The 59,598-nt window shown below is 42.7% G+C and overlaps 1 protein-coding gene across 1 annotated transcript; it reads right to left on the bottom strand.

Annotated features, from left to right (window-relative positions):
- Window positions 1-14,402: 14,402 nt before the first annotated feature.
- Window positions 14,403-41,120, bottom strand: ALG14 (ALG14 UDP-N-acetylglucosaminyltransferase subunit). The gene is made up of 4 exons (XM_006114135.5): window positions 40,932-41,120; window positions 36,482-36,633; window positions 28,002-28,124; window positions 14,403-14,975 (listed from the first exon to the last, which is right to left on the bottom strand). The coding sequence occupies exons 1-4, from the start codon at window positions 41,059-41,061 to the stop codon at window positions 14,745-14,747; spliced, it is 636 nt and encodes a 211-aa protein (XP_006114197.3). The 5' UTR covers window positions 41,062-41,120; the 3' UTR covers window positions 14,403-14,744.
- Between the last annotated feature and the right edge of the window lie 18,478 nt (window positions 41,121-59,598).

Raw genomic sequence — 59,598 nt, forward strand, 5'->3', positions numbered from 1 at the left:
TTAATCTTTTGCCAACTTAGGGAATGATATTTCTATAGTCATATTTTTTCTTTCAAAATGTTCTTTCTTGTTCCATTTTGGTTTCAAATCTGCATTTCTAATGTTCTCGTTTTTGGAAAGAAGGGAAGCATCTTTAAATCCAGCCCTCCCTAATGCTACCCAACTGCTGTACTGTGGTTTCTCTTTGATCATTTTTCCAGATTCAGGCACTAACAAGCACATTAGAAACACTGTGGTCATAAATGCAGATTTTGGTGCCTTAACTGATGTACAGAGCAAGGAGGGATTAAAATTTTTTCTATGTTTTCATTATCTACTGTTCCTTTTCCTTCCTTCTAGTGTTGGTATCAGGTAACAGCTACTAACTTGGGTTCAGTGGTCAATGACAGTTTCATCCTACTCTGTTACGCACATGACACAAAGTTGTCTGATTCATGTCAAGTTTTATTTAAGGAGAAAATAAATATAGAAAAAAAAAGAGAATCAAATAAAATCACTTCACACATTCACTTAATTTTAAGGTTTTTTTTTTTTTTAGTAGAGCATTAGTACACTGATGTGTTCTACAACAGAAATAGGAGGAATGCAATTTTCTTTTAAAATGACAAGCTTGGTTATACTTTTGCTTATAGTAGCTGGGTAAGAGCTAGTCAAAGAGAATGTTTATTTACTTCAACTCGGCAGGTCTTTTTGAGAATAAGAACAGTCATTTGAAATGTTTTATCCTTGAAAAGATGTAATCCATCACAAAACTTCTCTTAACTCAGTTAAAGCCAGGAACACTCACTCCTCTTTGCAGCTGGCATAGTTACTAAAGCACATTCTTGTTGAAGGCTTCAGTCAAAGTTAGAGTGGAATCTTTCATTCCTGGTTGCCATGACTTGATGAAGTTCTAGCTTTACAGACTTCAGGGACATTCCAGATGCTGAGCAGCAGGTTTCCATAAAACCCTTCATAGTTCTTTTCAAGATACCTGCAGCATTGATTCCCCTATAAGCCGGGCAACTGAATGGGAAGCAAGAAATTGTCTTAAGCAACTGAAGGTAAGAATGACATTCCTTCAGATCTGACTAAGGCAATGTCTACACTACAAAGAAAAGTCAGAAAAAAATACACAAATTGTGAACTGCAATTTGTGTACCTTTTTCCGCTTTTCTTTTGAAAGAGGCTTTTCCGACATTTGGCCCATCTACATGGGGCCAACTGTCAGAAAAAAGCCCTCTTTCAGAAGATCCCTTCTTCCTCGTAAAACGAGGTTTACAGGGATGCCGAAAAAACACATCTGCTTTTCTTTTTTTTCCCGGAAAAGCAGATGCATTCCTTGGATGCAGCAGAGCTTTTCCGGGATACCACCACTATCCCAGAAAAGCTCTGATGTCTAGACTTACTTTAAGAGACTGAAGTAGTTAATTTGTCATGAATAAACTGTTGAGCAAAACTGTTTAATACAGCAGAGCATTAAAATGGATTTTGGAAAAGGAGAGCATGTGCACATGGAATACCATTGTATGAAACTATGGTACTGTTTAAAGGCAGACATTCCCAGTTCATCCACACATTGTTTGATAATCCATCACACCCACAAATCCACAACTTCTTCTCATAGGAGGTGTAGTGGGATACATCTACTCCTGCTCTAAATGGGAACAGCATGTGACCCCAGCAGTGCATGTTCCTGACTGTGATGTATATATCTGTAAGCAGGGTCTGAATCAATGCTTCCATTACAGCCAGCTGGAATGGGAAAGAAATCCTAGGTGTGGTTATGTAAATACAGTTCACTCACTTTGCTTAGACCTGCTAGATATTCAACTGTTAGAAAGTGTTTTGTCCATTGTAATCAATTTGGCTGTTGTGGGGTCACAGTGTTGACCCTAAATACAGAAATTGTAAGATATGATCACCAATGCTTGCAGTTATTGGGAATGCAGAAAAGTCAGACTGTGTTTCACTCAGTTCAAAGGAGAGAAACTGTCAGTGTAAAGAATCTTGGATGGACAGAGGCTTAACTTCCAGAGTCCTGTAGCTTAAGCTGGGGAGGGAGGTGAGTCAGCAGGCTGTATTCCCTCTAGGTGTGACCTGTTTCTCCCCACTGTTTCAATGATAGAGTTAAAGAGACTCCATAAGTACAGTGGCCATATTTTCTGAACCAAAAATGGAGATACATTGGCCATGCCCACTGACCCCTTAGGACCCGCCCACTTACCACAGGAAGTTCTGGCCCTGGGTAGTACTTCCGGGGTCAAGATGGACACAGAAGTGAAGGGTGTCATGTGACCTCTCCAAGAACTCCTCCCACTGTCCTCTAACAATAGGGATGGGGGTGGGCTCCCTATGCAACTATAAATGCAACTATAATGCAAATGTATTAACCCAGGCCCTAGACCTGTGGTCCCATGACTCTGCAGCACTAGGGGTCCAACCTCAATTCCAGAGCAGCACCTGCCATGGCGGCTCCAGGGGCCCCACAGGCAGGGACTGTACCACTGTTCAGAGCAACCTCTTTCTGTGGGGAGTCCAGCTTGCTGTGGACAAGGGCTGCTCTGGAGGGGGCTGGGAGCTAGCAGCACAGAATCATAGAGCTGGAACAGACCTCAGGAGGTCATCAAGTCCAGCCCCCTGTCCAAGGCAGGACCAATTCCAACTAAATCAACCCAGCCAGGGCTTTGTCAAGCCGAGATTTAAAAAACATCTAGGGATGAAGATTCCACCACCTCCCTAGGTAACCCATTCCAGTGCTTCACCATCCTTCTAGTGAAAAAGTATTTCCTAATATCCAACCTACACCTCCCCCACTGTAACTTGACACCATTGCTCCTAGTTCTGTCATCCGTCACTACTGTGAACAGCCTTTCTCCATCTTCTTTGGACCCTTCCTTTAGGAAGTTGACGGCTGCTATCAAATACCCCCTCACTCTTCTCTTCTGCAGACTAAACAAACCCAAATCCCTCAGTCGCTCCTCATAGGTCATGTGCTCCAGCCCACTCATCATTTTGGTCACCCTCTGCTGGACGCTTTCCAATGCATCCACATCCTGTCTTTAGTTGGGGGCCCAGAACTCGACACAATACTCCAGCTGTGGACTCACCAGAGCTGAATAAAGGGGAATAATCACATCTCTAGATCTGCTGGCAATGCTCCTCCTAATGCAACCTAATATGCCATTAGCCTTCTTGGCTACAAGGGCACACTGTTAACTTATCTCCAGCTTCTCAGCCACTGTAATCCCCAGGTCCTTTTCTGCAGAACTGCTACTTAGCCAGTCGGTTCCCAGCCTGTAACAATGCTTGGGAATCTTCTATCCCAAGTGCAGATCTTTTTTTGGCCCAACCCTCTAATCTGTCTAGGTCACTCTGAACCCTATCCTTGCCCTCCAGTGTATTTACCTCTCCCCCTAGTTTAGTGTCATCTGCAAACTTGCTGAGGGTGCAATCCATCTCCTCATCCAGGTCATTAATAAAGATGTTGAACAAAACCGGTCCTAGAACCAATCATTGGGGAACTCCACTAGAAACCGACCGCCAACCTGACATCGAACTGTTGATCACTACCCGCTGGGTCCGACAGTCTAGACAGCTTTCTATCCATCTTACAGTGCATTTATCCAATCCATACTCCCTTAACTTGCTGGCAAGAATATTGTGGGAGACTGTATCAAAAGCTTTGCTAAAGTCAAGATATATCACATCCACTGACTTTCCCATATCCACAGAGCCAGATACCTCATCTTAGAAGCTAATCAGATTGGTCAGGCATGACTTGCTCTTCGTGAATCCATGTTGACTATTCTGATGATTTTCTCCTTCTCCAAGTGCCTCAAAATGGATTCCTTGAGGATCCCCTCCATGATTTTTCAGGAGACTGAGGTAAGACTGACCGGTCTATAGTTCCCTGGATCATCCTTCTTCCCTTTTTTAAAGATGGGCACTACATTTGCCTTTTTCCAGTCATCCAAGATCTCTCCCGATCTCCATGAGTTTTCAAAGATAATGGCCAAAGGCTCCTCAATGACATTTGCCAACTCCTTCAGTACCCTCGGATGCATTAAATCTGGACCCATGGATCTGTGTATGTTTAGCTTTTCTAAATAGTTTCTAATCTGTTCTTTCCCCACCACGGGCTGTCCACCTCCTTCCCATACTGCGTTGCCTAGTACATTAGTCTGGGAGCTGACCTTGTCTGTGAAGACAGAGTCAAAGAAACCATTGAGTACTTCAGCTTTTCCTACATCATCTGTCATTAGGTTACCTCCCTCAACCAGTAAGGACCCCACGCCCTCTCTGATCACCTTCTTATTGCTAACATGCCTGTAGAAACCTTTCCTGTTACCCTTCACATCCCTTGATAGCTGCAATTCCAATTGCGCTTTCGCCTTCCTTATAAGTTCCCTGCATTCTCAAGCAATGTATTTATACTCCTCCCTAGTCATCTGTCCAAGTTTCCACTTCTTTTAAGCTTCATTTTTGTGTTTAAGCTCATCAAGGATTTCCCTGGTAAGCCAATCTGGTTGCCTACCATATTTGCTTTTTTTACTGTGCATCAGGACAGTTTCTTCCTGTGCCTTTAATAAGGCTTCTTTAAAATACTGCCAGCTCTCCTGGACTCCTTTCCCCTTCATGTAAGCATCCCAGGGAATCTTGCCCATCAGTTCTCTAGTGAACCTAGTTTAAAGCCCTTCTCACTAGGTTTGCAAGCCTGCCCATGAAGATGCTCTTCCTCTCTTGGTTAGGTGGATCCCATCTCTTCCTAACAATCCTTGTGCCCGGAACAGAGTCCCATGGTCAAAGAAATCAAAGCCCTTTCTCAGACATCACCTGTGCAACCATGCATTTACTTCCTGAATTCAACAATCCCTACCTTTTCCTTCAACAGGGAAGATGGACAAAAACACCATTTGCACTTCAAATTCCTTGATCCTTCTTCTGGCTCAATGTAAACCTTTCCGCAGACTACCAGTTGTTAATGGAAAGTCACAGTTAATTACATAATTATGCCCAAGACATTTTGCTAGTGCTGCAGCTAGAGAGAATAGTTTAATTTAAATTATTAAACAGAGTAAGCATTTTAGCTCTCTCATGTTAGTTTATCAAACTTCATTTTAAATCAAATAAAATATTAATTTATGTCCAACACAAAAAGTTTCAATGTTTTATTTATGGCAGGAGTGGGCAACATTTTTTGGGTCGGGGGCCACTGACCCCAAAAAAAATCAGTTGGGGACCACACAAATGAGAACCAAAAAAACTCCTCCCAAACTTGCAGCTCTCATTGATGTGGCCCCCAACTGAGACACCCATGGACTGAAGGGAAGGGACAAGGAGGACTGAGTTTCATGGCTTCCCATAGGTCAGGTTTACTTTTCTGGTGGATTTTATTGTTCTGGGGTGAGGACAAAAATGATGGGTTCGGTGGAACAGTGAGATAGGGATGAGGTACAGGATCTGAGAGGGAGTTCGGAGGCAGAAGGGGGAGACGTTGTGAGGTCTGGGTGGGAGGTAGGGTGCAGAACCAGGCTGGGAGTCGGGTGTCTGGCCAGGGGGAGGGAGCAGGAGCAAGGGAGGGTGCAGTGTGTGGCCGGGGGGAGGGTGCAGGAGCAACAGTGGATGCAGAAGCAGGGTGGGGGTAGGGCATCAGGCCAGGAAGGAGGGTGCAGGATGTGACTTGGGGTAAGAGTTGGACCTTCCTGGTCCAGCATCCTTGGGACCTGACTGGTCCCAGATGAGGGATTTTTCTGAATAAGGGGAGGTAATTTCAGGCCCCCTTCTGCTGCTCCCAAAACTGGGCTTCCTGGATCCTCTCTTCCTGCCCAGCTGAGCCATGCACCCAACTCCCGGTGCCCCCCCCACAGCTGAGCCACATGCCAGTTCCCTGCACCTTCCCCCACTGCAGTCCAGCTGAGCCACACTCATTCCCTGTGGCTGCCTCCCGCTCCCTCCAGTCTCTTACTTGCTTTCGTGTGCTCCCAACAGGCAACACCTCCCGCTGTTCCTATTGGTGGATTCCCAAGCAGCAGGGAAAGGCTCCAGGAAATGTCCCAGGCTCCTATTCCCCCAGTTGAGGAAGGGGGAGGGGAATTAGCAACACAGCCACTTCTAGCTGCGTTTGGGGCTTTTTGGGACATTTCACTGCTGCATGGGGACACCGGGACAGGAGATTAAAAATTGGGACTGTCCTGGAAAATCTGGGATGGATGGTCAGTGTATCCATAAGGAGTCTCTTTTGTATGTAAATTTACTCTAGTAGCTGCTGGATTCTCTTGTGGCTGGACTATGCTTTGGGCTGAGAGCTGAAATCACTAAGAGCTGAGATCACTACAACTGGCACAGTCAAATCCACCACAAGCTAGCGAAAGATGCGACAAGCAGCAGAGCAGCCAACAGGACATTGATGGAAAGGTGTGAGGAGCAGCCAGCAGAGCAGCAGCAGTGAGGGGCGATGAATGGCCAGCAGAGTGGCACCAGAAGCAGTGAGCAGGTGGATAGTGAATGAGTGGGTGAGATGCCTCCTACTCCGCCTCCCGACTCAGGATGTGAGGGGAACTTTGCAAATGCACCTTTGAAGAGCAGGGTAACTCACCTTCCTGTAACTGATGTTCTTCGAGATGAGCATCCCTGGGGGTACTCCACAGTAGGTGTAGGTGTATCCCAGTGCCTCAGAGCGGATTTTTGATAGCAGTGCATTGGGGCCGCACATGCGCGGTGTGTATGGGTCCCCTCCGGTGCCATTATGCATGCTCAGTCACCCTGCCTTCAGTTCCTTCTCTATCCAGAACCCAGTGTAGGAGAACAGCTTTTTCCCCTCCCTCCCCCCAAAGTAGAGGAGAGAAGGGAGGGTAGTGGAGCATCCCCAGGAATGATCATCTCAAAGAACATCAGTTATAGGAAGGTGAGTAACCTCCTTTCATTCTTTGAGAGAGATGCCCCTGGGAGTGCTCCACAGTAGGTGACTGCAAAGCTATTTGTGTTAATGAGGCAGGGACTTCGAATCAGGTAAGTACGCTGTTTGCAGTACGGCTTTTGCTACTCTTGTGTAGTGGAAAGGTCCAGAGGAATGTGCATAGTGCTTCATGAAGGGGTGTTCTGATGCCCATGTGGCAGTAACACGTATGTCATTGATGGGAACCTTCCTAAGGTAAGCGAGTGCGGTGGCAGTAAATGATTGAGCAAGTAGCATAGGGCGATGCAGTCGGAAATCCAATGAGATAATCTTTGTGATGATATTTGGCTTCCCTTGTTGCGATTAGCAATGGAAACGAAGAGTTGTGGAGACAATCTGAAGAAGTTTGTTCTGTGGATATAGAAGAAGAGAGCCCTTCTGACATCAAGGGTATGCATCTGTGCCTCAAAGGTGTTGGCGTGAGGATTTGGGAAGAATAGAGTGAAGTGTATAAACTTAAAAAACAACAAATGGTCTGACTAACAAAACATAAGCGTATAGTTCGGTTTAAGTGGAAGGGAGAACACAACTTTGGTAAGAACTTAGGGTGCGGATGCAACTAGGCTTTATCAGTAGAAAAGATGGTAAATGGTAGGTCAGCCATTAGGGTGGTCATCTCACCCACTCTATGCACTGAAGTTATTGCAACTAAGAATGCTGTTTTTAGGGTTAGGTGGAGTAGAGAGCATGTGGCCATTGTTTCAAATGGAGGTTTGGTAAGGGTCGTCAGTATCAGATTCCATGGTTCCCGAGGAGCATTAATGTTGGAGTATAGGGCCTGTAGGCCTTTTAGGAAGTGCTTAGTTACTGGATGTGCAAACACTGTGGTGTCATCAACTAGCATGTGGAAGGTAGTTATTGCTGCCAGATGGACTCTGATTGAGCTCAGGGAAAGTTGTGAATGCTTGAGATGCAGTAGATCATCTAGGATTGTGGGAGTGGGGCATCCTGCGGTGATATATTGTGGGAGGCTGCCCAATGTGTAAAATGAATCCACTTGTTAATGTATGTCCTTCTTGTTGTAGGAGCCCTGCTGTGTAAGTGGATGTTGCACACCTGTTGTGAACATTGCAGCTGTATGCCCATGAACCATTGAGGTACCATGCTTTGAGGTGAAGAGTTGGAAATTGAGGTTGAGGAGTAGTGGTCCCTGTTTGAGATAGAATGGTTGGGCTCTGTGAAAGGGTGATTGGGCGGTTTTGGGCCATTCTGCTGAGGAAGGGAAAACATGGTTGTTGAGGCCAACAAGGTGCTATTAGGATCACTCTTGCTTTGTCCCTCCGTATTTTTAGGTGTATTCTACTGAGGAGGCGAAAGGGGGGGGGGAGAAATGTGTAGAGCAAGGGCGTGTCCCATTTCAGGATGAGAGCATCTCTGAGGGAGTGCTTCCCCATGCCTGCTCTGGAGCAGTACAATGGGCATTTCTTGTTTGTTTTGGTGGCAAATAAGTCTATATGGGTATGTCTACACTACCCTCCTAGTTCGAACTAGGAGGGTAATGTATGCATACCGCACTTGCTAATGAAGCCCGGGATTTGAATTTCCCGGGCTTCATTAGCATAAGCGGGGAGCCGCCATTTTTAAATCCCCGCTGCTTCGAACCCCGTGTAGCGCGGCTACACGGGGCTCGAACTAGGTAGTTCGGACTAGGGTGCCTATTCCGAACTACCGGTACACCTCGTTTCACGAGGAGTACCGGTAGTTCGGAATAGGACCCTAGTCCGAACTACCTAGTTCGAGCCCCGTGTAGCCGCGCTACACGGGGTTCGAAGCAGCGGGGATTTAAAAATGGCGGCTCCCCGCTTATGCTAATGAAGCCCGGGAAATTCAAATCCCGGGCTTCATTAGCAAGTGCGGTATGCATACATTACCCCGCTAGTTCGAACTAGCGGGGTAGTGTAGACATACCCTATGGGATTGTCTCTCAGCATATGTCCGCGTGAATATGTCCCTCAGAACTGAGCTGTCGAGTTCCCACTTGTGATCTTGGGGTAGAGCTCTGCTGAGGGCATCTGCTGTTGTGTTTAGGACACCAGGGAGGTGGCATGAACTTACAGAGATGTCATGAGTGAGGCACTAATTCCAGAGTGTTATGGCCTCCTTACAAAGAGCCTGTGATTGTGCCCCTCCCTGCCTGTTTATATAAAACATACAGGCCATATTGTCCGTATCTATTTTGACGTGGATTCCAGTAATGTGGGGAAGGAAATGCTGGCATGCCAGCTGTACAGCTCTGAGTTCGAGGACATTGATGCATAATGTCTGCTCTGCTGTGGTCCATAGGCCCTGGGTTGTGAATCCTTTCATATGCGCTCTCCACCCAGTGAGAGATGCATCTGTGGTAATAACCACAGTGGGTTCTGGATTTTGAAAAGGTATGTCCTTGCAGAGGCTGTGCGGTTTTGTCCACCACTGTAGTGAGCTCTTTACCATGTGTGGGAGTGATAGTGTTTTGGTCATCAGGTGGATGTTGGATTTGTAATTGAGCCTAAGCCAGCCCTGGATACACCTCAAAATAGGAGTGCATTGGGGACCACGGGGTTGCATGATGCCATGTGACCAAGAAGTTGTAGACAGTCATGGACTGTGACAAGTGACATTACATAGAGCGAATGCACTATCTGGCTGATCCTGAGGAACCTGTTGGTAGGTAGGGAGGCCATGGCTGTGGTGGAGTCGAGATGGGTCCCAATGAATTGTATGGAATGGGTGGGTGTGAGCACTGATTTGCTTTTTTTTATCTGAAGTCCTAGAAACTGGAAACAAAGTTGGACCAGGTGAGTACAGCGGTAGAAGTTATGTCTGGTTCTTGCCTTGATGAGGCAATCGTCAAGGTACGGATAAATGGTGACTCCACACTTCCTGAGGTGAGCCGTGACCACTGCTAGAACCTTGGAAAAAACCCTTGGTGCCGTGGAGAGTCTGAAGGGTAGGACTGTATATTGGTGGTGTTGCAAACCTAGGGTAAAACAGAGAAAACGTCATATGGACACATGAAAATATGCATCTTGTAGGTCGAGAGACGAAAACCAGTCATCAAGCTCCAGACTGGGGATAATGGTGGCTAATATGACCATTTTGAATGTTTGTCTTTTGACAAATTTATTTAGTGCCCTCAGGTCAAGAATTGGGTGCCAGCTGCCAGTTTTTTTTCTCTGAGAGGGAGTAATGAGAGCAGAACCCAGTCCTGTGAAACTCTGGCAAGACTGGTTCTATGGCTCTTAGTTGTAGCAGGTGATCCACCTCTTACTGCAGTATGATCTCATGATAGGGGTCACTGAAGAAGGACAGGGTGGGAGGGTGGAGTGGGGGGGGGGAGAGAGAGGAAAGGGATAATGTATCTGAAAGAGATTATCTGTATCACCCACTTGTTAGATGTGATGGTGTGCCATTTGTCAAGAAATGGCAGCAGGCGATAACTGAAGAGTTTGGTCGTATTTGGGAGCTCTGGAGGAGGTAGTATGGTTTTCACCCTCTCAACAAATGGCTCAAATTTGCTTATTTGGTTGGGATGGGCGGCTGGAGGTATTAGTTTGGGGCCATCGTTGTTGTCTACTATGGCCACATTGCTGGTATGGCAGGTGGTCTTGCCTTTGGTAGTGGTATGTAGATTGTGGGTATCTTGGCCTTTGGTATGGCTGATATCTGTACTGTCTTCTCCTTGTTACAGGTGTCTGGATCCCCAGGGAGCATAATGTCGCCCTGGAGTCTTTCACTGAGTGGAGGACCTCGTTGGTTTTTGATGAGAAGAACTTCTCTCCCTCAAACGGCAGGACTTCCACTGACGATTGGATTTCTCAAGGGAAGATAGACTAATTGAACCATTAGGCTCGTTGCATGAGAACTGCCATGGCTGTTGTTCTTCTAGCCATATCAGCTCTGTCCAAGGCAGCCTGAAGGGCTGTGTGTGATATTGCCTAGCCCTCTGAAACAATCACTCTGAATTGTATCTTCTTATTGTCTGGTATATTATCAATCAAGGTGTTGAACTTTGCATAATTATTGAAATTGTACTTGCTAAAAAGTGCGGCATAGTTAGCTATTCTCATTTGTAGTGTAGCTGATGCATACACTTTCTTCCCGAGTGAGTCAAGTCTCTTATTGTCCTTATTGGACGGCGTGGAACAGTTTTGTTGCTTATTCCTCTGATGAGCCGCATCTGCTACCAGTGAGTTTGGTGGTGGGTGAGTTGAACAGAAATTCTGAGCCCTTAGGTGGGACATAATACCTGTGGTCTGCCTTTTTACAGGTAGGTGGGATTGAGGCAGGTGTTTGCCACAAAATCTTGGCAGGTTCAAGAATGGCAGGGTTAATTGATAAGGCAATTTTTGCAGAAGGTGTCGCCTGGAGGATATTTCTGAGTTTGTGCTGTGTCCTGCATTTCCTCTATGAGAATGTTCAAATCAGTTGCAACTCTTTTAAAGAGATCCTGAAAAGATGATAAGTCCTCGGGGTTGTAGAGGATGGTAACATGCTGGCCTTGTCTGTACTGGATGGTGAGTTTGTGTCTAGTAATGCCCCTGGACTGGAATTCGGGGAGTGATGTTCATCAGTTTCATTTTGGCCCCTTCCCGTTTGAGGTGATTGGGTCTGGGGAGTGAAAGTTTTTGCTGCGTGTTTGATTTTGTGTGATCTCTTCTTGGAATGAACTAAGGTATCTAATTATCTCCAGAACAGCTGAGGAACGAGGAGCACTGCGGAGTCTGTCTGAAGCCGGGAACAGTAAAAAGGAACTGAAGGGAGGGTGGCCATGCATGCATGATGGTACTGAGGGAGGGGGCATACGCATCGCGCATGTACAGCCCCAATGCACTGCTATCAAAAACCCACTCTGAGGCGCTGGGACGCACCTACACCTACTGTGGAGCATCCCAAGGGACGTCTCTCGAAGAACTCTAGTCTGTCCTGACCAAGGGCAGCATCTGGGAGTAGGGTGGAGAGAAGGGTTGGATATGTGAAGGGGACGTTCACATTACTAGACTTGAGTGCCTCAGAGGAAAAGAACACTGTCTAACCTACCTGAGCTGCGATATTTACTCGTGGTTTTGGTTATGAATTTTGTAGTGTTTTCCTAAATTAATACCATGTTACTTCTTTCTCTTTTTATTAGAAGTTTCTTTTCTACACTCAGACTCTGAGCTTGCGAGTGGGGAAGCATTGCCTCTCAGAGGTGCCCAGGGGACTGTGTGAATTTCCCAGGTTACTGGATAGGGGAGTGAGCCAGTTCTGTGTTGGATGGATGGAGAAGAATCCCTAGACTGCTGCTGACACTACCTGGCAGAAGGGTTACATATACTAACCAGACTGGGAGCTGGACATATCCCTGCTAAATCCTATTGCCATGCCTGGCCCCATCCCCAGCTTCAGAACAGCCCTGCTCTTGGTGCTAAGCACCTTCCCCTTACTGCCATCTGGCTCCCAGCATTAGCCCTAGTGGCAACCTCAGTCTCCTTACTCCTGTCCATGTCTTCTCCCTCCCTCCCCTCCAAGCCACAACCCCATTCCCAGTTGTGTGGAGGGGCACATGGGTAAGTGGGAATGACCTTTAAACATGGGGTATGTCTAGACTACAAGCCTCTTTCGATAGAGGCTTTTTCAAATCTTTCGAAAAAGCCTCTTTTGAAAGAGATCATCTATACAGCCATCGCTTTTTCAAAAAAGCGATCCGCTTTTTCGAAAGAGAGCACCGAAGGCAGTCTGGATGCTCTCTTTTGAAAAAGCCCTTTCGAAAAAAAGGCGTTCTTCCTCGTAAAATGAGGTTTACCACAGTCTAAAAAAACCACCATATTCTTTCATTTAATTTTAAAAGAACACGGTGGCAGCCTAGACGCAGGTGAAGTTTTTTCGAAAAAAGGCCACTTTTTTCCTAAAAAATCCTGTAGTCTAGACTGCTTTAGGAAGAGATCCTGCACTGTTGCTTTTACAGGGAGCAACAGAAGAGGGTCCCTATGCCCTCTCCTCCTGCATCTCGAGTGCATTACTGCAGTGGAAAGTGGCATCCAGCCCTCAGAATAGGTTAGGTGATGCTTTTATAAAACAAAGTGGTTAGCCATAATAAAACTGTCTTTCTCTGTTTACCAAACAATCTACAGCTGTGCAGAAAGCCCTGATAACATGGGCCTCATTCCAGTTAGGAAAGGGGAAAAAATGTACACATCAGCATAACTCACATTGTTTTCAAGGACTTAAGTAGTGATCCATACAAACTGCACAAAGATGCCTTCATACAAATCTCTAATCCATTAGCACCACTTTCGTGGTAGTCCCTGCCCACAGTAAGACCCTGCAAACTGAAACACATTTGTGACCAAATTAATGGAATCTTTGCAATGATATTCCTCCCCCAACTAAGAATGATTAAAACGGCTCTGGGAATGCAATCCCTGGCCCCTCATACAAGACTTGGAGAACTGGGTTACGATTTTTCCAGGGAAAAGGCTGAATGTCCCTTCATGTCCTTATTTCTAAAAAGGAAATCAATCCATCCTTGTTCCTGTTAACAAAATAACTCCCTCTTTTTGACCTCTGGCATACTGGAAAAGGACTCAAAACTTTATCCTCATGTGGGTGCCTGAGGATCTGTTGCTTGGTCTCCTTGTAGTCAATTCATACATTCTATAAAGCATTTCCAATGTTCTATGAGCTTTCTTCTCAGTATGTGTTTCTCTAGCCAGAAACATGCATGTGTGTATATACAGATGACAGATGTGTTTATATTGCTTTATGCATGGAACATTGTATTGGACTGCATTTTGCCAGATGAACTTGAAAGACTAAAGTACACTTACACATACTTCATTCTTCCGCAAAATAAATTTTTACATTTTATCTAAGATGAAGTGCCATTTCCTATGAAAAAACCTTCTTTAATAAATGTGCATTGTATTTCTGAAATAAAGAGATTATTTTCTGAAACAGACAAAATAAAATATAAAGAAATCAAATTTACAAAGCAAAAGAGGTATTTTCCCCATTCCTGTTGCCATTGTTAGGCTTTATACACATGGCAACAAACTGGGCCAAAATAACTCAATACTCCACAGTGACAGTTTTCTCCATGATGTAAAGCTGTGAGGATTTGTTGGTGAACATTTTGTAGTGTGTATCCTTTGAGTGTACAAATATTGCATCTGTCTCATGACATTTGTCACCTTATTTATCTTAGTTTAAACAAGACGTTTTAGAAAGTGTGTTTTGGGAAGCAAGAACAGCTTTGCAAAATCAAGAAGAAAATTGTGCTAGTTCAATATCTGGGGTTTTGGAAGACTGTAGAGTGCTAATTGTAATAATATCAGCTTTACATAGCTGTTTTCTTTATATTCCAAAGATTTGTTAGGGACTTTGCTGCTTGCATCCAAGAAATACATTCTGTTGTATTAGAACTAGATCATGTTTTTCATCCCTTACAGTACCACAGAAAGTTCCTTATAGGAAATGTTACAATTCAAACAATCTCCTCTACTGATTTTTAGACAAATCTTTCTATTTATTTACAAAACAATTAGCTGAAAACCTAGACCAAGAAGATTCAAAGCTATTTCCTTGCAAGTATGAAGGAAAGCTGGAATAGTCACATGATGACTATAAGTGTATATGCAGAAATAAGTTTTATATAACTTTTTATAAAAAATGTATCTTTTTATTAGTCTGCTTTCAAGTCTTGGCTGTTTGACATCTGCATTTGGCTTATACCAACGAGTAAATCTCAAATCAAGAACCCTGAGGAAATAAATATATCCCTTTAACTAATAAGAGGTGCTACCTGCAAAAATGTGAATTCGTTATAAATGAAGTTTGCTTTTTGTTGTCATACTATTCGACCAAGATATACAGACTTGGGATATTTTTCCTTCAGAGCAGGCCACTGAACTATGAAGTAATCTGAAAAGTAGTAAAGAATTTTTCCAGCCAGGGATAACGTTTCCACTCGGCAGATGCTCTCTACATACACAATGATAACTTTCCTTAGTGCCAGTATGTCAAGGAGAAGGGCAGATATACAAATAGGGACACATGTTCCTGGTCCGTTGCACAATATCTAAAAGAAACAAAACAAAAGTCATACATCAGACTTTTTTCATATGTATAAAAACCTTATGTTTCCATAGACTATTACATTCACAAAAATTAGACCTTTATTAATACTAAACAAAAAGCAAAGGCAAATTTACAGTAGGGGTTACAATGCAATTAGCTTCCAAAAATATTTTAAACCAGAGGTTCTCAAACCGGAGGTTGAGAGATTATTACATGGGGGGTGGGGGTTGGGAGAGTTGCAAGTGACAACCTCCACTCCAAACCGCACTTTGCCTCCAGCATTTATAATTGTGTTAAATATATTTTTAAACTTTTTTTTTTAATTTATAAGAGGGGTTGCACTCAGAAGCTTGCTATGTGAAAGGGTCACTAGAATAAAAAGATTGAGAACCACTTTTAAATATCAAATATTGGGGTGAGGTGGGAGTATCTTTCCTAGAAGTTACTTTTTATGAAGGGATCAAAATTCAACCACTTTCAAGAACACAACTAGCAAAGAAAATGGTCAAATACTGGCTTCAGGCAGTGCTTTCACTGATGACAACAGGAGACCCATGAATGGAGCACAATAAAGCCTGAAAAGTTTAATTAAGATTTTTGAACTGGACAATACAGTTATAAACCTCCTAAATTCTGGCCCAGAGGCAGCACATGTACATGCTTAAAGCTTTGCTGAATTAGGGCTTTTATTAAGGCTTATTAGCTGATCTGCTGAATTATTGGGGATTTTCTAGTAAGCACTTGGGAGTTTTTACCAAAACTTGTTACCATTGTGCTCTTTTGTAGGTACATGCCTGGCAAATATTAATTACTCTAGCGAGATAAAGGATATTTCTGTTTGATTAGTAAGAGGAGGCACAAAGAGGGTATAGCCAACATTTTCAAACTAGGATATCTTCAGGCATCTAACCCATTTAGCTCCCTAAGTAAAAGTAGCCTGATTTCAGGGATAGGGGTCATGGTTACTAAACTGAGAGAGACTTATCGGCACATTTGGAACAGTAGCAGATTGTCTGGTAAATAATGGAGACATTGTATTTTATTATGACTAAAACAGCTTTACTTCCCTGGGATGCAATGTAAAATTTGAATAACTTTAGATAATAGGGACACACAATTTGTGTTATCGATTCAGTCCTGCACTTCTCACACTTATGGGCACTAACTTCATCTAAAAAACAGGCCACTGTTACTTAACTACATAAAGTTTGGCATCCACATGTGAAAATTTTGGCCAAAAGTGACTTGGCTAAGATCAAACAGTTGTTCCATAGCCAAGAGCACAGAATCTGGGGATCCTGGTTCCCTATCCTCTGCTCTTGTCAGCAGAACTAATTAAAAACACACAACTCCCATTACCTCAGCATTCCCAGGGTCCGGCCATTAAAGTGTGTGTGAAAAACTTATTTTAGGCTATTACATTTTGTATTTCCAGTTCTCTAAAGACTTCTTTTTGTGTAGAAAGTTACAAGTAGTTTGATAGACATCTGGCAGTCTTTGGATGACACAGCTTAGGTTATTTTCTCATATTAATCAACAGCCACCAAGTTTATATGCAAAATAAAATTTCATTTCTTGTGTGGTTTTTACAGAAATTATTCACATTTGATTTTGATTAAACTGTATATACAGTGGGGAAAGACAGCTTAATGGGTAACACTTTTTAAACTCTCTAAATCATTGAAATTCAGGAGTAGTATTACGCAATGCCCCAGTTAACCAAGAAATGTTTGCTACATGTCAACAGTAAAAAAATTATTTGTATAATAAAATTACAGTGTAATTCTTTTCATACTAGCCTTTTTCTAATTATGAAGCAATTCAGTTGAGAACATCAACTGCACATCAGATTTTAAATTTCAAAATAATATGCTGTTTTTTCAAAGCTGTTGATGCGCTAGATATTGAGTACCTATATCAGGCTTGAAAGTCCACTTTCCAAAATGTTGAGAATGAGAGTTGACATATAATTTCTGCATAATTTAAGCTCTAATTAAAATAATAATTCTACCACCTTACAGTTACTTAGGCCACGTCAGTACTAAATTGAGGCTTGACACTGAGGAGGTCCATCTTCCAGCATTCAATCTAGCAGGTTTAGTAAGGCCCCACTAAATCTAACACTGAGTGCACCCCCGTCAACTCAGGTATTCTTTACAGTCAGGAGAAGTAAGGGAAGTTGATAGGAGAGTGTCTCCCATCACCCTCCTGCTGAGGGGACATGGGAGAAATTTGTCGTAAGGTAAGTTGATTCCAGCTGTGTTATTTACATATCTCGAGTTGCATATTTTAAGCCAGTCTTTCTGTTTAGTATAGACGTGCCCAAAGATAATATTCCAAATGTGAATTAAGTAACTTGATGTTGTCATCCAGAGTCAAGTCTACACACAGACACATCATTGCAGCAAAGCATAATCCGGTCAGTTTCATCTCTGCTATTCAGAATCCTAAGAGCAGCAGTGAAACAGAGATCACTTCGGCTTAATACCACTTTACCTGATTTGTGGAATTTTCTATGACATAACCTCAGTGTCTAATAATTCTGTTCTTTACTATTGTTTCTACCAAATGCTCAATACTGAGGTTAAGCTCACTGGACTATAAATGCCAGGATCTCCTCTAGAGCCTTTTTTTAAAAATTGATACCATATTAGCTACCTTTCAGTCATCTGATATAAAGACTAATTTCAGAGCTTGGTTACAAACTACAATTAGTAGTTCTGGAATTTCATATTTTGAGTTCCTTCAGAACTCTTGGGTAAATACCATGTGGTCCTGGTAACTTATTACTGTTGAGTTTATCAGTTTGTTCCAAAATCTCTTCTATTGACATAGTAGTCTGTGACAGTACTTCAGACTTGTTTGCAAAAATAATAACTCCGATGTGGGTATTCCCTCATATCTTCTAAAGTGGAGACTGATGAAAAGAAATCAGTTAGCTTCTCTACAATGGCTTATGATGTAGAGCAGCCTTCAGACTTTTCCCATTTATGCTGACTGATAATGGAGCCACAAGTGATGTTATAGCAACTAGGGATGTTAGCGGGTAGTCGGTTATGCAATTAACTGATAAGCCTGGGCTTACTGGTTAATCATAACTACACACAATACCCCTCCCCCCACCTTGCTGCCCCTCTATCAGAGGTAGCAAGAGGGGCAGGGAAGGTGGCAGCCAATACCTGTGGAGAGAGACAGCTTTTAAGCTGGCTCCCTGCACATGCTGGCTCCTGCAGAAGCTATCACTCATGGAGAGACTGCTTTTAAGCTGTCTCTCTGTGCATACTGGCTTCTGTGGAGCTGCCTGCCCCCTCTTGCTGCCTCCCACAGAGTGTGGGGGGAGAGGACCAGCAAAAAGCGGGGAGGCGGCTCTGCAGAAGTCAGCACACACAAAAATGAATAATCGCTTCTGCCTGCCTCCCCCGGCCCTGTTGCCTCTAATTTTGACATTACAGCCATTACACTCATCTGCAGTGAAACCGCATTCCTGGAAAATAAAAATTAAAGACAAAATCACGGACTTTTGCTTCATTATAATTAATACAGGAGACCTGAAGACTTGGTTATAAACATTTATATTATTGCTGCCTGCAACAGTACCATGCAAATGCCTGTTCTCACTTTCAGGTTACATTATAAATAAGAAGCAGGAACCATTATTTCCTGCAAATGTAAACAAATCTGTCTTACTGATTGATTGAAGTAGTTGAACTGAGTGGACTTGTAGGCTCCAAGGTTTTACACTATTTTGTTTTGACTGCAGTCCTGTAACAAAAATCTACATGTGTAAACTGCACTTTCACAATAGAGAGATTGCACTACAGTACTTGTGTGAAGTGAATTGAAAAATGCTATTTTTCCAGTGCACATTAGTAATAAAAATATAAATTGAACACTGTATACTTTGTATTGTGTTGTAATTGAAATTAATATATTTGAAAATGTAGAAAAGCCTCAAAATATTTAATGAATTATAATAGACTTTCTATTGTTCAAGTGCAATTAAAACCACAATTAACTGAAATTTATCTTTTAATTGCATTTAATTTTGAGTTAATCATATGAGTTAACTGTGATTAACTGACTACCCTAGAAGAGACACATTCGCTCGCCAGGGCAGACATGACAAATTAGAGTAATGAATCCTGGGAATGAAGGAGGAAATGGGAGAACAAAGACAGTGCAATTACTTAAGTTTTATGTACACAGTTCTTTTGTTTCTGCTTGTGATGGAAACTTTTCCACCATAACCAGAATATGATTTTTACAGAGCCAACCCCAAATTCTTTTCCCATATTCTTGTCTCTAAAAACAAAACGAACAAACAAAAACAAAACAAAACAAAACCCACATTCATCACTCTATTCTATTACTCAGAAAGAAAGAAGAAACTCCATGAAGTCTTAGACCCTGAGCATGTGGGCAATGGCCAGTGTGCAAAGACTACAGAGAATTCTTTCCCAGGTGACTTGAGCCCTTCCCATATAGTGTCTTATCTCTGGGCACTGGAGATTTTTGCTACTGGCAGCTGCCAATAGGCCACATGCCATTGTAGGAAATCCCCAATTATCATCCCTTTTCATAAATTTATCAAGATCAGTCTTGAAGTCAGTTAGGTTTGTTCTCTCCTGCCCCCAGTGCTTTGAAGATGAAAAGTTCTATAGATGTGTAAAGTATTAAGCAAAGAACAGAAGAGACTATTGTGCTTTAACAAATCCTGGAAGAGAACGCAGTCTTAATTTTGTGAGGTTAAACTTTCCTTTTTTTATACTGTGCAAGTTACAGAGCTGACCTTTTTCCTTGTCCTACTATGGTTTCTCTTGTACACTGAGTTTTTTTAATCTAAAAAGGATACTAGTAGACAAGACATAATATAAAAACAGTATGGTACAAGACAACCATGGGGAAAAAATACATTGGCACACAAAACAAGCTACCAGATTCCCCTTATTAGTAGCATCACACACAGTGCACTTGTTTAAAATGTAAAAAATAGGAAAGGCTTACAACAAAGATCTAATGAGAGTCATGATATAAAGGAACAATAACTTATTATCCATTTTAGCAACTTGCTCAAGTGCTGTGAACTTAAGACATTTTAAACATGGAACAGAGAATGGAAAATCTTAGCTAAGAGAAATAAAGGTCTCCTTTCATATGCTTTCATTGTGTGAGCATTTCTATAACAAATATCTAAGTTTGTTATAGGAATATAAAAGTATAACCATTTAAACAGTTAACAGATAAGCATCAGTTTATCTATTTCTGTTATGATTATACCCTTATACTGCAGAGAAGCAGCGAAGCCTCTCTAGGAGCGGGCCTGGGGGCCCTGCCAGTCTTGCTCCCAGGGAGGCTTTGCTGCGGGCTCCACAGTATAACTTTTAGAAGATATACTGCAGAGCATGCAGTGGCATGTAACCACTAGGATTTTTAGCGGTTACAATTATATTTTTATATGACTTTTTACATCCCTACTTTGTTATGGTCAATTTAATTACAGGGTGCACCTCCCTAAACTGGGACTCTCTTGTTCAGCAACTGGACCACGGATGTTGTCAGACAAGAGAGTCCCAGGGCAGGAAGGCCAGCAGCTGAGAGCCCCATGAAAGGTGAGGCTGATGGTAGCGGGGTCAGGGCACCAGCACACGCGTGGCGGCAGCAAGACCATAGTAGCAGGGTAGAGGCAGCCCATGCGTGCCAGCCTGGCAGTGCTGTTGTGCTGCGGTCGGCAGTGGGGACAGAGCCGCAGCAGCCTCGCTGGCAGGGGAAGCTCATCTGGGGCCATGGCAGGTTGGCAGTCGATCAGGGCCACGTGCTGGCTGCCAGCAGAGCCGCAGCAGCGGGGCCAGAGCTGCATTCTGCCGTGCCAGCAGTGGGGCCAAGGCAGCTGTGTTGCCTGGTAGCATGGAGCCAAGGGCTGGGGAACCCCAGGCACCTGCAGTAGCATGGGGCCGGCGACTGTAGAAGCCTGGATGCCCATGGCAGCATGGGGTCATAGATCAGAGAAGCCTGGCCACTGTGGCAGCCCATGGCAGCGCAGAACTGGAGAACCCCGACAGCCAGTGGCAGGGCGGGGTTGGGGGCTGGAGAAGCCTGGCTGCCAAAGGCAGCGGCGGGCTGGGGAAATCTGGCTGCACACGGCAGCGCATGCTAGGACCAGAGAGCCTCAGCTGCCAAAGGCAGCCCAGGGTTGGGGTTGGTGGCAGCAGAGTGGGTGAAAGGAAAGAGGGGGCCAGAGGCAGGGGGCCGGCTGGCTTTCAGTCCATGGCAGGGATCACCTCCCCTGGACTGGCAAATTCTGTCGTGACCTTGCTGGACCAGCGAGGTCCAACCTATAGCTTAAAATCTGGGCATTTTACAATGCTTAATTATTTCTAAGGCATTGCTCTTTGACAAAAATAGAAATACGATTTTGAAAAGAGGCTTGTGATTTTGGTAGATAACACTTTAAAGTGTTATCTACCAAAATCACAAGCCCCTTTTGAGCACTTGTACTCTAAAAATTAGGCCCCTCTAAGATGTCTCAAGTTTGACAACCAATTTTTTTTTCCATTTTTGAAAATCTTAGCTCCAGAATCTGTCTGAAAAGGATTATGAAGAATGTTTTTTTTTGTTTAACCAAGTGTCTGAGCTAGAAATATACTGAGCACCTCCTGAGAGTTGTTCAGCATCCTCAACTCCAAATGACTTCAGGGTAGGATACTGAATTCTGCTCCCTAACACAAAGCATGAGCAGTCACCACAAGCCCAACGCAAGGTACGGAAGCAGATATTATTCTCCTCACAACTAAGAGAAAAGGCATATAAGACCACTGCAGCAGAGTCTGCTGCTTCCCGTATATAGATTTTTGGCCCCAAGTATGACCATTATACAATTGTTCTTAAATTTTCTCAATACGTGTGTGGTATTTTAATGCAAAGGGCTTAGGTAATTGGCAAAGATGTACTGTTTCTTTAAACTATTATTCATTTTATCAAGATGGATTTCTTTTTTATAATGTCAAAAGCATTATGTGCATACTAAACTACCAATAGACTAGCAATTTTGACACAACTTGACAATTTTACCAGCAAATGTCTCAGCCATTTTAAGGTTCTTTTACAAACAAAGGATCGATTGAATTATGCAACAGTTACTTCAGTGTTCTTCTCATATGATTTTCCACGTCGGCTGCTTTGGTAGCATATTAAACTACTCAGATTTTCCAGTCAATTTCACTCATAATGATAACTTGATAAAATAGATACCATTAAATGAAACCATTGCTGTAGCAAGGCAATTTCCTCATGCACTCATTACTCTGGTTTCATATAAGCTGTCCATTTAATTGGATAAAAGGCACTTTACCTTTTCTTTGCTTTTCTTTTTTAATTACTGTGTGGAAAGAAGGGCAGGGGACTCCACAATGACTTTTCCTTGATCTTCTGTTTTATTTAAACTACATATGAGGCTTGCTGTGACACAAACCTAACTCCACCAATTAAGCCAAAAAGACTAGGATCAGGCCCATAAACAGATTGTGTACAGCAGTGATTCTCTACCGGGGGTACATGTAACCTGGGAGTATACAAAGGTCTTCCACGGAATACATCATCTCATCTAGATGTGTGCCCAATTTTACAACAGGCTACATAAAAAACACTAGTGAAGTCAGTTCAAGGTAAAAGTTCATGCAATATTTTGTTTATATTGCTCTATATACTATGCACTGAAATGTAATTACAATATTTATATTTCAGTTGATTTACTTTCTATGCTAAACATGAAAAAGTAAGCAATTTCTCAGTAATAGAATGCAGTGACACTTGTTTTTATGTCTGATTTTTGGAAGCAAGTAATTTTAAGTGAAACTTGAGGGTATTCAAAATAAATCAAATTTTTGAAAGGGGTACAGTAGTCTGGAGTGGTTGAGGATCAGTGATTTACAGAAGCTATCATGGTGCAGCATACTGCATATGTAGTTAACCTTGATGTTATTTAGAATTACTATAGTAGGTAACTGAAGTTTTTAAAAAGCTTTGTTACAATTGCTTGTCTTGTTTATACCATCACTACTGAGGATTCTGTAATTATATGTTATCAATAGGCATCCCAAACAAGTCTTGTTGCAATCTTTAAGGACACATACAGATGAATAGGAGTGAAGGGCGGATGAAGTTGTATGTATTTAAATAATGTTGTTATTTTGGGAACTTTATGAAATGTTAAAATTAAAAATGTGAATATCAGAAAAAAAGGGGGGACAAGATTTCACTAAAATGTAGCTAAATATTAGAGATAGATCAGAACCAAAACCCTGAATTTAAGCACATTAACGTTGAGGAAGTTTGGCTCAAATTCAGGTGGTTTTTTTTTTTTTTGTGTGTGATGCTGGACCAATCTTTAATAAATATAGTCAAATGCAAAAGTAACAATTTTGAATGCTTAGGATTTATTCAAATGCACTACGTGATAGTAACAGAAACATATTGGCTTTAACAACAAGGAATCCAGTGGCACTTTAAAGATGAACAAATCTATTACGGTATTAGGGTATGTCTACACTAGCCCCCTACTTCGATCTAGGGAGGCTAATGAGGGAGACCGAAATTGCAAATGAAGCGGGGATTTAAATATCCCGCACTTCATTAGCATGATCCCCGCCGGTCGCCATTTTAGAAATTGACTAGCCTGAAGTAACTGCCCGCGTCTACACGCGGCAGAGAAACGGGATTCCAAATTAAAGCCCTAACTCGAATTAGCTGGTAACCCTCATTCCAGGAAGAATACCAGCTAATTCGAGTTAGAGCTTTAATAGCAACCAGGAACATGCTAATTTAATGCTTCATTTGCAATTTCGGTCGCCCTCATTAGCCTCCCTAGATCCAACTAGGGGGCTAGTGTAGACATACCCTTAGAGAATAAGCTTTTGTGAGCTACAACCAATGTTCCCTCTATTTTTTTCTGGCCAGGCATGCACGGATATACAGCACCAATAGAAACACATGCTGCCAGCTGTGCAAGGCTATGGGCACTTTGCTAATCAGCTGGATGGCATTTTAATCTCTCCTGGGCAACTGCCCAAGCACTCAGCTTACAGAGAACACTGGCTACAATTCACTTTCTCAGATGCTGAAGAGAAAAAGACAAAAATAAAGAAAAGGAAAGGATACAGAGATGGGACTGTGACATCAGTGCTAATTAAATGAGAGAGGATGTGGCTTGTCTCCAACAGTGTTGAGAAGAAAATGAGCAGTCCTGAGGCACCTTAGAGTCTAACAAATTTATTAGGTCATGAGCTTTCATGGGTAAAACCTACTTCATCAGTACACCAACATATTTATGGCTGACTTAGAACAATGATTCCTCAGCTCCTATTCCCAAGTGCTCCTCCTCTACTTACACTACATTGACAACATCTTTGTCATCTGGACCCTTGAAGAAGTCCACTGGGATTTCAATTATTTCCACTCCACCATCAATCTCATCCTGGACCAGTCCACACAGGAGATCTACTTCCTGGACACTAGTACAAATAACTAATGATCACATAAATACCACTATATACTAGAAACCTACTGACCCCTATACATACTTATGCACCTCCAGCTTTCATTCAAAGCACACTACAACCCTCACCTAAAACCTCTCCTACACATCATCAAGGCTCTACAACCTATCAGATGATCCTTCGCTCTCACAGACCTTAGGAGACAGGCCAACCCTCACTTACAGACAGCCCCACAACCTGAGACAAATAATCACCAATAATCTCACATTCCACAATAGAAATACTAATGCAGGAACCTATTCCTGCAGCAAACCTTGTTGCCAGCTCTGTCCACATATCTATCTTAATGACACCATCACAGGACCTAGCAACATCAGCTATACCATCAAAGGTTCAATCACGTGCACATCAACTAATTTAATATATGCGAACATGTGCCAACAATGCCCCTCTGCCATGTACATAAGATAAACCAGACTGTCTCCATGCGAAAGAATTCCTTTCAAGTAGGAATAAGGGATCTTCCGGAAAAGGGTTTATTTTCCACAAGATCCCGTCTAGACTGGCGCTTTTCTCCGGCAAAACCCCGAGCCGGAAAAAAGTGGCAGCCCTGTTCATGCAAATGCCGCGGGACATATTTAAATCCCCCGCGGCATTTGCAATTCCGAAGTGTCTCATTAGCATCCCTTTTCCAGAAAAGGGTGCCAATGTAGACACAGCCATTATGTTTCACAGATTAACCAATTAAAGGGGAAGCTAGTAGGGAGGCGCTCCAACCTGGCTGGAATAGCGTGCCCCTCCCCAACGGCCAGACTGGAATAGCCCCCTGCCACAGGTGCACATGGGCTGCTCCAGCTGGGCTGAAGCAGTTCCCGTATGGCTTGAGCAGCCCTCTGCCCAGCATGGGAAAGGAGCTGCTCCAGCCTTCACCAATTATCTAAAACTGGTAAGCATCACCCATTGTGGATGATGCTTACTGGTTGCCTTTCACATCTGTAGTTGCCATTCTCAGACAGAAAAACTTCAAAACTGACTATAGATAGAAATTGCTGAGTTGAATTCATATGCAAATTTGACATCTAAACCAAAGTCTAAAACTCTAAATAAAAACATGAAGTGGTTCTCCTATTACAGTAGTCAATTTCTCATTCAGGTATTCTCATCTTCTCACCAATGTTGGAGATGAGCCACATCAATTCTGATTGAATTAGCACTGCTGTCACAGTCCCATCTCTGTATCCTTTTTTGCTGACACAGACTAACCTCTCTGAAACCTGTCGTATTGGCCTAACAGCATGAATTTACATATTTGAAGACAAATGAAAAAATTACTAGAAAGATGGCATCTAATCTACATTTTGGTAAGTGGCATATCTCCTTAAATGAGATCATTGCCAGCGAACAGGCTAAGTACGTAATTTCAATGACTCCAAAATTGAAGCGACGAGGAGTCCTGTGGCACCTTATAGACTAACTGAAGTGTAGGAGCATAAGCTTTCGTGGGCAAAGACCCACTTCGTCAGATGCATGCATCTGACGAAGTGGGTCTTTGCCCACGAAAGCTTATGCTCCTACACTTCAGTTAGTCTATAAGGTGCCACAGGACTCCTCGTCGCTTTTGCAGATTCAGACTAACACGGCTACCCCTCTGATACTTGACTCCAAAATTGAACACATTCACACATAGTTTAAAAGTCCCTGAGACACTATGCCAGAGAAACAAATACAGAAACAGGAGGACAGGTTTAAAATTTAATCAGAACCTTTCTACATGTACTGCCCAAGTAAATTAGGTCGTATTTAAGTCAATAATTATTATCCTCCACAATCACAGGACTACAGATATTTTACAGGTCTCCAGCTATAGAACTCAACTAAATTTTTTGGGATGAAATTTAACACTTCCCTTCTTTTTAGTAGCTATTAAGAAATATTGCACGGTGTCCTCACCAACATGCAGTTACTGATTGTGAGGCCATGATGCCTTATTTGTCTATTGCACTATTTACTACAACACCAAAATGTCTCTAGTAAGCACGGTCAGGGTATTATTCAGATACTCTACTACAGAGAAATAACTCCCCTAACATTAAGTTCAGGATTCTGTTTCTTCTGTTGACGATATCATAAACATCTTAAATACCAGAGGGTGAAAGCAGTGCACAGCTTTGCCTGTTTCAAAATTTAGTCTATTGCTAAGGCTAAATTGCTATGTCTAGTCTGCAGGCTTCTTTCGGAAGAACCCTTTTTTCAGAAGATATTTTCTGAAAAAAACTTCTTCCAAAAGAGAGCGTCCACTCACAAAAGCGCGTCGAAAAAGCGATCTGCTTTTTCGAAATATAGCGTCCATTCAGTGTAGACGCTATCTCGCATTTAAGATGTGATTACTATGGACCAGGGCACCCGTGCTTTTTCCTCTTTCCTCTTCTTTTTCCTCTTTCCTCTTCCCTGTCCACACACGCCTTTTTCCGAAAGCTCTTTCAGAAAAAGGCTTCTTCCTTGTAGAAAGAGGATTACCATCGCTGGAAAAACCCCTCTGTTCTTTCGATTTACTTTTGGAAGAATGCGATTGCAGTGTGGACATAACTCAGGTTTTGTCAGAAAAACAGCCATTTTTCCGACAAAACACTGTAGTGTAGACATACCCTAAGTAGAAACACAATTTTGCATTGGTAAAAAGGACCATGAATTTTGTTCTAATATACTACTAGAAAACTTACCCATTGTTGCATCTGGGTCATTCAGGACAGGGGGCTGGCAGTGGGAGGGATACAGGAGTCAGGGCGGGGCCTTGGAGATGGAGGAAGAGGGGCAGGAGTCTGGAAGAATGTGGGGTGCAAGGATGAAAGTTGGGGGCTGAGGAGGGGCTCAGGGCAGGGGGTCCCATCCAGCCAGGCTTTCTCTCCCCACCCAGCTGTCAGGAGCCTTTTGCCTAACCTACCACCAGCGCTGCAGCCAATGGCCAGGAACAGGGGGAAGGGTTAGGCCGGGGAGCTACCTACTCAGTCTTGTGATAAACAAGATGGAGGAACCCCAGCCCTTCTGGCCATTCTCTTGGTGGTGCAGCTGCCCCAAGTGGTCTCTCGGCACTATAGCTCTCCCCTGCAGGCTTGCTGCTCCCCCAGTGGCCACTGTCAATATCATATCCCTCCTCTCTGTGCACCTCCTTTTCCATGGGAAAACAGTCCCATTCCCGGCACTTCCCATTTTCTTGGCACAACCAAACCTTGGCCTTGCTTTAAGTTAGAGTAAGAGGAAGCTGCATATGAAATTTGGTGGTCCTATCTCCTACCATTTAGGAGGAATTCTTGGACAAATTGGCTCAGCGACAGATGGATGAACAGACATTTCTAAAGTATGTAGATTGATTATAGTCTGATCTTATCATCTTTTCTTAATGGGAGTTTTACCTGAGTAAAGACCATAAGCATAAGTATACACATATTGTATATTCATTAACGGCCTGATATGCCAAACAGCTACTCCCTCTTAGAACAGATAAGCATTTCACGATTAACAAGCTTTGTTTTACATACCAAATCTGGCTTTAGTCTGAAAGTCAAAGGAAAGGAGTAAAGTACAGAGTACAGTGTTGTAAGTATTGAAGAGCTCCAAGATTGCTGCACCTCCCGACATCTGGGAATGCGATTAAGGGTAAACTAGAAGAGAACAGGATAAATTAAATTACTTTCTTTCCAAGGAATATGTGACAGCATATATATCAACATTATTATAAAAACATTTGTTTGTTGCTCACTGTCTCCTTTTTACATACACTTGTTATGTCTAAATCTGGAATGTAAACACTTTGGTCAAGAACTTTGTTGTGTAAAATAGAAGAACACATAAAAACAATACCTCTGCTAAACATCAGAATTCTACTCTTCCGCTCCATCCCACATTACTTTAAAATATTTTTAGCTCATTAAAAATAGACACGAGAATCAACTTCATCTGCAGTTTGTTAACTTAGTGCCCCACCTAGTGGACACCACTAAGCATTAAAACAATTTTATGTTTGTACTCATCACTGGACAAAATTTTCTGACTTTTCCAAGTGTAAACTGGAAAAGGAGTTATTGCAGTATAAAAACTGAGATAAGCAAGAAGAGAATCTAATGAGGCAGTGGCTAGCATACTCTTATTTTAATCCAGATTAAAAAAAATTAAAATAAATGATATTCTTATCCTTTAAATTAAGGTTGGGGAACCAATGGCTGGCAGGCTGGATCCAGCCCATTGGTTAATTTCATTTGGCCCTCCCTAATACCCTGAACCTCAATGCACATGTGTGAGTGATGCAGTACCCCCTGATTTTCTGTGGGGTCACCGCCACCAGTCCCTCAAACAGAGCTCTGCTTTCATCCTCAGCTGTGGCTCCAGCCTCAACTCCCTGTCCAAGTCTCTCCCCTCCCTTCCAGAGCCACAGCCCAGTTTTGGACCCAGTTCTGAGGATCACTGGCTTTCAGCACCACTGCCTCTGCACCCTATCCCAGGCAGGTAAGATAGAGCTATAAGCACCAGCTTGCCCCGCTGTGTGGAGAAGCCTTGAGCCTCTGCGTCCTGCTGGGCAGGTGAGTAACTCCGAATTTACTTTTTCTGTGGGTTAATGGCACATGACAGAAAAAAAGATTACCACCTCGGCTACAAATGAATGCATCAGCCACAAAACTGACAAATATACATAGAAAAAGTATTTGAAGAAATTAATAATTGAGAAAAGTAGTATTGTCAATTTCTTTAGAAACTAGTAAATTAAAGGGAGGAGGAGAGAGAATATTCAATAATCAGGAGCTACACAAAATTGCATAAATTCATCCCTTCCTCTTCCCCCCCAAAAAGGTAGCACATGGATAATAGTACTTAGAATCCACACATCCTTGTTAGCAGGCTTTTGGACTTGATTGTAACAATTCTAGAATACACAGATGGGTCAAAAGTTACTCTCTAGTCACAGTGAAACTCCAAACAAACATACCATGTGTGATAGCTGTTTTAGAGAGATGGCCAACTATTTGATAAGAATTGGCCAAAAGCTGTTAACTCATTTCACGAAGGCCACCAACAGTCACCAATTTGTAACAAGTTTCAGTAATCATCAACTTGATAACCTGGAAGTGAAATGCTCCTAATCTCTTCACCAAAACCATAAAGTCTTCTGTAATTCTAAAAATACCAATCTTAGCTAACATCATGTTTCCCTGATGAGTGGTGTGCTAAAATCAGGAGAAACTAAGTTTTAAAAAAACTTTGTTAAAAAAAGTAAACTAAGAGAGAAATTCTTAACATTATAAAAGTTGGACAGACAATCTTTCTGTAAAGAGGATTGGAAAAAATGGTTAAAAAGCAGAAGAAGTTACAGAACAGAACATTATTCCAACAGTCTTTCTAAAGTAGTTATACATTTGAAATACACACTCATTGTCATAAACTTTTTTCTTTAAATATTGTAATTTTGAGTCATCCGTCTTATGACATTGTGAAAACATTCTATTTAACAACTACAGAATGTATTAAATCTTAACATGGAATTGTATAGAAGGGAAGCTTGTTTTGAAAGTACTGAATTGCAGTGTGTCGTATCAATACATAGAAGTTACCACAATGTGAGAGTATGTTTTAAACTTATGATTTCCAACACCCCCGATCTATATTTTGTTTTAGAAACTGAAAGCTTGCAATAACATTTTCCATCTGTACTATAATCCAAAGGCTAACAGTAAGCACTTAAAACTGATGCATCTTTTAATGGAAGTCCGCGTATCGTATTCATATACACCAGAGATGGACCAATTAGTCTTTTTTCACCTCAGATCTGATATCATAAGTTTGTGTTTATTTATAATTGCTTTTTCTGCAACTAGAGACCTTTACATTGTTAGTCAGCCATCAAATTGTCCAACAGTCAAACAGTTGGCAGTCAAACAACAGATAACTGGAGAACGGTAAACTTAAACATTACTGTTGTAGTTCTTTATTATCTAGTGACTTTTTTTACTACCTTGCAGAATCATGCCATTGCCATGGCCCATAACAGTGTGTTCAACTGAACATGATCCCAAAGGAATTAGATATATTTAACCTCCTTTCATGCTGAAGAATTAGGATTTCCTAATGTGATCTATTTTATAAGGTAAGATATAGAAGAGAATATGCAGTGTAGGGTAAACTTATTTCCAACATGCAGTTAGACATATGTCTATATAGGAGTTAATTAACCTTGCTGCACTAACCCTCTTCAGATATGAATATTTAATAAAATGAATGGAAGCTATAAAATCAAGCATCAACATTAAGGTCACCTGTTCTAATATAAACTGCTCATTCTATTGGTGAACCAGTAACTTGTGAGGTTCAATGCTGCAGAACCTTTCCAGAACCAGGTTCTATGGGCAGCAGCTCTCAGGAGAGCACTGGCAGCATGAATCTTGCAGAAAAAGTGCAGTCAAGGGGGAAGTGGGGAGCTCAGAGGCAAGGGGCAGTGCAGAGGCCAAGAGTCTCTGCATTGAAGGCCCTTTCTATTGGTGGATTACTCAAGATTCATGGGATTAGAAACTAGGGATGTTAAATTTAAACAACTAATTGAACAGTTAATGGAATTTACACTGACTATTTGATTAACTGATATGGGCGCCTCCGCCTCTGAAATGTAGCAAGAGCTGTGCTGGCTCTTGCTACATTTCAAAAGCAGAAGCGCTGCAGGGAGTATGGGGCGAGTGGGGGAATTCAGGTAGTCCCCCGCTGGCACCGTGCTCCCTGTATTTCAAAAGCAAAGTGTGTGGGAAGCATGAGGCGAGATGGTGGTTAGCTAATTAGCTAGTGAACTCGGTAAAGGTTTACCAGGACTCAGTTGCGAAGAATTCTACACACAGGAAGTTCCTGATGAGAGAAGTATCTAGCAAAGCTCCCTAAATGAGAGATGCTGGAAAGTATGCTCTGAGGAACAGGGAATTTCTAAATGATGGAAGGAAGTCAAGTCTTTCAGAAACCATAATTGACAGATCTCTTTAGAAGGACTCTTGCTAAGTAGTGGCAAGATGCCTGACCCCAAGGAAGGGACTTGTGCTAAAAGAACCCTGCTGGAAAGGAATGGTAGATCTAGGTGGGAACACAAATTAAGATTGACTCAGTCTTCCAGCTAAGACCCAGGGGTGAAAGCTTGCTTATATCTTTATTTGATCTTTGTTCCCTATATAAAGCCTTTGTGAACTTATTGATGATGTGAGGAAAGTGAGGCAGGAAACATCTACAGTACCACACAATTGGAAGACTGCTATAGCAGTGTTTCTCAACCTTTTTTTTTTTTTATAAAGTACCCCTTTAAAAAAATTATAAGTATCCCCAGTCCTACAGTTTTCAGACACAGAATTTTTTCTACTGTTGCAACACATTTGTTTAAGCAACTTAATCGTAGCTAGGCGTGCGATGAAATTTTTGGGTGTAAAAATACAAAAATAACAAAGTGCTGTAAAACATAAAACAAAAATTCAGTTTTCTCCAAATTTCAGTTGTATTGATGTACCCCCCAGACTTCTCGAGTACCCCTAAGGGTACTTGTACCACTGGTTGAGAAACACTGTGCTATAGGGCAGATACATCCTGTGACAGTGATTCAATTCCTAGCCTTCCTTAGGAAGAGGAAAAATCACCTCTATGAAGATAAATGAGGGGGAAACTCTGCAAGTTACCATTCACTGTGTTTCCAGTCTTCTGCAAAGGAACAGGAGAGCTTTAATACATGTACACTCAAAACAAAACATATTAAATCCTCAAGCTCTCACCATGCTGGAACAAACAACAGGCTGAAAGCATACTCTATAGTGTATGCTCCTCAGCTGGCTGAAAATAAGCTATCTATGCTGCAGGTAAATTGATCTTTCCACCATCTCCCCATGTTGAATATGCTTATAGAGTGGGCAGCCTGTATTTCTCAAAAAAGTTGAGACTCTTTTTCCAAAGGAAAAAAAATCTGTTCCCAAAAAGTCCATCTCAGACTCTCACAAATGAGTTCCTCCTACTTTCTGTCTATAAGGAAAAGAAAATAATGGAGTTAGCCCATTTGCAGTGGGTGGAAAAAAATCAAGAAACTCTTAAATGACCCTAAAAAGACCCTAGCAAAATGATACATAATATGAAGATTCCAAAACTATTTTTTGTTATGAATACTGCTAATTATCTAACTATCATCAGGTGAAAGACAGAGGGATTTCAAACAACTTTACTCCAAAATCCTTCTCTTCATTCCACCATACATTTAGACACTGTATTTTGTTCTCAAGAAGGAAAATCTTTCTACCTCACTTCTGCATTAAATAAGCAGAAAGAAGAATGTAATTTCTTAGGTGGAATAACTCTCCCCTTAATCTTTAATAGAAATTCCCATCAAAATAGGTCTATGAAACAAGATACTGAATTATTCTCAGCTAGGCTCACCACAGACTTATGAAAAATATTTTTCACTTAAATACAAAATGTGTTGGCAGCTGGCCAGGAACCTTGTGGTTGCACCTAGCTTTCTTTAAATAGACTGCAGCTGCTTTTATCTTTAGTACAACAGTGTGGTTGAAGAGGTTACAGGTCCTATTATTCCAGGCTCCATCTTAAAACTGAGTAGTCCCCGTATGGACCAAGACTGTCCTGTGCTATAAGCAGCACTTCATAATTCTGCATGCCACACACTACCTGTGGGCTACATTTTGGTTACTCTTGCTTTGAATATTAAGAGGCAAATTCTGCAAATTATTAATAATAAACACAGTGCATAATATCATTTTTAGGTACCACTGAAGTGCTTCAGACTAAACAAACATGTAGCTTTATTTTATTGCTTTGTACTTTATGGACCCAATCCAATTTCAAGTGAGGTCAATAAAGATCTTACTACTGACTATCAGGGCTACATCTAAATTACAACTCTTTTTCGATAAAGAGATGTAAATTAGACATATTGAAATTGTAAATTAATCTGGGATTTGAATTTCCCATGCTTCATCTACATAATGATGGCTGCAGCTTTTTTCGAAAAGCCACTTTTCGAAAAAACAACCCCCCCCCCCCCCGCAGTTAAGACGGGGATCGTTTGACAGAAATGTTATAGGCTCTTTCGAAACGGGGCATTTCTGTCGAACGATCCCCATCTTGACTTTTTTTTCGAAAAGTGGCTTTTCGAAATAAAGCCGTGGCCGCCATCATGTAAATGAAGTGCAGGAAATTCAAATCCTTCATTTACAATTTCGATACGTCTAATTTACATCCCTTTATCGTAAAAGGGATATAGTTTAGATGTACTCCAGGAGTCGGATCAGGCCTTATGTCACCCGCGAATGTTGTTCATCCATGTGCAGAATAAATTTTGTTATGTGTATGAAGGCATGTGTAGATATGCATCACCACTAGAAACACATGCTGCTGACTGTGGGAATTCTGCTAATTAGTTGGGTAGCACCAGAATCTCTCCTGTGTGGACATCCAAGTGCTCAGCTTACAGGAAACATTGGCACTGACTCATGTTATTTTTAACCAGTACCACACCTCTGAATCTAAGTAGACAAATGTGATATGGAGTATGAGAGAGTTATGACTTAATCTGTAGTCAATAGAAACTCTCATTAGAATTCCTTCAGATGGATTGGGCTACACGTTAGAATGCAACCCAATACTAATAAATTCTACAAAAACCACAGAACTGAAAGCCCAAAGTATAAAAACATGCAGCAACAAGAACAAAAATCAAAACTCAAAAGGTATATTTAAGTCAAATTTAATTGTCCTTGGTATACTTTTTGTAATACCGGTTGAACCTCCCACATCCGGCACCCTCAGGACTCAAACGGTCCCGAATGAGGGGATTTGCTGGACCAGGGGAAGTCCCTCCCAACATGGCCCATGCTGTCCTGCTGCTCCCAGCTAGGACTCTAGCCTAGCCCCACTGCTGCCTGCCTGGCCATGGCTGCCACTGGGGTCAGAGTTCCGCAGTCGGCGACAGAGCTCCGCTGCTGGGGCTGGAGCTTCACAGCTGGGGTTGGAGCTCTCTGGCCACCGCTGCCAGAGCTCTGTGTCTGCCTCCCCAAGCTCCACCACTGGGACCAGAGTTCCATGGCTGCCATTGCTGGGCTCCCACTGCAACCTGACTGCAGGGGCCGGAGCTCCCTGCTGTGCCACCTGCCAGACCATGGCTGTTGCCCGACCAGAGAATCCGGGTTAAGGGAGATACAACCTGTATAAAACACTTCAGATATTTGAGAAAAAGTAATGTATATTAACAGGTCTTGCCGAACCGTGGCGAGCCCTGCTCGCCAGCTGCGCTGTCCAGCGATCTGCACATGAGCAGATCGTTCTGCGCTTGCACAGATCGCCCGAACCCGGCTCTTCCGGCTTACAATCTACTCGCCACGGGCGAATAGATTATATTATTTGTCAAGTCCTATATATTAACTTAGAGGACACCATCAATTTAAACCATACTTTTCCCCAAATATATTACATTTACTGTTAGAAGAAACACTGATTACAACAACATTTAAGGCACGTCTTACACAGCAGGACTAAAGCTGAAATAAGCAACAAAACCTCAGCTAGGTTAACTGCGTAGCTGAAGTCAAAATAGCTTATTTAAGCTTTTGGCGGTGTCTACATAGCAGGAAGTCCGAGGAAGAGCACTCTTCCTCCAATTTCCCTTACTCTTCATACAATGAGTGTTACAGGAGTTGGAGTAAGAAGTCCTCCAGCTCAACATAATTTCAACATTATGTCAAAATAGCTGCTTGTAGCATAGACGTGGACTATGTTATTTTGGAATAACATCAGTTACTCCAAAATAACACTGCTGTGTAGACATTCCCTAAGAAACTATGAAAAAAAAATAAGCGTGGTTGCTTATGCATTGAATAGATAGCAGGTTATGTATGGTCACTATACCCCAGATACAGTTATTTTCCTTATTGTTATTGGGTGGGTGTTACACAAGGTAATGAGAAAGAAAGACAGACAGACAGAGAGATGTATGGGAGCCACCAAAACTGGCAGGGAGACTAAGGGACTAACATCTGAAACTACTTTTAATTTTTCATGATCTACTTTATTAAGTTTGCAGTATCTCTGTAATATACATGTAATCAATTCTGTTCATTTGATATTTGACATAACTTGTCATTTCTGAAATATACAGAGAGTACAAATGTAACAAATTAACACACAAACATTTTAGCTGAATGTTTTATTTCAAATTGATCCAATATCAAGCAAGTAAAATTAATGATTTTAGTAATCCTTTTAAAGGTGATTTAAACGACAGTAGATCCTCATAGTTACAAACATCTAGGGAATGGTAGTGCTTTGTAACTTTGAAATGTCTGTAACTCTAAAAAGAACAAATCCTAACATTTTGATCAGAGTTTTACAACTAAACATTCACTTACTATAGCTTCAAAACTTTACTGTGCAGAAGAAAATTGCTGTTTTCCTTTTATTTTTTGAAGTTTTCATTTAACACAATATTGTACTGCATTTAGGGATATAAATGATTAACCAGAGAGCATCACTCTTATTTGGTAATGCTTACTGGTTATGGTTAACTAGCAGTGGGCTAAAGCAGCCCCGCACAAGCAGGGAGCAGCTCCAGCTCTGCAGGGCCCACCATAGGCCTAACCCAGTGTGCTGCAGGCAGAACCGCTCCAGCCTGGCCAGAGCAGCCCCCATCTGCAGTGGGAGGACTGCTCCAGCCCATCTGCAGTGGGTGGAGAGGGGAGTTCAGCCCAACCAGGCTGGAGTGGCTTCCCCGCTCCTCCCTGTTTAATTGGTTAAACAGTGTTTAACCAGTTAACTAACTGAAAGGGATTTTACATCCCTAACAGCATTTGCTTTTCGTTTTGGTCTCTGCTGCTACCTGATTGTGTTCTGCTGATTCCAAATGAGACATGGTTTGTGCAGTTGGTAACTCTGGTGTTCATTTGAACATAATATACTACAGTGCAACTTCAGAGTTATGATTAAGCTGTCTTATGAGTATATGACTTACCTGGAAATTGGAGAAAGTTTCAGCTCTGTTTTGTTCAAAAGAACGTATTTTATCTTCACTCATCTTATCTGAATCTGCAAAAATATAATGTCTAGGAGAGTATGACAGGGACAAACTGCCGAGTAATCTCAGCATTTCTGTTGTGTGTCCTCCTGAAAAAAAATCAAAGCTAGTTAGTATATGAAATACTTAGCTACTTCCATCTGAAAACTTGTTGCTGGGGGTCACTTCTTCCTTTGAGAAACACTGCTACTACTAGCATCATTACTCACCCCCCTCTGGGAGCTGGGAATTTAATTAGGGGCTGTTTATGATGGCTAAGGTAATACGGAAACAGTTCAACTCTCACTGAAATTAACTGAAAGATTCACTCATTTAAAATGGGAGTTGGACCAGGCCCATACAGAAAACATACTGTAGAGACCAGCTCCCCACACCCTCCTCTCTGGCTGGAGCCCCCATGCTCTGACCCCATTCCCCAACACATGGAGCAGGGCAAGTTCCTGTGCCCCACGTGGAGTGCTGAGCAGGCAGAGTGGAGCCAGCCCCTGTACCCCAGTGTGAGCACTAAGTAGGCAGAGCAGGTCACACCCCCAACACTGTGCTGTGGTTGGAGCAGGGGGATGGGAGGGGGGCGGAAGCGAGTAGGTGGTGTGTAGAATACACATTTTTACGGGAGCCCTTATTTTTAGGGCCAGAGCATCTATTTCTCCCTGCCCAAGTTCGGTTGTGGTGTGGGAGGGGGGGAAGGAGATCCCATCACTCATACCTCCCATCATTACCCATCCACTGTAATTCTTCCATTGTAATTAATCTAGTACCTGATCTTCACTGGAGTGTAAAGTGATTTGAATATGGTTAAAACAGAGTTTGGTCCTATCGTGTAAAACAGCTATATCAGTTGGAGGACCATCATATCATCCCTGAAATGGTCAATTTGCCTGTTAATAGAATCTCATGCTACTCTTTATATACTTAAGCTCATTAATAAATTAGCAACAATGGCAACATTATGTACCAAAATTTTGGTGGGCCATTCAGTGAAAAAATTATAGTCACCAAAATTTAAATGTCTCATTTTTACTCCTTTCTTCCACCGACATGTTTTTTTAAAGGAGCAGGCACACAGTTACATTATGCTCATGTGCCAAGACACAACCCCAGATAGCATGCTGAAGAGTGAAACTGAATATGACCCCATTCCTGTAAGCCACAAATGCAACACTTTCATTAAAGCTTATCGGAATTCTCTGTCCTTAGGGCATGCAGGATCAAGCTGTAGGTTGGGACTATTTTATGCCCTGATCTTGCAAACAGTTTTACTCATGTACTTAAATTAAGCATGTGCATCTGTTTGCAGAATTGGGACCCTAGTTATTTTCACTCCGCCATCAGTTACAGCAGTAAATCAAACTGAAATAAAGCAGCTCAGTTGTACTCTATCAGCTGTGGCACACTTTTAGTGGTGGCAAATATTGTCTGGAAGACTAATAGCAATTAGGATGCATGGCTAGACACTTGTACATGGCAGGAGACTGACAGAAGAAAACCATGGTATCTAAACTGCCATAGTTCAGCACTTAAGGCAGAAACACATAGTTGTCAATTTTACAAACATTTTTGCACAATATTTTTTGAAAGTGTTCTAAAGCAGCAGTTCCATGGGCATCCAGTGGCTTAGTCAGGGGAAGGCTCTGCCTCCCCCAAACCGCCAGCCTGGCCCTGCTCACACTCCACTCCCAGAACGCTTGCTGTAGGTGTACTGGGGGTGGAGTGATGCTGTCCCCAGTGCCCGCCCTCTTCATGCTCCGGCCATGCTGCCACCTGCCTCCCTGGTGCTCCAGAGAGGCTGGAGCAATGTGGTTTCCTCCTCCCACTGCTACCGAGGCCAGGGAGGTTTGGGCCAGCTCAGGACATCCCGCTGCTCCCGAGGATAGCATGGCCTGCCTCCCTCTGCCCCAGCTGCACTGACTGCCCATGTGCGGCTTTCAACCACTGGCTGCTGAGCCACAGCTGCTCTGAGGGCCAGTGTTGGGATATACTGCCCAGTGTCTCCCTTCCTGCCGCGGCTGTTGGGAGAGGCATGTCTTGCAATACCTCTCAGCACTGTGCTGGGGTAGGGTCTCCTCCCTGCTGCAGAAGAGCAGTTCACTGTACAGTGGAAGGGCCATGCAAAGCCTGGCATGACAGCCTTAGAACATCCACAACCCAGGAAGCAATACTAAGCTGATGGCTGGGAGGCAGCACAGGGCTAGGGGGGAGGCACTGGGAGCTCTGGGGGCAAGGCTAGTGCTGGAGAACTCTGGGGATGGAGGGCTCTAAGAGGCAGGGGGCTGGCACTGGGAGCTCTGGAGGCAAAGCTAATGCTGGGGGGCTCTGGGGACAGGGCTACTACTGGGGAGCTCTAAGGGATGGGAGGGCTCTAAAAGGCGAGGGGCTGACACTGTGGCATCCACAATAGGGAGCTGGCTCTGGAGGCAGGGCTAATAGTGAGGGGGCTATAGGGGTAGAGCTGGCACTGGGGTGGGCTCCTGGGAGGACTGGGTGCAGTGGGGCTCTGGAAACAGGAGGCTGGCAGTGAGGGGGGGCGATGTGGTGGTGGAGGACTCTCAGGGGTGAGGGGCTGGTATTGAGGCATTTGGAATGGGGGGGCTGGCACTTGGGGACTCAGAGTAGGAGGCTGGGACTCTGGGGTCAGTGCCTGGTGCTGGGGGGTTCTAGGGAATGAGGGCTGGCACTAAGGGCTGGGGCTTTTAATACCGTGGACCAACAAGCACATTCACAAACTTTTGGCTGGCCAGTAACATTTTTTATTAACATGTTTGCATAATGAAAATGCAAATATACAAATACAAAGTTACTGGTCCACCAAAAGTTTGTGAATGAGTTTGCTGGTCTGTGGTACGAAAAAGAATGAGAACCATTGTTCTAAAGGACATCTCCTTAGTTCAGTAGTGGGCTTGCAAATTTAAAGTCTTTATATTTAAATCTACCATAGTGGCATTATAGCAGGAAGCTCTCAGATTCAAACTCAGTCATGTGTGTGTGTGTTTTAAAAACCATTACCTTAATCCTTACATGGGTATGATGTGAGAGTGCTTTTCACTTAGCAAGTATAATGTTTTTTTGTTAAAGCATACAAAAATGGGTTTTTCACTTACTTGAAGAAAAAACATTGTATGTACAGCAGGTGACTCATAAAACAAGCTAAAAATGGTGCAAAAGATGCTAAGACATATTTAATTTTCTTTAGATGTGTGTGTATTGTTTCATGTACCCTTTCAGTGTCATTCCAGAAGACTCTCATTCCCCCCATTCTTAACCCCACATGTCCTTGTAGAGGGGTGTCTTTCACTCTTTGTTTTCTGTGTCTTAAAAAAAAAAAGTGATAGAACTAGTGCTTGTTTCCTTGAAAGCACAGCTAGGTCTCAAAATACATATTTAAATGAAATTTCACTCTACATCCTATACATCAATTGCTGCCCTTAAGGGTGTGTGGTTTTGACAAGCTCTGTTCAATAGCTACAGCACTCTGTTCCAGCAGAGGATACATATCAATGTTATTAATAAATAAATATATCCATAGCATACAGAGGGCCCCATGAATAGTGGAGGTTAATTTTACAATCCTTGCAGTGGAAAGGTTACACTTTTAATATAATAAAATACCACTCTGTAACCCAGTAATGGATGAAGCAGTCTTACATATTAAAGAAGAAATATAAGACAATAGCATTATTGTCAGTGATGGTGGTCGTGGGTAATTACAGCCTCCTCACCACGTAGGTGTGTTTTGCCCTTTGGCCTACCTGGTTGCTGAAGTGTGACCCACTTGACTCCCCAAATGTGTTTGAACAGTGACCATCACCCTGGGTTCTCTGTTCAATGCCCCCCATGGGTTTCGTCCTCCTGTTCGTTGGCTGTCCCTCTCCAATCTTCACTATCCACGAGGGATGTGAAATCCAGGCTAATCAGCTAACTGGTTAAGCATTGGTCTCCCTTCATGGTTAGCTGGTTAACCGAGCCGCATCCAGGCTGGAGACCACTGCAGCCCTCCCAACCTGCAGGGCTCTCGCCCCTCACCCTCTGTTGGGGCTCCCTGCTGGAGCAGCCCCGGCCTGCGGGGCAACCAGGCTCCTCGTGGACAGGGGTTGCTGCTCCCGCCCCCCGCTGGTTAACGGTTAACCAGGACCGGTCAGCAGCGCCCTAACTGTCCCTGCCACCCCCTCCGCTCTGCATTTCCGTAGAGCTCTGGGCTGTTGCCTGGGGGCTCCAGCAGCCTTCCCCAGCCAGCACCAGACCACCGGCTGCCGGACTACACTTCCCAGCATGCACCGCTTCCGGGGCGGCGCTGGACGCTGTCGTTCACGGCGGGGACCGCCCGCGGGAGTTTGCCGGCGCGCTGTGCTGCCCTCTGCCGGCCGACAGGGAGCGGGCCCGCTCTACTCACCGGAGCCGGCCACCACCAGGAGACTGAGGGGACCTGTCCGCGGGATGCTGTTCCGCCTGACTAAGAGAAGCAGCGCAGTAATCAGCACCAGCAGCACAGCGGCACCCAACATGGCCTGCAGGACGCCCATAACGAGGCGCGGGAACAGTCGGAACTCCGCAGAACCCAGGAACGCACGGTGCGGAAACTACGGGGGCCGTAGCAGTTCAAACTTACTCGATTCTGTATACGCGTTTCGTAACGCGGCGATCGGCAGGAGTCTCCCCCCCGCCGACAGTGGAACACAGGTCCTTGCGCGCGCTTTTCGCACCTCCCCCCTTCACTCGGGGCCCATGGTCGCCCTTCCTTCGACTCCAGCGAGCCTGCGGGCGGGAAGCGGGGCTGGGTGGGAGGCTCTGTGAACCTGCTCCTGGCTGACGATGGCCGATGTAGGCAGGTGGTGTGTAGAATAAGGATGTTAAATATCGGTTAATCGGCTATTTCCAGCGCCTACTCGACAGGCACTTCTGCATTCCTCCTTTGAGATGTACAAGAGACCCCCCCCCTACTTGGGGCTCTTGTACATTTCGAAGGAGGAAGGCGGAACTCCCCATGCAGCCCGGGCCAGCGGGAAGTCCTGCCGACTCCAGGCTGCCCGGGGCACGCCAGCTTTGAAATGCATTTCAAAGTGGACGCGCCCTCATGGAGCCCCGGGTCAGCAGGGGACTTAGAGTCCCCCACTAACCCCTGGCTCCATGCTGATGCCATGCGGAGCCCGGGGTCAGCTGGGGACTCTCCAGCTGATCCCGGGTTCTGTGAAAATGCTGCCTGGAGTCTGGGATCCAGCTGACCCCGGACTCCATGCAGCGCTGCCGCTTTGAGGCAGCATTTCAAAGGGGCAGAGCCACACAGCTGAGCCCGGGATCAGCTGTGCATTTCAATCTGATAGAGGCAGTATGGGAGGGGAGAAGAGGGGGAATCTTCTAGTCCTTAATATCCTTAGTGTAGAAAGCTGCTCCCTGTAACTCTGTGCTACGTCCGGGAGAATTTAGGGGCACTAAGCATGCTCAGTAACTCTGCTGAAGCCAGTGCCTTTCACCCTGCTCACTCTTTGTGTAAGTTTATGCTTCATTTTAAAAGGGGCTAAACAGAAGAGGGAATGACTGGGCAAAGGGGTGAAGCAGCTGTAGGCAAGGTTAGGATCGGTGCTGGAGCAAACTCAGGGATGGTGGGGCGAGGAGCAGCAGCAGAGCAACACAGAGGGCAAAGCCCAGCACAGGCAGGGCAGAAGGGGTAACAACAGTCACCCCTGTGGGAGTAAAGCACCAGTCAAAGAGTGGCTATGGCAGAGGGGCTGTTTTATTTGCTTAAACCTGCTTTTTAAAAAATGTACTCAAATCAGATGCCCCGAGCATTTTCAATACCTCTGCTGAAGCCACTGCCCTTTGCCCTGTTCATACCGGGTGCCTCTAGACTGGCAAGATTTTGCGCAAAAGCGGCTGCTTTTGTGCAAAAACTTGCCAGCTGTCTACACTGGCCGCTTGAATTTGCGCAAGAGCACTGACTTTGTAATGTACAAAATCAGTGCTTCTTGCACAAGTACCTTCACACCCCGGCTCGGTAAAAAACCCTCTTGCGCAAGAATACTTGCTCAAGAGGGCCAGTGTAGACAGGGAAGAACTGTTTTGCGCAAAAAAGCCCCAATGGCTAAAATGGCATTCGGGGCTTTCTTGCGCAAAATCGCATCTAGACTGGCCACGGATGCTTTTGTGCAAAAGCACTTTTTGCGCAAAAGCATCTGTGCCAATCTAGACGCACTTTTGCGGAAATACTTTTAACGAAAAACTTTTCCGTTAAAAGTATTTCTGCAAAATAATGCCAGGCTAGACACAGCCACTATGTATAAGTTTCTGCTGACTACATTTTACAAGGTGTTGAAAAAGTGGGCTAATGAGAGGACATGAAGTCTCATAACATTTCACACATTTGTCTTATCTGCTGCCTGTGAGTCGCTGAATTGCACTCCCTTCATTGTAACCCATTTTAATTGTAGTTTTGCTCCTTTGCAAATGTTATTTTATTACTTTTATCACTCTGTGAAATGCATGTCATTGTACTATTTGTTTTTGTTGTAATAACTAATGCTCAAAAACAATTAAATAGCAGTTCTTTCTCTGGTTCTCTTATAGCACTTGCTACCTTTTATTTTTATTGTTATAGCACTGCATTCTTGAGGGCATAATATCTATGCGTGCAGACTAATGAAAAACCTTCCCACTGCCCCCTTCCCAGTCTCTGCTTGAACCAAAGCCGATCAGTAGACATGGAGTAAGACATACTTAAACCTCCCTGAAGGTTTATGTGTATCACTCTATTACTATACAGAATGGAGAACACAAAGTCCAACATAAGAACCACACTGAACTCTGGGACACAGAAAGCAGGGAAGCACTGCCTGATGGGAAATCTGTGCTCCAGATGCTGCTAATGACTCCTTACCTACACACACCCAGATCACTAATTATCAGGCCAATTCTAGGCCAATTTTTAAAATCAGGGACAGGTCTGGTCCCCTCATCCGCCCACAGTGGTGTGGAGTTGTAGTATATGTGGGTATCCACATCCGTGGATGCGGATATATGCAGTTCCTTTTTGCAGATACCAATTTTGTATTCAAGCTAGAGTTTAATGAGAAACACACAAGCAGTACAAGTACAAAGTTGGCCAAAAATGTAACCAGTTGCATATTGTGCCAATGTAATAACCTGTTTAAGGATCATGTTTCTTGTAATTAATTTAACCAACTCATAGAAAACTAGAACTGGAAGGGACCTCAAAGGCCTTCAAGTCCAGTCTCCTACATTCAGAGCAGGACCAAGCCTCATCTATATCATCCCTTACCGATGTGTATATAATCTGTTATTAAATATCTCCAGTGATGGAGATTCCACAATCTCCCTAAGTAACTTATTCCAGTGTTTAACCACTCTGACCATTAGAAAATTTACATTAACAAGTATTTCCACTAATGCTTATAGTCCTCCTCAGCGGGTATTACATGTTAAAGGAATATTATTTTGTAACGTTTTACCATTTTGTGAAAATTATCTGTATAACTGTGACTTTTTAAATTTAATTTTCTCATGTATTATCAAAGATGCAGTGCGACACCTGTGAGAGGTGGGGACATGTGCCCTGTATTCCAGAGGGAATCACTGAGAAGATCTGAGTGATGAGAATAAAGAGTACAGATGCAAAAAGTGTGCTTAGTCCTGCTATTTAACTGAAATGTACATTTTACAGTGATTTTCGTGAAGTTTTCTGCAAATATGACATCTGATTATATAAATGAGAACTTGAAGTAGAGAGCAACATTACACTTCTCAATACAGGAAAAAGAATTAATAACTATGTATAAGGTACAGACTAATATGGCTACCCCTCTGAGACTTTTATAAGTATGTGCAGATGTTTGCTGTTCTAAAACTGTTGAAATGAAAAATGTTCCTGTATGTATATCTTAACATAAAAATGTTATTGTTATAAAAAAAAACCCTCTATCACTGTGTTCATATGTGACACCGATTGTTCCTTCCTAAGTGGAGTACTTTACATTACTCCTGATTGAATTTCATCCTCTAAATAATTTGCTACATTTGGGTTCAGGGATTTGGGTTGAAGACTGACCCTAAGGTTAATTGAGTTTAAGACCCCTGCTTTACTGGCTCTGCTCCCAGCTGCCGGCAGCCTCTGTATTTGGGCTTTCTAGTCTAGCAACATCCCGAGAGTCCTGGACCTGAGGTTTAACCTGGGGTTTTGGGTTTTTTAGATTTGGAAATAGACAATGAGTATTATGTACTACGTAAAGCTGCAGATGCTCAGCAGCACATTAGGAATGATAAGAATTAAATCACACTGTACAAAGACCACCCCAAAGTCATGGCAGGTGGTCGGGTTTTATTACAGAAATTCTATCGCGCACAAACTCCGCCGTACAGCGGTGGGGTACGGGGGCTCGGGCCCACTCTCCTGAGCTCCAGCCCCAGGGCCCTAAGGCAGGGGGAAAGGACCTCCCACCTGCCTGCGGATGGGGTGTGAACCCCTAAACTCGCCCGCACTTGGGGTCCTCGACCCAGCCCTGGGCCACTTCCTACCCCACCTGTGGTTCTTCCTTCAGGGCTGGCACAGGGTTGTCACTCACCCTGGTCAGTTCCCAGCTCCTCCCGTCCCCTCTCTCCTCTCCAGCTTCCCCGGCCTCCTCGCGGGCTTCCCCGGCCTCCCCCCTGGCCAGCCCAAGGCTCAGTCCCTTGCCAGTGGCCTCCGGGCTGCTTCTGAATGCCTCGCTGGCACGGCAGGCAATGTCATCGGCTGGCACCGGCATCTCCATGCCAGCCGATGCCGTGGTGACATCATCAGCCAGCGCCAGCCCTCCGGTGCTTTGTGCGCCAGGGGGTGTTGTGTCTGGCAGTTTCTGCTGGGCCGCCGCTACCTTGGCCTGGCAGCGTGCGGGGCCATTCCGCCCCGTCACTCACCCTCAGAGGGCCTATATACATTGAACACTTAACAGTATTTAAACTTCTTTCAAATAAAAACAAAGCAACCTCATTTAAAACAATAAACTTCAGAAAGGATAAGCCCTAAGAATAAAGAGAGAATGAAGGAAGAAGCCCATTACCAAGAATGGAGGCTATTCTATTTAGTGCACCCCAATATAGCATGTATGATTACCCTGCCCTACACGTAGGTGCAAAGAGCTTCTGGCCCGCAGGGACTTTGTATGAGCTTTGGAGACTATGGTGGCTGAATTGGAGGAGCTAAGGAAGGCAGAGAGGTACATAGATGAGACTTTCCAGGACACAATAGAACCGTCCCATCCCTGGTCACACTGACTCTGTGCTGTTAAGGAGAGTGGAAGTCTCAGAGACGGAGAAATGTTACTGTCACGGGCTGGGCCCCCCCTCAGACTTACAGCCCTGTCATCATTGGGGTTGCCTACCCGGGCACCTTCCCCCAACCCGTGTTTCCCTAAGGTCAATTATGAGTTTTACGTAAAGTTCGTGGCCTGCTCCTTGATTCTGCTAATTTTCAGGCATAGAGAAGATAACCGGCATATGCTACTGGACGTCTATCAGTAGTGCACATGTTACGTTGTAATCATACTACCATCCAGTCCAGTAGAGACTTCATAACCCAGTATGAATCTGTACAAATTGTAATATGGGATTCAGAAGGAGCATTTCCCAATGTAACAATCATGGCTACTACCTCAACGGCCTGTGCTGAATGGTGTTTAATGGTTCCTAAAAATTCCTTACTTAATGAGACATATAGAACTGCAAATCCAGGACTACCTTTCCATCCACATAACTACTTCCATCAACCACCCAGATTTCTTGAGGATTTATTTTAGCCAATTCATAATTGTATTCTAATTTGAAGGGGGATATAATCTCAGGAACCCTAACTGACGGTAATGGACAATGGTGATCTGGAATGGACGTCATTGTATCACACAAAATTGCTGGAGTTACATTCGGGGAGTTAGTCTTTTCTATTTGTACTTCTTTATTCATTAGTGCCAATGTCCACTGAGCCAATCAGGGGTTGCTCACCCAGCCATCATTAGCCTTTCCTAAAATAATATATTTAACCGGAGTATGGACCGTCTTCAGGACTACAGGTGCCATCCCAATTAGGTACTTCTAATGTTGAAGAGCCCATAATAATGCAAGTACTTCTTTTTCACAACTTGAGAATTGCTTTTCAACTTTTCATTGCTTTTCAGATAATGTCCTGGATCCATATGCAATTGGCTTTATTGATGATCCATGGAGCTGTAAAAGGATAGCACTAATGGTGGATTCTCCGGTTGCTAGCTGTAAGTGAAAAGGCTGTGATGTCTGGGGATAGGCCAAAGCAGGTGCCTTAATTAATGCTTGTTTGAGGCTCAACATGGCCTGCTGTTCTTCCAATTCCCACTTCCATTTTTTATTTTTCCTGAGTAACTTGTACAAAGGCTTTGCCGTCTCACTTGAAGTTTTCAATGAAGTCCATGGAAAAGCCCACCAGTCCTAGGAATGATCTCGAACTGTGGACGTCTTTAGGGGCTGGTATTTTTTATATCAACTCTCTTCGATCTTGATCTGGCTTCCTAACTGTAGGTCCCAGCTGAACTCCTAGACAGTTTACTTGTTGCTGTACCAGTTTAGCCTTTGCAGGGTTAATAAAACATCCAGCTTCCTGTAATGTTGTTAATACCTCTTCTAATGCTGCCAAGCTGCTCTCCCTATCAATAGTGGCAATCAGGATATCATCTACATAACTTGTTATAGCCTTCACGTACTTCAGCTCCTTCCACAATTGTGCTACCCAGCCAATGACATATGCTAGGAGCATTGTGGAAACCTTGTGGCACACATGTAGATGTCAGTTATTTATCTTCATAAGTAAAAGCAAACTTATACAATGAGGCTGGATGCTGGGGAATTGAGAAAAAGGCATTTAAAATATCTAATACCAAAAACCAGCATGCTCCGGCTGCAATAGCTGCCATCAGCTCTGGAAACTTCGCCACTACAGGTGCCATTATCGGTGTTATATGGTTCAGGCTTCTGTAGTCCACAGTGAGCCTCCATGTTTGCTGATCCGCCTTCCTTACTGGTCAAATTGGTGAGTTACATGGGCTCTCACAAGGAACAAGCACCTCCTGTTCTAGCAGTGCCTCTATCATAGGTCAAATTCCCTCTTTGGCTTCTGCTAGAAACTTATATTGTCTCTGTGGGTTTGGGTCTGGAGCCTCTATTGAAGCTTGCACCTTACCACAGCTTAATTTGGTAGGTTCTATCTATCAGTGATGACTTTAATATTCTCTTCCCATTTGGGCATGTCCAATTTCTGAAAGGCCTTTATTGCACCAATTCTGTGGACAGCAGGGATAACAACTCCTACCTCGGTTTCATCACCACCTTCACAGACCACATAATTAGGTAGGTCCACTATTAGTTTAATTTTTTTAACAAATCAATTCCTAAGATACCAGTTCCACCTAGATCTTGCATTCCTAGTGCAACCTGCATAGTTAAATGTCTAATTGAGCAGCTGATGTTACTCACAAAAGATGTTATACTGTCCGTTCCATTATATGATTGGAGGATTTTAAACTCACTAACTGGTAATCTCTTTGCCTCAGGACAAACTTTTGTACAAATCAGGCTGGCAGATGCCCCAGTATTTCCAGTGCCTTTTGTTGAAATACACTGAACTTCCCTTGATATATTACATCAATAATTGGTCTACCCCATTGATCTTGTAAAATAGGGGTGACAAATCCATCGGGCTGGGAAGGTTGTGCTGGTTGAGGCACCTTGCTCTATATAGGATGCTGTCTCCTCACATCCAGCTATCTGCGCTGTAGTCTTATACTTTGCTAGCTGCTGAAATATTTAATATAGATTGAGCTATTTAATTTGATCTCATGACTCATATTTTGTTAGTCATCTAGCAAGCAGCTTTTTCATAATCTTGATCTCATCTAATTTTCCCACAAATAGGTGATTGTCACATTCAGTTTCAAATGGCAACTTCCCACTTATCTCTTTTAGCTTAGTCTTGTTTTCAGAAGCTATTCTTTTCTTTGCATGTAAACCATTATTGGTTAGCTTTTGTAACTCATATAACTCCCTAATCTAGGCTGCTAGTGCTGTTAGAGGAATGCATCTCAGATCTACTGGTCCTATTCCTAATCTTATGCCAGGAGACAGACCTTGAAAATAAAAGTCTTTTAGTTCATGGGTGTCATAATGAATTACTCCATCCCTCAGTTCAACAAAACCAGCCCACCAAAACAATAACTGTTTCCCTCATGAAATATGTCTCTGGCCATTCAGTATCTTTTTGTTTTTCAGCATACATTTTGCCAACCATATTCTCATGTGGAAAGTACATTTTAAATATGCATTTATACAAATCAAATTGGCTAGTTTGAGGATCAGTTATAATATGAGAAGGCAGTGTGTTGAAATCTTCACCTGACATATATTTCCTGAGGAGAGCTACTACATCATCTTGGTTTAGATTAGGGGTAACATACAACCTAGCCATCCAATTAAGTGCTGTTTCCCTTGTACATGGGCCCATCTGCTTTCCCATTGCCCTGGTTTGTTCTGGGGTCAATGTTTTACTTTCCTGCTTAACTACTGGAGGCTGGTTACCACCATAAGAGATTACTGTAGTAACGATTGGGGCCACTGGGCCTCCTCCTGCCATCTCTCCTTCATCACTTTCAGGAGCAGTTGGCTCCACTGCGTACTTCCCCAAAATCCATATCAAATTCCCCAGTTCCATAAGCTGCTAATGGATTGGTTTGGTTTAGATAGCAGCTACCATTCCTTTAGTTGTTTGCAACTGCTGCTTTAATTTATTTATTTGTAACTGACAGGCAGAATGATTTGCTTCTGCCCGCGAGGCACCAACTTTCCTCATCAACTGCCTCACAGCAGCCTGAGATTCAGTTAACTGATGTTCTTTTAAACTGGCACCTTTTTCAGCCTCTAATACCTGTAAATGCAATTCTTGCAGTTGTTGTTTGAGCTGCGATACCTGCAATATTACACTGGCCACCACTGTAGACCCTGTTTGATTTTCCACAGCTTGCTGCTGGAGTTTTACTTCCCGCTCCCACTTTTCTCCCATGATTGATTCCATTGGGTTTTCAATTGGCCCACTTGGGAGTTTAATTCCTGGCTGACCATAGCCAAGCCATAAGAGGGGCTGGTTTAGCATCGACATACTGCACCCAGAGTACATTAAGCTTACTTAAGGAGTCCTCCCCACTCAGGGACTCTGATGTCCAAAGGTTTTTTCCCTTCCCTTAATAATCCACACTGAATTCAACTGAGTTTTTATTGCACTGGGAAGTCCATCATTGGAGGCTAAGTACATGTTCTGCCATCAACAGTAGGGCTACTTGCCAATCAGCCCAGAAATAAAAAGGTTAAATGAAATGAGGTTATGGATTCGCATTCAGAGAGGTTCTCGTCCTGCCAATACAGAACCTTCTTCACCGCGTAATCTACCATTAAAATAAAATAAAAAAGGAACAAACTTCCACCAGCTAGGGTAAGTGGTCTATCAACCCAGTTGCCATTAGCAAGGGTTAATAATCAAATCTGGGCCCTGTGCCAGTACCAGTCAATGCTGCAACTGCAATCTAGGTATGGCTAGCTCCACTTCCTAGTAACGGGTGGTTCTGGGAATAAATATGAAGGGGGTCAAACAGTGTCCTTCATGTCGCGTAAGCTAGGGCTATCAAAATCCACTATCAGCACCATTATAAAGGATAGCGATCGCATTCATGAAGCGGTGAAAGGGTCTGCTCCTATGAAATCAAAAATTCTAACAAAGCAAAGAGAAGGTCACATCCTGGAAATGGAAAAACTCTTAGGCTACGTCTACACTGGCCCCTTTTCCGGAAGGGGCATGTAAATTTCAGGAGTCGTCGTAGGGAAATCCGCGGGGGATTTAAATATCCCCCGCGGCATTTAAATAAAAATGTTACTTTGAAGTAAGAATAAGAGCCTCCAGAAAAGGGCACTTTTTCCGGAGGATCGGGGCCAGTCTAGACGCTCTTTTCCGGCTTTTTTAAAAGCCGGAAAAAAGCGGCGGACATTTTTATTTAAATGCCGCGGGGGATATTTAAATCCCCCGCGGATTTCCCTACGACGACTCGTGAAATTTACATGCCCCTTCCGGAAGAGGGGCCAGTGTAGACGTAGCCTTAGTGCTTTGGATGGAGGACCAAATTGAAAAACACACGCCATTATGTCTCATGACAATACAAGCTAAGGCTCGTAGTCTTTTTGAAGACTTAAAAGAAAAAGGAGGGGTATGACTATGACCAAACTTTCACTGCCAGTCACGGTTGGTTCAACCATTTCAAGATGCGTGCAAACCTTCATAATATGAAATTAAATGGGGAGGCAGCCAGTGCTGATTAGAAAGCAGCAGAACCTTTCATAGGAGAATTGGATAAGCTGATAAAAGAAGGAAATTATTTTCCAGAACAGATCTTTAATGTTGATGAGACAGGTCTCTTTTGGAAGAAAATGCCCGAACGTACCTACATACATAAAGAAGCAAAAACTATGCCTGGTTATAAGACTTTCAAAGTTCATCTAACAGTCTTGTTAGGAGGCAATGTTTTTGGGTATAAATTGAAACCCCTCTTGATTTATCGCTCTGAAAACCCTAGAACCTTCAAAAATATCAGAAAGGCTATTTTACCAGTCCATTATCACGCTAATAAGAAAGCCTGGATGATGCTTGCACTTTTTGAAGACTGGTTAATGAACTGCTTCATCCCTGAAGTCAAGTCATATTTTCTGGAGAAAGGAATTCCTTTCCAAATTTTGTTTATTTTGGATAATGCTCCAGGTCACCCTCAGTACCTAAATGACTAACATTCTGATGTGAAAGTGGTGTTTCTGCCTCCCAACACCACATCTATTCTCCAACCCATGGACCAGGGGGCCATAGCTGCTTTCAAAGCATATTATCTTCGCAACACATTTGCAAAGGCAGTAGCTGCCACAGAGTGCGAAAACGGCAAAACATTACGTGAATTTTGGAAGGACTACAACATTCTGCATTGCATAAGGAACATTGCTGCAGGGTGGGAAGAAGTCACTCCACAATGTATGAATGGCATATGGAAGAAAATCCTAAAAAGATTTGTGAACTGTTTCAAAGGGTTTGAAAAAGAAAAGGAACTAGAAGACATTTCTAATAACATTGTACAGCTGGTGAAAGAAGTGGATCTGGAAATAGATAATGAAGACATACACCAATTGGTTGAGGATGTTGGGGAGGAGCTGAGCAATGAAGATTTAATGCAACTTCAGGCGGAGAGGGTAGCAGAGGAAGAGAGAAGAAGCCCCCAAACAGCCCAAGAAGAAGAAGAAGCCCCCAAAAACTTTGTGATGAAATAAATGGCTACAGCTTTCAGCAAAATAAATGAAGGAATGCAAATGTTTGAAAAAATGGACCCTAATGTTGCGAGATTCTCAAAGGTGGATCATTTAATTCAGGACACCCTAGCTTGCTATAAGGAAATTTATAATGAGAAGGAAAAAAAATTGTCCAGTTCAAAATGGATATTTTTTTAAAGAAAGCCCCCAGCAGTGCTGCCTCCCATACTGAACCAATGCCTTCTACAAGCAAAGGAACTGCTGAAATAGAATCTGTTGATGGTGTTCTTATTGTAATTTTTTACTCCACCAATTCTTCAACCAATGAATTCAATTCACATTACTGTATTTAAATTACTGCATTGTGTTTTGTATTTCATGTTCATGTTTGTTAAATAAAGTTTGCTGTTGCTGCAGTTGTGTTGTTTTTTTCGTGTGTTTCTACTTTTCGTTGTTGATTGCTGTGTTGTTGGTGCTTGGTTACGCTTCGAGTGCTTCGTATGGGGTATTTCCGACTTACGAACAAATCGAGTTACGACCAGCTATTCGGAATGTAACCTGTTCGTAAGTCGGGGAAAGCCTGTAGTTCTGACAGATACAATATGCCCATCCAATCCTGTGATTTTCTCTCTCTTTTTTTTGTTTTTTGGCATGGCTATTACTGTCAACTGAAAGGAGGTCCAACTTGCTCAAAACTGTGAGAAATTGGATGGTGATATCTAACATTCTCAAAGTATCCATGTGATTCCACTGAAGTGTGCAGATTCCCTTAGGATGTCACAAATCACACTATCACATAATTAGTAAAATATGTACATGCAATTAACATGCCTGAGCCCCCCAGCAGACCAGGGAGACGGGAAGCAAAGCCTCGGGGAACACCGGCAATGGGACAGCCGTGGCGCGTCTGGGCTGTCCCGCTGCCTGCGTACTCCGCGGCTTTGCTCCATGTCTCCCTGGTCTGCGGGGGGTGGGGGGCTCCCCACACAGACCAGGGAAACGCGGAGCAGCTTTTCTCGCCCCAGAAGACGCGGGCGGCGGGACTGCGGCGCATCTGGGCGTCCCGCCGCTCCTGTCCTCCGGGGTGAGAAAAGCCCCATTCGTAACTGTGGATCGGACGTAAGTCGGATCCGCGTAACTCGGGGACTGCCTGTATACACAAATGCAACCCCTTTTTCTGCAGCCATTCATCTGGGGTAGGAGAAATCAGAAACACAGAGTTATCCCAAAGGTGTAGATCCTATTCCACACCAACTCTAATATCTGCGGGGGGGGGGAGGGGGGGAGGAGATTTCTATGAAAAGGACCTCACAAAAATGTATTTTGTAGTCATTTGCTGATTTTTTTTAATGGGAGAAGGCAACCAGATTCTACTTAACAATTCCATTGATGACATATGAACTAAATAAAAAAAACTAGCTAATTTCTATATAGCTTTGTTATTTATGTAGCACAAGCAGGAGTAGGGGGTAGTAGAAGTTCTTTTTTGATCCCTAATGTAAGGCACAGGGAATAGAAGTGTTCATCAAGATGTGCCATATTTATCCTTTAAAATGTTAACCCTTTAAAATGATTAGCACCAAAAGTAATTTAAGTGCTATTTTCATCTGTTAACGCACAAGCAGAAACATTGTTTTTCTATGAAAATAAATGTTTTCATGGTACAGATAAGGTTACTGGAGACAGGGTAGTTAGGGTTTTTTTTATTTAAACAGTTTCATCAGCACTGTTTCTTCCCTTTCCCCCCCTCATCATGTGGGCTTTAGAGCAGCCACTACTTAAAACTGAAACAATCCTGGAATCTATAAATGGCTCTGATTCCCTCTTTTCTCCATTCTCACAATACTTATTTTGTATATATTCTCCTTTAGATCACAATTACTACTGGAGACTGGTGTTACTCATTCAAAATGTGAGTTCAATAACAAAAGGTGTTGTGACAAGACAGGCTATTAAAAATAAGGGTGAAATTAAAAGTGAAGCATGCAGGGAGGGATCTGCTTTGAAAAACCTGCTTTTGCTGCTGAAGAAATATGTTGAGGATCTGTCAGATATCTGGTCTTGAAAGAAGAGAAAAGCTAGTGAATTATAGGAAGTGGGGAAAGTTAATTGGTGAACTTGCTGAATAAATTCAGAAGTCAAGTGCTACACTCCTTACTCACTGGGACTTTTGCTGGAGGAAGGAATATATACAGCAGATTACTTTGCTCCATGGTAGGCTTGTAGTTAGAGTAAGATTGCTTAAAATAAAGCCTTTGAGGTTTGAAAGGGCATTCTTGCAGTCTAATTGAAGGAAATATCTGCTGAAATAGAATTTGGTCATTTCTTTTTATTCTAAATAGGGCGAGCACGTGCTGACTGAAAAGGTATTCAGTAACATCCTTTTTAATACAGCAGCTTCTTTTTCTGCTCTTAATAAGTGGTGACCTGGCTGCATTTGTATTTCCTTATCATGACAATTTCCTACTGACTTGAAACATGCAGTAGTTTAGAGTGCTCCATATCCCAGATGGAGGTTTCATACAGATAGCTTTTGGAGAGAGAGTCATTGGGGTCAGGAATATAACTATTAGGCCCCACTGCATTCTCCTTGAAAAACTCTTGTCTGTCTTTGGTTGTAGCCCTCACCATTACTACCAGCTTCTTGTACAATACTCAGTATTGGTCAATATTATCATTGTCTATTAACTTTCCAAAAAACCCAAAATAACCGTTTTAGCTGAAAACTTGTGAAGTACCTATAAATCTGGACATTTTACCAAGGAAGGTGTTGGCTTTTTTATTGGGACCGAAAAACTGTTACTAGCAGTCCAGGTGAATGTGAAATCTGTTCACCCTGGGTATATCTACACAGCAGCAAAATTGAATTAAGCTACGCAACTTGATCCACGTCAGTTAACTCAGCTTTTGGCACTGTCTACACAGCAGGAAGTCAAAGGAAGAACACTTTTCCTTTGACTTCTCTTACTCCTTCTGAAATGAGGGTTACCAGGAGTCAGAGTAAGAAGTCCTCCAGCTTGACATTATTTCAAAATAATGGCTTGCAGTGTAGATATGCTCTTTGTTATTTCAGAATAACATCAGTTATTCTGAAATAACGCTGCTGTGTAGACATAGCCTCAGACAATGTCTTGAGAGGAAGGCAAGAGTTAATTCTAAAGAGTTTTTATTGATTAGTTAGTTTGTATAGTGCTTTAATATAAAAGGATTTATAAGTGCAAGTTTTACAAATAGTTTATATTATGATTATAAGGTCTGTCATTTCACATGGTTACCTCAGAGTACTATTGCTGTCTCTGCTGTGGCTGCAAGAAATTAGCTTTGAACTCATTTAAGAGAAAGAAACCATTCTGACTCTGAAGAGTCAGTATTGTCTTTAAGGAAAGCGATACTTAATGAATTCAGTTCACTTTAGAGCAAGTGGATGGGGGGAAAAAAAGCTCTTGTAATCTAAGATGGCTTAGTTTGTATGGCCAACTCCTAAGGCACCGATATCCAAAGATAACAAGAGAAAAAAAAGCAGAAGAAAACTTAGTGCTGCCTTTTTGAAATGTGACTACTCCTTGAGATAGCTTGCTAATACACTCAATATCTAGCTGGAAAACTATACTGGCAGTTAAATTGAGGCAAGTTCAATGTCTTCGTGGTCATATTACAATTTCCTATGACTCTAATGAGGAAAGCTAGAAATGTAATATGCTCGAAGTATTTTCACCCTGCCGGGAGGAAAAAAAGTGAGCTGTAAATAGCTTTGCTTGTCTAATGGTCAAAATTCACTGTCTGACATTCATAGTACAGTTTTATGTAGTTTTTATTGATATAAGTTTAATTGTTAAGTGAAAAGGCTTATTGAAGGAACTGAAACATGGTATATGCTAATTACTTATGAGTGTTCCTCCATAATGGAAGTATGAACAAGGGAGATTAATATTTATTAAACTACAAGTAACTATTGAAAGAATGAATACCTGTGTACCTTTTGTTTCTAATACCTTCCAAAATGCCACAAAACATTCTATTAATATTCTCTAGCTCCATAGGAATCATTGTGTTTCAAGCAGAAATATATTAATCTGATTTATGTTAGATTAAATTGTCTGCTCTGATTTGGGAGTGTTGCTTTTTAACAAACTCATGTTAGTATTAAGACATCTATTAACTACAGATACTAGATTTTTCTGCATAATAAAATATTTCTTAATAGATTCTTTTCACATCATGTAAAACTTCTCTGTGAAGGGTACTATACCATTTAGGAAATTACTCTTTTTGAGCCAATACTGGATTCCTGGGGAAAGTAGTGCTGTAATAGAGTTAGTGGTCCCAGGAACTTTAGTTTCTAGATAAGAACTGTAGAGGATAAGTGGTCTGAAAAGTACATTAAGGTATTTGGTCTGCTTCAGTAAACTTGAATTCATAATACAACTAATTCTTTAACGAGTTGTATGTAGCTATGGTGGTATTAGAATCTTAAAGGGAACATGCCAAGAAAGATGGAAGGGGAAAATGGGATTGTTCTTTGTACAAACACAGCCTGAAAGACAACTTGCAAGACTGTGTTTGGGTTTTACTATTTTTTTCTCTAACATTACAAATTCAAAGGTAGTGAAACTAATATCACAAAACTCAAGTGAGAGAATGTTGAGCGGCTAAAATCTGGTCTACACTACAAAGTTAGGTCCATCTAAAATTTATTTGCATCAATCTAACTTAGCATCTGTCTGCACCAAAAGAAGGTGAAAGATTTTAATTTAAATATTAAACTGTCTTTTGGCAATGCCTATTAAACACCAGTGACTAATAATTAGGAAGAAGACACCCCCTCTCACACTCAACCCCCTACACCAGCTTACAGCCTGCATCCAAACTCCCTTCCGGCACCTGACCTCTCATCCCTTCTGCATCCCAACTCCCTGTTCCAGCCTGAAGAAAGTGAATGAGGGTGGGGGGAGAGCAAGGGAGGGAAAGAGAGGGAGAATGAATTGAGTGGGGGCAGCATCTCAAAGAATGGATGGGACATAACCTCAGGGAAGGGCCAGGGCAGGGGCCAGGGCAAGGGTCTTTGGTTTGTGTGATTAGATAGTTGGCAATCTTACCAGGTGGGCATATGGAAGCCCTGGCCATGCCAGAAGGGTGTGCCAAGCAGCACAGCCAGAAGCTTGCTGGGCACCAGCCACTGTAGGCAAAGCACGGTTTAAATGGGGCATAGCTTGTGTGCGTATGGGGCCATTGACCGTTCTGCCCTGTGGCTCTGAATTGCTGTTTGTGGGCCAAGGACTGTCCTTACCCATATGCAGAATATGCAGCTACGTAGGGCGACCAAAAATTCGGGGCACCACTGGTTCTTAATGTCCATCCACCCACCTTTTCCTATCCCTGTTCTGTGGCTGCTGCAACCTGGTGAGTCTCCCTTTGGAGAGGATCTAGTTAACTTAAAAGTAAAAACATCTGCCAGACCTTTTAGAAGAACATTAAACCTGTGAAAGAGCCATTCAAGTAGTAATGAAGCAATTTAATAAGTATATATTGTCAGTTTCTGAATTTACTATGCTGGTCTACAGGACCTAAGTTTAATATTTGCATTTAAAATATTTCATTAGTGTGTTGCTGAAGATTATAAAATCACATCTCTAAAAAAATTACATTCTTACCCCACCACTTCTCAGTTGCTGCCAGCATCAAGACACCAGTTTAACAGTACTATGTAAGACCCCATACATCCTAAGGATGGCCCTGGGCAGGCATGCTTCTAGTTCTACATTTCTGTGATATTTCTTAGGTAAAAATGCAAGCCAGGGACATATTCTGGTCTATATTATAAAGCAAAAAAAGGAAACTAGCCAAATTATTAAAAAATTCCATTGCTGGTAATCTGTAACAAGAGTTATAAAGCACTAGTAAACGCTTTACTGATTTTTATTACAGGCAGTCCCCGACTTATGTCGGATCCGCACTTACGAACGGGGCTTTTCTTGCCCCGGAGCCCCGGACAGTCCCAGGCTCCAGATTCAGCAGCTGTTGAAACTGATCAAGCTGATTCCAGGAAGCTGGGTGCAGAGCAACTCTGCCTCCGGCTTTCTGTAGTCAGCCCCTGGTCAGTTTCAGTGGCAGCAGCTGAAGCTGGAGCCAGTTCCGATTTACATACAAATTCAACTTAAGAACAAACCTATAGTCCCTATCTTGTACGTAACCCGGGGACTGCCTGTAATATGCTCATAATAATGTTGGCCAGTGAACTGTTAGTTTTCAAATGAAACCTAACAAAACATAGTGGCTGTGTCTAGACTGGCAAGTGCCTTTACTGACAGGAAGTATTGATACCAGAAAAATGATTTCAAGCAGCAGGAGGTATCAGAAGCACAGGAGAACACCACTTGTCTGATCAAAAATGAGAAATCAAGGGACCGGAAGGGGAAAATATGGTGAAGGAAGAACAAAGTCATGAAGTGTTAGCTTCTCTGGACATTGCAATGCTTATTGTATTACTACATAGTCCCACACATATACATGATCTAGATCAGTGGTTCTCAACCAGGGCTACGTGTACCCCTAGAAGTACTCAGAGGTCTCCCAGGAAAACATCAACTCATCTAGATATTTACACTAGTCTCTGTAAAAAACACTAGCAAAGTTAATACGAACTAAAATGTTATACAACTTGTTTATATTGCTCTATACTCTCTGCAATGAAAGTACAATACTTATATTTTAAATGATTCATTAAATAATTAAATGAAAAAGTAAGCATATTTTCAATAATAGTGTGCTGTGACACTTCTGTATTTTTATGTCTGATTTTGTAAGCAAGGGGTTTTAAGTGGGGTGAAACTTGGTGATGTGCAAGACAAATCAGACTTCTGAAACAGGGTCAATAATCTGTAATATTTGAGAAACACTGGTCTAGATGGTCTAGGAGCTGAAAACATAAGATTAATATTCTGCAGACCTCGTAGCCTAAATTCTGACTGGGTAGAGCACAGAATAGCATCATGTCATGAAGCATTAAGGTCTAAGGACCTGAAGAATGTTTAGACTTCTTGGTGGACAGAAGAAGCTTAGCAACCATAAACTGGGAGTATGTCCCAAGCACATTGGCCATGTAAAAAAAGATATGAAAACTGGATAATTTTTCTACAGAAGTCTTTTTAAAACCATCCATAGCCCCTTTTCTCTTCTCTTCTCTTTCCCTCTGCTGCCTCCACCAATGAGGGATTTACAACCAGTACCAAATTCTTTCACATGCCATCTTCAATATTCCCTCTAATATTTTCCATCCATGTGTGGAATACATTTTATGTGCACTGAGGCATATGTGAATATGCACCACCAATAGAAACATTAACCTAGCTGTGGGTGCTCTACTTATCAGCAGAGCAGCATTTGAATTTCTCCTAAGTTGTTCATACAAGTACACAGCTTACAGGGAACATTAGCCATTTTTTCCTTTGTCCATTGAGTTATCTGGATCACTGCTGTGATATTAGCTGCCTACAGCAGTGTCAGAGCTTTGTGACAGGATTCCACTGGAGGCCCAAGCAGCTTCCTAACTATGAGGCTACGTCTACATTATTTTGAGATAACTAGCATTATTTCGAAATAGCAATGTGAGCGTCTACCCAGCCATTCCATTATTTCGAAAAAATTTCAGAATAATGGTTGGCTTATTCAGAAATCTGTAAGCCTCATTTTACGAGGAATAATGCCTATTTCGAAATAGCGGCAGT

Source organism: Pelodiscus sinensis, chromosome 9, assembly GCF_052426305.1.
Source record: "Pelodiscus sinensis isolate ZL-2025 chromosome 9, ASM5242630v1, whole genome shotgun sequence".
NCBI classification, from domain to species: domain Eukaryota; kingdom Metazoa; phylum Chordata; order Testudines; family Trionychidae; genus Pelodiscus; species Pelodiscus sinensis.

What these genes read in the sequence shown, in the direction of transcription:
- ALG14 (XM_006114135.5), bottom strand. Translation starts at nt 41,061, where the DNA reads ATGGGCGTCCTGCAGGCCATGTTGGGTGCCGCTGTGCTGCTGGTGCTG. An exon ending in AAACTTTCTCCAATTTCCAG is followed by an intron (nt 28,125 to 36,481) that starts GTAAGTCATATA and finishes GTTCTCTTCTAG; the next exon opens with TTTACCCTTAATCGCATTCC. An exon ending in TCAGACTAAAGCCAGATTTG is followed by an intron (nt 14,976 to 28,001) that starts GTATGTAAAACA and finishes TGTTTCTTTTAG; the next exon opens with ATATTGTGCAACGGACCAGG.